Source organism: Impatiens glandulifera, chromosome 1 (genome assembly GCF_907164915.1).
Source record: "Impatiens glandulifera chromosome 1, dImpGla2.1, whole genome shotgun sequence".
In the NCBI taxonomy this organism is placed as follows: Eukaryota; Viridiplantae; Streptophyta; class Magnoliopsida; order Ericales; family Balsaminaceae; genus Impatiens; species Impatiens glandulifera.
The window spans coordinates 53418211-53490299 of NC_061862.1; the positions used below are offsets into that span (position 1 = coordinate 53418211).

Sequence of the window (72089 nt, forward strand, 5' to 3'; positions counted from 1 at the left end):
GGTGTGGAGGCTACGTCATTCAAGGCACGCTTGGTTTCAAAGGGCTATACTCAGAGCTGGTTGTTCATGCCTCTGTGGAGCTAATAAAGTGGGTTCATCTTCCTTTCCTTCTTGACATTTGAGAATAGAACAAGCGGCCCCTCACAATTCTTTCCCTCAGAGGCTTTCGGAGTTGGACTTAGTTCAGTTTAAAGAGCCAAAGAGCGATCTCACTGAATGATAGAGGGTCTCTAGTATCTGGGATGGATGTGAAGCGGGTCCCTCAATCGATGTTGCACATGAATCTTATTCGGATCTATACATTGAGCTCAATCTTTTGAATTAGCTGAACTTCCTTTTGGGTTTCCCGAAAAAAGGAATTCTTTTTTTGAACCAATTATTAAGGAATTCTGGGGTGATCATCACCACCTGCACCTCACATCTCGATACAGTAGAACGTGTAACCCGCCTGCTGTTTCATTCTACTACATTTGTTTCTGCAATCCATAGCCTAACAGAACGCAACAACGCAGGACAACTCGCCCATACAGCCAGCGGGGAGGATGGCAATCTTACGAGGGATAATAATTGGAGTAAGTTCGCGCAACGACTTTGAAGCCGTTGTTGATTGCTGGCGGAAAATTATAAGACTCTTATCGGCATTTTTTTGAGATCTCTAATAAAAAAGAGACTAAAGTGGTAGACTGTTTTCGTCCCACATCTAATTAAACTGTTTAGAGAATTCTTTTAAATAGACGTATTTCCATCGAAGAGGAGGGGAAACATGATCTCCTCATAGATTCTCTTACCAACGTTTTGATTGACCTAGAAACTGACGACAAGTTTTATCTGTCCAACTCTCCCGATTTTAAAATTAACTATATTTATCATGTGTCTCTCCAAAGAACTCCATCCCGATTTCCTTGAAAAAATGCGTGGAAATAAAAAATTCCATATAAAATCTCATTTTTGGTTGGAAAGTTATCAATGGAGAAGTCTTGACATCTAACAAATTGAAAAATAAAGGATTTCATCTCGTTAAAAGATGCAACATTTGTTTGAAGAGTGAAGAATCCATTGATCATATTCTTCTTTATTGTGACATTGCCAAGAGTATGTGGGCTTTTCTACAGAACCTCTTTCAATTTCAATAGGATACACCAACAAAAGTAGTCGACTTTTGGGTCAAATGGATTGAATGAAGTTCTAGCAACAAAATTGCGGACGACTGGAAACCAATTCCCCTCATCATATGGTGGACAAACTGGGAAAGAAAGAAATAGAAAATTTTCGAAGGAAAAAGTTATGGATACGAGCGTCTCAAAATATTTATGTTACACGCGTTCGCTTCAATTCGAAAAAGAGGGGCTTATACGAGATGATAATTTTTCGATCTTATTGGCATTTAAAATTCTTACGTTATTTTCTTATTTATTGTTTATTTTGTTTCCTTCACTTTTGTAATGTTTGAACGCATCTTGCGATCTTTTTAATAAAAGTTAATTTTTAAAAAAATATCTTAGCACTCTCTATAGAATTTAAATTAATTTTCAGCTAGAGATTTCATGTATCTCAGCCCAACAACATGCATCAAATATGGTCTAATTACAGTTAAATAGCTCAAACTTCTCACAATTTGTTTGAAGTTAGTCATATTGAACTATACTCTATTTTCATCTTTGGTAAGTTTTTGTTTTAGGCACAATATGACTTCTCGAGTTACAATTATTCATATCAAATTTCTCTAAAATTTCAAAGGCAATATTCTTTTGACACAAATAAATACCCTCGTGTGTTTGGTTTATCTCAACACCCAAAAATACTTCATTTTCCTCAAATTTGTCAATTCAAAATCATTCATCATTAAACTTTTGAACAAAGTAATTTATTTTTCATTGTTTTCTATCAATATCAAGTCATCTACATATAAACTAATTATTAAAACATCATTTTTTTAACATTTTTAATAAACATAGTTGGTTTCGAAGGACATTTTTAAATTCTCTATGATTGAAATATGTTTCTATACGACTATATCATACCATAGGATTTTGCTTCAAACCATAAAGAGCTTTTTCCAATTTATAGACTTTGTACTCTTCATTATTTTTTTCAAAATTTAATGGTTGCTCAATAAATATTTTTTCAGCTAATTCACCATGTAAAAATGTTTTTATATATCAAGTTGATACAAATTCCAGTTTTTGTGAGTAGTTATTGCAACCTACATTTGAGTAGTATTCCACCTAGCTATTGGTGCGAAACCTCTTTATAATCAACTCCATATTGGTGTTTTAACCTACTTAACATCAATCTTCTTTGCCCTTTTAGGCAATTCAACTAAATCCATATTTTATTTTTCTCAATAGCTTGAATTGCAGTTTATATTGTCTCCTTTCAATGAATACTCCAATAACTTTTTCAAAATAATATGGATCGAATGATACATGGAGAGTTAAGTTACTCTTGTCTTCCTCTGATGAAGTGACATCAACAATATAGTCTTACTGACGGTAAAAAGCTCTTCTTGTTTTTCTTGACAAAGGTGGCGGTGAAGTAATAGTTTTGGGTCTTCTAGCTATGAGATTAATGGTGAGTGAATAACTTCATTTACTTCTTCAGTTATTGGTTTTAAACTTTCACCATCTTCACTATAACTTTTAATTTCACATCCATCGTATTCTCATTCTAGTTTTTTTGAACTAGAGTTGTTCTGCCAATCCCAACACATACCTTCTCAAAGATAACATCTCTACTCAGTATAATCTTTTTCATAATATGATTATAAAGTTTATAACATTTATATTTCTAACTTATAACAAAGAAAACATAAGTAGAGCTCTTACTATCCAATTTCAACTTTTTTGTGTGAAAGTACATATTGTTGTTTCTGATTATTGGATATTTTAAGAACAATTATTAAGAAAGAAAACGTTGGAAAAACTGGGAAGGACAATAAAATTTGTTGAAAAAGAAAAAATTTAAGAGTCTTAAGTGTTGTATATCAACATTTACAAACAACCTTATAAATGAGTAAATTAGCCTAGAAACCCTAAATTACTTATATATACATACTCAATACCATTAATAATTAAATAAGCACTAATTATATAAAAGATAATAAAGACCAACAACTTTCAATTTGCTGACAATCAATGCTTAAACTCTCAATCTCTCCCGTAAGCTTGATTTGATTCGAGATTCTTCACGTTGAGCAACTTTTGCATCTCTGTGAATTTAACTATTACTAGTGCCTTGGTGAGAATGTCTACACACTGCTCTCTGGTGCTTACAAACTCTACAACGATCTGTCGGTTCTCGATGCATTCACGGATGAAGTGAAACCAAGTGTCGATGTGTTTGTTACTTCCATGAAACACTGTGTTCTTCATTAATGCTATTGTGGACTTGTTATCGACATAAAGGGTTACCGGCCTCAGCTCGCATTCGAGTACCTCGCTCAACAAGTTTCTCAGCCAAAGTCCTTGGCACGACGCTATAGTAGTTATCATAAATTCCGCCTCACATGAAGATAAATCTATAGTTCTCTACTTATGAGATTTCTAGGTGATCAGATTCCCGTTGAGATAAAACACAATTCCTCTAGTACTTTTTTTGTCGTCTGTGTCACCGACTAGGTTGTTGTTAGTAAAACCAACGAGTTTTTCAACTTCTCCTCATTTTCTTAACTAAATCACATAGCTCTACATTCCCTGAATGTAACGAAGAATGTGTTTTACTATCTGTTGGTGTAGAGTGGTAGACTGCTCCATGTATCGACTCATTATGCCAACTATTAAAGAGATATCGGGTTGAGTGTGCGTCAAGTACCTGAGACACCCGATGATACGCCTATACTCCTCCAGATTCACTAAACTTCCTTCCACATCCTTTCCGAGCTACAACTTTATTTCCATCGGATACTTGCTCGAGTTGCAATCCTCCATTGCAAACTATTTCAACACCTTCTTCGCATAAACTACCTACTTCACCTCAATGTTATCTTTCTTTTGGTTCACCTCGATACTAAGATAGTACAAAAGTAGTCATAGATCACTCATATCTAACTCTTTCATCATCTGTTTTTTGAACTCCTCAACACCCTTGACGCTTGATCCTGTCACGATCAAGTCATCGACGTATATGCCAACAATGAGTACTTCCTTCTCCATGGTTTCCCGTGTACACAGTCTGCTCTTGAGAACATTTCACAAAGCTGAAACTCATCATTCTCTTGTTGAGACAAGTGTTCTATGCCATTGATGTTTGACGTAGTCCGTAGAGAGCCTTGTATAACTTGTACACCTTGTGCTCTTTATTCTTAATGATGAAGCCTTCAGGTTGAGCGACATAAATTTCTTCTTCGATGTTACCATTGAAAAATACTGATTTGACATCCAAGTGGTGAATCTTCCATCCATGGTGAGCTGTGTTGGCAAGAATTAGCCTAACTGTGTCAAGTTTCACCACTAGTGCAAAAGTCTCCTCAAAATCAATGCATTTCTTATACACATAGACTTTCGCTACCAATCTCATTTTGTACTTGAGGATGTTTCCTTCACTATCTCTTTTCAACTTTAAACCCCACTTTAACCCAATGGTCTTGTGACCTGGTGGTAAGTCGGTGAGCTCTCATGTCTTGTTCTTCCTAATAGACTCGAGTTCTTTGTTCATGACCTCATTCCACGGCTCTTCGATTGCCGCCTCGTGATATGTTGTTGGCTCGTCGGTGGTGAGCAATAACAATTAAACAAGATCCATCTGGACTAGTGGCGCCTCTACATAGACATCTCGTAGGATTCCGAACTTCACGATATTTTGTACAAGCTCATTGTTATTACTGCACCACTCACACTTCTTCTCCTCCTCGAATACGACATCTCTACTCACACATATTTTCTTGCAAGCTGAATTAGGATACTTGTGCTCCTTGCTTCCGTCTTCAAACTTCACATTTCTAGTGATTTTCTCGTCGATCTCATTGAGCTTCTCTCGATAGCCCGTCATATGGTTGCTTGCTCTATTGTCAAGGCATCACATGTCGGTGTGATTATACTCATCGCCACTTACGAGGAGTTTCTCCATGACTTTCTCTTCATTGAGCAACACCACATCTAGTTCCTCATTGGACGGTTCTTGCATGAACTCTTTAAGGTTTATCTCCTCTTCTTCGGGTAAATCATTTGTCACTCCCTTAGTAAAAATTAATGTTGGCTCCTCGTCATAGAAACTAGTGAGGTTTTTCTCATCGTCGTGCCTTTTGTTGGGGCACTTAGACGCATAATGCCCATAATTTTGATAAGCGTAACACTTCATTGTGCTCTTGTCTTTGCGGAGCTTAGTGTTTTCTTGTCGATGTGAGCTTACTACACAACCTCGCCTTTGACCTTTCCCTTTTCCACGACCTTGGTTATCTCCACCATTGCCGCTACGACTCGGCGATCCAGAATAAAACTTGGCTTCTCCATTTTTCTTAATTCGTGACATCCATTCATCATGCGTGAGCAATAGGTGCTCCTCCTCTTGGTCTCCGCAAAATTCTCCTCGTGGACTTTGGGACGATCGACGACCTCCTTGACGGTCATATTCTTGAGGTCACCAAATTGCTCGATCGTAGTAACGATCTGCATGTATGTTTGTGGTACGACTCTAAGGAATTTCTTGACGATGAATATCTCCTCCACCTTCTCTCCCAATGAGCGGATACTAGTCAAAATGGATGTCAATTTCATGGCGAAATCATCCACCAACTCCTCATTTTTATGCGAATTGCTTCGAAGTGTGTCTTCAAGGTTTGCATTTTTCCTCCTTAACTATCTCCACTCCAACATGTATCGTCTTTAACGTCTCCCACACTAGCTTGGAAAATCTTTCTCGGCCACCATGAGAAGGACGTCCTTGGGGAGTGCTTGATAGATGGTGGTGAGAGTCATTCTATCCTTTCGTTCTTCGACCTCGTCGAGCATCACGACTTCCCACACTCCTTGTACTTGTAAGTTTACCCGCATATTTAACGCCCACACTGAGTAGTTACTCTTTGTGAGTAACGAATATGAGAGTACCACGTTTCATTCACTTCTGATCTTCATTGCCGCCGCATCTTTGGTTGATCTTGTCGACGACATGTTCTTTAGATAGTCTCTAATACTAAATGTTGGTTCTAATTATTAGATCTTCTAAGAACAGTCATGAAGAAAGAAATGGAAAAACTCAAAAGGACAATAAGATTTGTTGAAGAGAAATTTTTTTAAGAGTCTTAAGTGTTGTATATCAAACTTTACAAACAACCCTTATAAATGAGTAAATTATACTAGCAACCCTAAATTACTTATATATACAGGCTCAAGTTCATTAATAATTAAATAAGCCATAATTTCATAATAGACGATAAATGTTAACAACTTTAAATTTGCTGACAATCAATGTTTAAACTCACACATATAAATGTGCAATGCAACCAAATACTCTTAAATGACTTACATATGTATTTATATAGCTCCAAGTTTCTTCAAGAGTTTTTTCTTTGACCGCACCAATGAAATTTTTGTTCATAATTTATGCACACCATTGCACAACTTAATGCCAAAAATCATTAAGAGCTTGCTTATTAACCAATATTTCTCACAACATTCATGATTATTCTATTCATTCTTTCAGCTACATCATTTTGTTGGGGAGTATATCTTACAATTAATTGTCTTTTTATTTTATCACTTCACAATAATTATTAACTTTAATGGAAATAAATTCTCCTATTCTATCTGTTCTCAAACATGTTAGAGATTGTCCACACTCTTTCTTCACTATGAGTTTGAAGTTCTCAAATAAATCAAATGCCTTTTTTTGTTTATAAAAAATAAACTCATAATTTTCTGTTGAAATCATTTATAAATTTGAGAATGTACATTTTTTACTACTCGAAATTGAGCTTATGGGACCGTATATGTATGAGGGTATGAGTTGCAGCTTTCTAGTTGCTCTCCACTTGTTTTTTTTGGAATAGTATGTCTTTGTTTTTTTTCGGACATACAATGAATGCATTTCTTCTTTGGTGTTCCAAAAATATTACTCACTTTCATTCCCTTTTTCCAAAGGTTTTACGGAAGATGTGAAATTGGGCCTAGGGTTTTAAGGCCCAATTTAGTGTACCTCAATGTTAGGTACAAAATAATAAATAATATATATTATATTATATGGAGAGAGAATGATATATTCTAAAAGGTAAAGAATATATATATATATATAATATAATATATAAAGAGAATGATTTTTTCCTAATTTGAATTCTAAAATCCTATATATACATTTACATTGTAAACGAGTTGTACAGTGTGGTGAAACTAAAACCTAGAACATACAGAGAGTTAGAATTTGTAATTATAACTCTATTGAATCGATTCTCCAAAAGCAGGATGTATGACATTGTTGGTCTGAACCTAGGTAAAACTCTTGTATCGTTATTCTGTTTATTCTTTGCTTTTACGTTATTGTTCTACATCTATTACAATTGTTATATATTTTTTTCATTCTTCGGGTGATAGTTTTCACAACAAACTGGTATTAAAGCGAAGTTGGTCTAAGGCGGTCGTAGTTTTGATTTCTTTAACTTGAGATGGGGTTGACTTTTAGGGTGGATATCGAGAAGTTTGATGGGACAAAGGATTTTGGGTTATGGAAGATGAAGATGAGGGCACACCTAGGCAACATGGAGTCGCTAAAGCACTCGAGGGAGAATCGAAATTATCAGTCTCGATGGACGCGGAGAAAAAGATGGAGGTGTTGGAAAGAGCCTATAATACATTGATTCTTAGTCTCAGTAAGGTACTATGAGAGGTTTCTAATGCCACGATGACAATATAGGCGTGGCTTCAGTTGGAATCTTTATATATGATTAAGACATTATCGTCTCGAATCTATATCAAGTGAAGATTCTTTAAGTTTATAATGATTGAGGGGAAGGATTGGTATACGCATCTCGACGATTATGTCAAGATTCTCCTTGATTTAGAAAACATTGGGGAGAAGTACAATGATGAGGATAAAGCGTTGATGCTTTTGAATTCTTTACCGAAGTCGTATGAGACGTTCGTAGACATACTCGAACATGTGAGGGAGGATATTACCCTCGATGATGCAATGAGTGCATTGAGATCAAAGAACCAAAAGAAGAAGAATGAAGAGAGAAATGTGAATGGAGATGGACTCTTGGTTCGAGGGAGAATTGAGAAAAGAGACAATAAAAGCAAGAAGAAGAGGCGTCGAAGTCTCTCAGAAATAAATCTACTAAGTACTACAATTGTGACAAGGAGGGACACTTTAAGCGAGATTGTCCAGATTTTAGTAACGACGGAAAAAAGAACGGAGAAGTGGCGGTTGTTCAAGAGGTCGAGAATGGGTACGGAAGTGCGGATGTTCTTGTTGTCTCCACTAATTAGTCCGATAAGCGTTGGATTATGGATTCCAGGTGTTCGTTCCATATGACACCTAACGAGAGTTGGTTCGAGACCTATGAGAAGATTTCGGTGGTCGAAGTTTTGTTAGGTAACAACAAATCTTATAGGGTGATGAGGATCGGAATAGTGCGTTTCAAGACGCATGATGAAATCGAGAGGGTATTGACAGAAGTACAACACATCCTAGATCTTCGGAGGAATTTAATCTTTCTTGGCTCACTAGACTAACTTGGTTTTGCATGGAAGGACGAGAAAAACGTATTGAGGGTCACAAAGGGATCGTTAGTGGTAATGAAGGGTGTGCGAGAGAAGACTCTTTACGTCCTTCAAGGCAACATCTTGGTTGGTGATATGGCGGCAGTGGTAGAACCTCGAGATGTATCGTTCACAAGTCTATGGCATAAAAGATTGGGGCATGTGAGTGAGATGGGTTTGAAGGAGTTGAGTAAAAGAGGTTATTTTAGCAAGGAGAAATTTGATAATTTGGAGTTTTGAAAGAACTGCATATACGGTAAAGCTACGCGGGTGAAGTTTGGGCGATCAATTGAGGTGACTCAGAAGATGCTCAATTATGTTCACTCAGACTTGTGGGGGACAATAAGGACTACAACTGCAGGTGGAGGTCGGTATTTTATCATCTTCATTAATGATTGTTCGCGCAAGGTTTGTGTATACATCTTAAAGCACAAGGATGATGCATTTTCTAAATTCAATGAGTGGAAGAAGATGGTAAAGACCCAAACCGGGAAGAAGGTTAAAAATATCTGAACATATAATGGGTTAGAGTACTTAGGCAAGGAGTTCAATCAGTTCATCAAAGAAGAAGGTATGGTTCGTCACAAAACCGTCCGACAGACACCGTAACCGAATGGCTTGGAGGAGCGAATGAACAGAACACTACTTGAGCATGTTGTTTAAGGTTGGCCTACCGAAGCGGTTTTAGGGTGAGGCGGTTAAAACTGTGGCTTATCTTATCAATCATTGTCCATCGACGGTATTAGAATGCAAGACACCAGAAGAAGTTTGGAATGATGCTCCTCCAAAACTCGACAACCTGAAGATATTTGGGTGTGTGGCTTACATGCACCAATGGGATGGAAATCTTGATCCGAGAGCGAAGAAGTGTATGTTCGTTGGATATCTTGTGGGAGTAAAGAGTTGGAAACTCTTTTACAAGGACGGAGAAACATACAAGTGTATCATTAGCCGTGATGTGGTCTTTAAGGAAACCGAGTTCTATTATGGATCAACACAGTCAATCGAAGTTGGCAAAGTCGCTAGAGAGATGACTGAATTTAAGGTGGAGTTCCTAGAAGGGATTACTAAAGAATCGATAGACACGGAGGAGGCTAGTGAAGAGGATGAAACAGACGGTCAGGTAGAGGAGGAAGGTACAAATCCAAAAGAAAACCTTAGCTCATACCAATTAGCACGAGATAGAGACCGTAGGATAATCCGAGCTCCAGAGAGATTTGGCTACTCCGATTTGGTAGCCTTTGCATCACTTGTGGCAGATGAGGTACAAGATTTAGAGCCGAAATTGTTTAGAGAAGCGATGAAGAGCAATGAGAGAACTGAATGGAAGCGTGATATGGCAGAGGAGATGACATCGCTTGACAAAAACGAGACATGATAAAAAGTGAACAAACTCAAGAATCAGAGGGTGGTTGGTTCAAAATGGGTGTTCAAGTGCAAAGAAGGTGTAGAGGGTAGTAACAAGCCAAGGTTTAAGGCAAGATTGATATCTAAAGGCTTCACACAACGCGAAGGGGTCAAATTTAACAAGATCTACTCCCCGGTAGTGAAGCACAAGTCCATTCGTGTATTGCTCGCTCTAGTGAATCAGTTTGACTTGGAGCTCGAGCAAATGGACGTGAAAAATGAATTTCTTCATGGGAACTTGGAGGAGAAGATATTCATGACGCAACCCGAGGGGTTCATTAAACCCGGTGGTGAAGGCAAGGTATGTCTCCTTAAACGCTTGCTTTATGGTTTGAAACAATCCCCAAGACAATGATATTTGCTCTTTGATGAGTTCATGGTTCGTAACTATTTCATGAGGAGCAATTTTGATAGTTGTGTTTATGTCAAGTGGGTTGATGGTTACGGGGTCTTCATATTGTTATATGCGGAAGATATGTTGTTCGCATCAAGAAACAAGGAAGAGGTTCGCAAGGTCAAGAGTTTGTTAGGGAGTGAGTTAGAGTTGAAGGATATAGGGCCGATAAAGAAAATTTTGGGGATGGTGATTGAGCGGGATCGGGAGAAAGGCTCCCTATTCTTGTCTCAAAGCGACTACCTCCAAAAAGTGGTTGTCAAGTTCGGGATGTCTAACTCAAAGGAAGTTCAAACAACGTTAGCTAGTCATTTCAAGATCTCCTCAAAGATATCACCGAGTACCGAGGAGGAAAAGGTGAGAATGGCAAACACCCCATATGTGAGTTCCGTCGGGAGCCTAATGTATGTCATGGTATGTACGCGACTCAATCTTGCTTACGCGGTTAGTCTTGTTAGTCTCTTTATGGCAAACCTAGGAAAAGAATATTGGGAGGCGATGAAGTGGGTTCTCCGTTACGTTAAGGGATCCTTAGATGTCGGTCTTTGTTTTAAATAGGCGGGTGTAGGTGATGATAAGTTGAGAGGATATGTTGATGCTGATTTTGCAGGTGACTTGGACAAGAGAAGGTCTCTAACGGGATATGTGTTTATCCTATTTGGATGCTCAGTAAGTTGGAAGGCACACAATTACAATCTGTAGTTTCTCTTTCAACAACGCAAGCCAAGTATATCGCTGTGACGGAGGGAGTTAAGGAGGCACTTTGGCTGAAGGGTCTTGTGGGTGAATTTAGGGTGAAGCATGATAAGGTGGAGCTGTTTTGCGATAACCAAAGCACCATACACTTGTCCAAGAACTCGATATTTCACGAGCGCACAAAACACATCGACATTCGACTTCACTACATTCAAGATGTCATAGCGAGTAGAGCGGTAGTTGTGGAGAAGATTCACGTAGATAAAAATGTCGCATATATGGCCACGAAGGTGGTGACGGGAATCAAGTTTCGAAAATATTGCGACTTGATTTACGTCACAAAGTTTGGAACATAATCGAAGAAGTAGGAGGATCGATTCTAAGATGTTCTTAGTGATGAGGCTCATTCGTTTGACAATGGACATAGAGGCAAGGTGGAGATTTGTGGAATTGGGCCTAGGATTTTGAGGCCCAATTTAGTGTGCCTCAATGTTAGGTACAAAAGAAGAAAATAATCCATATATATTATAAGGAGAGAGAATGATATATTTTAAAAGGGAAAGAATATATATATATATTGTATCATATAATATAATATATAGAGAGAATGATTATTTCCTAATTATGAATTCTAAAAGTTTTTATATATATATTTACATTGTAAACGAGTTGTAGAGTTTGGTAAGACTAAACCTAGAACATACAGAGAGTTATAATTTGTAATTATAACTCTATTGAATCGATTCTCTGAAAGCAGGACGTAGGACATTGTAGGTCCGAACCTAGGTAAAACTCTTGTGTCGTTATTCTGTTTATTCCTTATTTTTACGTTATTGTTCTACATCCATTACGATTGCTATATTTCCGATTTTAATTCTTTGGGTGATAGTTTTCACAACAGAAGACATTAACAACATTTCTTCCACATCAACTCCAAAATATTACGCATTACCTTTCTAGTTTGAACATTCTTTTTTATAATATCTCATCTTATGACATCCATAACACTTTATTGTAGATTTTGTCAAAATATATTCTTCTATCTCTTTCTTTATATTCACCTCTTCCTTTTTCTCCTCTTCCTTCACTTGTTACTCTAAGAATTTGATCATTTTTTTTAGAGTATTTGATTTTTTGTTCATTATAGCTAAAATATTTTGAAGTTTATCAACTGTTATTTGACGAGTGTCCTTAACTTCTTCACTATGAACCATCACATACATGAACCTTTTCAGGATATTTTTTACTAAAGTAGAGTATTTCATCATTTTACCATTACTTCTCATCTTGTTGGCTATTGATACAACTCTAGCAAAATAGTCATTTATCGTCTCGTTCTTTTAATCCCAAATATTTCGAATTATCTACATAGAGAATTCAAAAGTGATATTTTTGCCTTCTCATTACCTCCATATATGCTCTTCAAAGAGTTCCATATGATTTTGGAAGTACTTATGTCCAATATTTGCTCGAGCGTCGCTCGATTCAACGTTTAATATAAATAGTTCTTCACCTACCAGTCTTTCACTAACTAAAGAAGCCATTCCATTTAGGGAAAGAAAAAATTTCTTCATCTCGTTAGATTTAATTTTGGCTTCATTAGTTGTTGGATCACCGAGTGACTCGAATCATATTTCTACTAAATCCCACAAACCTAAGTTTTCCATTAACTCGCTCTAGTGAATGTAGTAGAGACCGTCAAAGCTAGAGATTTTAATTGTAGTGCCCTCAACTCTTTTGTCCGTCATTTTTCTCTTATCTTTTTTATCTCAAAAATCCGATCGATGAAAAAAAAAGGTTTTTAAGATTTCTTTTATTGAGTGGTCTCTAAATCTCTTTCTTGATCTCTGAACGCCTTCTGTTTTCATCTTTTTTTTATCTTTTTGGTAGTTATAGTCACAAGTTGGATTATACGATGCATGAAACTTTTTTTTATTAGGATAGCAATTCCGCCCATTTCATGGGTTCATTTTTTTTAATCTCAGCCCTAAAAAACCCAACGAGACTGAACTAGCCTTTGGGATTAAAAAAGCGGCCTCCTTCTCCACCATTCCGGCCTATTATTGATAGGGATTTAATCGATGCTGAAAGTAACTTGAAGGTTTCATCTCTTTAAGTTGTTGAAGGAATTCAATCATCACATAACATTTTATCCAACTTGCTTGCTTGTGGAAAGGCGTTTTCTCTGTTATTTAAATTTTATTTTACCCGAATCGGGAAATTTTTTGATTCAAAAAACCCAAAGCCTAATAATCTAGAGAGGTTGAAGAATGGGAAAAACACCAAAATTATTTGATTCTAAATTTAGAGCAATGCCTATAGTACCCTACTCACAACTTAATTAATTTTTTTTGGAGTCTTTGAACTCGGTGTTCAACCGGCCGGTTAACCGGTTAAACGGTTCCAGTTAAGATCAGTTTTGCCTTTTATTTTACAAACCGGTTAACCAGCCGTTAATGTTATCGGTTTTACCGGTTCTGGTTCTACCGGTTTTGGTCAGTTCCGGTCAGTTAATCGGATTTAACCAAGAAACGATAATTTAATTTTTTTTAATTAAGTAATAAATTTATGAAATAATTTTATTTTTTAAATTATTGTTTGTATTTTCCTATTATACTATTCTCCATCCATTTGTCTCTATTATAATATATTATATTATTATAATATATTTTATTGATATATTTAGGAATATGTTATAATATATAATATAATATATTTTATACTTATTTTTTTTGTTATCTTTTTTATATATATCTTGAAAAAATCAAATTCATTATATCGATTAGTCTTTGACCAACCAAGTATACGCGAATATGATTAATCTTCTTTTCAACCGATAAAACGGGTAGTTGAATCGGTAAGTTGTAATAAAATAATGTTTATCGGAATAAATTATTTCAATTTGTTTATAATTTATTTTTGTAAAATTTTATATAAATTATAATATTTTTTTAAATAATTCTATAAAATTATAATTCAAAATTTAAAAATAATTTTTTTTATAGATTATTAAATATTATTTATAAAATAACTAATACAAATTATAAAATATAAAATATATAATTAAATTATTATCGGTTTACCAATTAAACGGTTAGAAAAATAGGTAAACCGAAAATCGAACCGTTTAACCGATTGACCAGAACCGCTAGAACCGATTAACCAATAAACCGTTAAAATGAAACCGGTTAACTATCGGTACGGTTGGATTACCGGTTTTCCGGTTATTTTGCACGGCCCTAAATACCACTTGTTGGAATAAAATAAATGCAAAACTAGCCAATTTTATTACTAACCAAAAAAACTTTATAAATAGCCTAAACAAAATACATTAAATTAAGGGATTTTAAATCCCTTATTTAAAAATCAAAGTAACAACTAATTATTAATTATAAATAGGGCTGTGCAAAAAAAAACAGAAAATCGGTAACCCAATCGAACTAATAGTTAACCGGTTCCATTTTAACGGTTTATTGGTTAACCGGTTTTAGCGGTTCTGGTCAACCGGTTTTTTACCGGTTAAACGGTTTAGTTTTCGGTTTACATATTTTTCTAACGGTTTAATCGGTAAACCAGTAATAATTTAATTATATATTTTATATTTTATAATTTGTATTAGTTATTTTATAAATAATATTTAATAATCTATAAAAAAAAAATAGTTTTAAATTATAATTTTATAGAATTATTTTTAAAAAAACATTATAATTTATATAAAATTTTACACAAATAATTTATAAACAAACTGAAATAATTTATTCATATAACCATTATTTTATTATAACTTACTTATGCAACTATCCGTTTTATCGGTTAAGAAGAAGATTCAATCATGTTCACCTATACTTTGTTGGTGTCAAAGACTAATCGACATAATAAATTTGAATTTTTTCAAGAAATATATAAAAAGTTAACAAAAATAGGTATAAAATATATTATATTATATATTATAACATATTCTTAAATATATCAATAAAATATATTTTATTAATATATCATATTATATTATAATAGAGACCGGAAAGGATGGAGAATAGTATAATAGGAAAGTGCAAACAATAATTTGGAAAATAAAATTATTTCATAAATTTATTACTTAATTTTAAAAATTAAATTATCGATTCTTAGTTGAACCTGGTTAACTGACCGAAACCGACCAAAACCGGTAAAACCAGAACCGGTAAAACCGATAACATTAACGGCCGATTAACCAGTTTGTAAAATAAAAGATAAAACCGGTCTTAATCGGAACGGTTTAACCTGAATACCCCTAATTATAAATTACGTCAACTTTGATTTTACAACAAATCATAACAAAAGATTTAATATATTTATTATTTATTAAATCAACATATGACATAAATATTCTCTAATAATTTTCAACTTATCAAGTGTTTGAATTGTCTAGTCACAAATCTATGCCTTTTTAAGTGGTTAGCAAGATTTGCCGAACATTTGATAGTGAATTCTGCATTTCACTTTGGTAAAGTGACTGAGTGTAATTTTTGGTTAAGATAAAAAAAATTACTTATTATTGATTCAAATTTTGGAATTTGTTTTGAAGTACATCCTTCTTCAACAATACTAACAAATTCTTAATTTTCATACTAATTATTGCCAAAATGTTATTTTGTACCATTAATTCATTCATATTTATTGATCTTTGTCTCACAAATTGTTCTACGACCGAAATTTAAATGATAAGTCAAAAATGGCTTGATATGCTAATGTCTTTAAGTTATTAGAATTTTATATGACAAGTTCTAATTCTACTACATTAATGTCGTAACTTTTTCACTGCCTAAATTCCAACCTATATAATATTTGTATACATTTGGATCATAATTCACCATTTAATTCACATAAATTTATAGTGAATTTGATTTATTCAAATTCTCATTTTCATTCATTAAAATTTATCAAATTAATTTAAATACCAACAACATTAAGATCCAAACTAATATTTATGCAAAAAAAAAAAAAAATATTATGTATACCTGCTCTGGAGCTGGGTTTGGACGATTTTATTTTTAGTTTACTTAAAATCATGATTTTTTTACGATGCCTTATTGTAGTGTTGTTGAAATAATATTTTAGAATATGTTTTAATTATGTATATATTAACAAATTTAATAACATTTTAAAGTGTTTTCAAATTAAGTTGATATTATGAATATTTTTCTTTTTATATATAAAATGGGCGAGTTTTTCAGCAGTCATTTCTGTAACATTACCTATTCAAAGGTAAGTCCAATTGTGTTTGTTTATTTCAGATGATTGTTGGCTTAATCTCTATATTAGGTGGGAGAAATTGAATTTATTTTCATATATATATATATATATATATATATATATATATATATATATATATATATATATATATATATATTTTATTCTAATTGCAATGATTTTGATTAAAGTCAAGAAACTATGAGAAAAATATCCATACTGAATAGTAGTAAATAAGTAATACTTGAGATTGTTTTGATAAAAAAAAAAACAAAAACAAAAACAAAATCAAAACTTAGGACTGTCACTTTATTTTCATTTGGTACCACAATTTCGGAAAACCCAAAATCTCATGTATGTAGCAATCTAGGATAGAACACATAGAAATTCACAAAATGCAAAGAATGAAAGAAGAACAGTAGTTACAAAACCTTATGAGCTTCAACAGGTACAATTGCAGCACAAAAGAAAACATTACAAAAATATTACAATAAGTTGTACCCAATAAAAGGCATTTTAAAGTGATATTTAGATATATTAAAATAAATTAGTAGAAATATTTTAAGGATACTAAAAATGTTGAAAAAAACAAGTCTAAATTTGTATAAATAGTTCCATCATATTGTTAATATATCAAAAGTACCTTAAAAAAACCCAAAAAAAAAAAGAAAAAGAAAACAATATCTCCAAAATATTCAGCAAATGTAAAATCTAATACCCCCAGCGGGAATGAGAGGGTCTTGTTTGTTTGTCTTTCTATCTATCTATCTATGGTATTCAGTTTGCATCTACAAGACAACATTAATGCCCCTTATTGGAGAAGTTCACCAGCTTCAACTTCAATCCTCCTTTGTTAACATCAACATTGTCCATTGTATAGAACACACCAACCTGGTTACATGTCAAACAATCGAAATGAAACAATCGAAATGAAACATCAAAAGAAGAATCAGGGGAGATGCAGAAATACTGACCTCTTCGGTTTATCATCCGTTGTTGTTGTTGTTGTTTGTAGAGTTGCTCCTGTTAGTAGCAGCACCTTGTAATTCAACTGATGAATTATTATTATTATTACTATTACTATTCAATGGAGGGCTTTCGACATTTCCTGTGCTTAATGTGTGCATAATAGCTCCTCCAGAGCTAATCTGTGGACTCATTGGAATTCTCTGGTTCATCTGCTGGGTCACTTGGTTCATCTGTTGCATACTACTCATTATTGTTGAAGGAGAACCACCCACCTGCTGTGTGGAGGAAGCGGTTACAATAGCTTGTAGAGGAGAAGAAGTGGTCAATGATTCTTGTTGTTGTTGCTTCTGCTGGAATTGTTGTTGTTGCAACTGTTGTTGGTGCAGTTGCTGGAATTGCAACTGTTGCTGTTGGTGTAACTGCTGCTGTTGCGGAGTCATATACATGTTCATGCCAGGCATCATCTTCGGTGGACCCATGGGTCCTACCATAGGCGAAGATCGGTTTTGAGTAGTAGGGTTCATCAAATTTCCTCGATTGGGAGTCGTTTGACCTAGCATTTGAAGAGCAGTTGTAGTCCCAGGATGATGATGATGCATCTGTCTAGCACCAACAGACGACATCCCACCACCTATGGCTGCTGCTGCTGCCGCTGCCGCCTGAGGGCCTCCGGCACCTAACATGCTAGCTCGGTTTTGAGCCATCCTTAGCTTGGCCATTATTTGCGCCTGTGTTGGTGTAATCTGCCCTGATCTAAGCGCATTGTTAAGATTGGTGGTCGTCTGTCCAATACCACTCATTGAATTCTGCTGACCCATACCCGAAATCTGTTGTCCCATTTGAGACGACATGGCAGTAGTAGGTCCCACCATCCTTTGCCCCATGATATTTCCCATGTTCACAGCCGCGGGTCCCAACCCCATTATCAAGTTCCTTTGTGTTTGTTGCTGTTGTTGCATAATCTGAAGTTGGATAGATGAAGGTTTATAAGACATATTATGATTATTACCCAACTGTGAATTTGGGTTCATTTGAGACAGTGATGATCTCTGTGGAATCGAAGGATGCTGAGTCATTGACGGTTGTTGTTGTGGAAGGGACGGTTGAGGAGTATTGTCTGATTGTTGCTGTTGTTGCTGCTGCTGAGGCCTTAATGGCGGCAGTTGACCACTTTGAAGGAGCCCTTGAGACATCTGCTGCAAGGAGGCAACATTACCGGGAGGAGGCAACATTCTTGTTGTTGTAGTAGTATTGGGTAGAAGAAGAGAGGAATGTCCACTGTTAGATGGCTTTGGAGGAGCTTCACTCGTGAGTTGTTGACTCGAAACAGAATCAGGATGATGATGGTGATGATGTGGCTGAATCTCAACAAACCCACTAGGAGTCCCCAGGGTGGTGTTAACTTGATTGATGTTCGATGCAGGATGGTTAGTCCGGTTTAGTGGTTTTACTTGCAAGTGATCTTCCACATGATACCCATCTTGTATCATCTTTAATATGTGCACAAACAGTTATTGAGTGAGATATCATATGGAAGTGTCAATAAGAATTTAAAAATAAATAAAACGATATGTTAAATCACATACCAGTTTGCATAATTGTGTTGCAAGCAAGTCCGCAAAATGCTGTCAAGTACCAAAAGAAGATAGAAAATTAGAAACAAAGCTCATGGGATCGAAAACGATAAAAAAATGATAATGTATGACTAAGTTCTATAAGATTGGTTTTCATTAGCAGCACCATTAATGCACACAGAAAAGAGACATAATAAAACTAGTTACAACTACTCACAGCATTTGGCAATGTAGGAAGATATTCTTCTGCGGCTAAATATTCACTATCATCTATATCACCAAAATGCATAGCTATCATGCCATCATTTGATTTCTCCGACATTATCATTCTAATCCGTGGTCTTGGGACACCAGAAGAAAACCCATCTCCTGATATTAGAAAAATAAATAAAAATTTAATGTCAGTAAGAAAATTATGTTAAAGAATTATTTTGAGTATACAGTAGTTTTTGAAATCCAATAATACCTTGAAGTGTACTATGATCTGTCTGTACAAAATTCAGGACCCTTATCTTGTTGACATTCATGTTACCTCCAATAAGAGACTTTGATAGAGGCATTGGGCACGTTAAATCTCTAGTAATCTCGCAATTCACATCATTAGAGAGAAAAGCTGACACAGTCTCTGAAGGAAATTTGCCAGGATTCCTCACATGGTAGTTTTCCACCACTTTGTTGTTGGGTTTACGAATTAACTTATACCTAAAAAGACATATAAGAGAACATTAGACGCAATACTTCGAGGACACTCAATGTACACTTATCATGAAGAAAGGATTGCCATTTTCTTCAATAAGAAAATCCAGTTATTCCATGGAGGAACCAAGTAAAAAGACAAGTATATCTATGTATGCAATAAGTGCTGCTAATGTGCTGTTTTTGTTATAAATAAAAATAATGCTTATGTATGAAAGTGCAGCTAATGTGCTGTTTCTACCATAAATAAAAATAATCATGCTGATAATGATGTGAAAAAAATCTATATTTGTAATGTTAGCCAAAATTTACAATTCATCTAGAAAATAATTTGATCACAATCGAGGAATAAACCTCTATATCAAATAAAGCAAAAAACAAATACACTATAATTCATCTCAAAACTAAATGAAGCAACATAAATCACACTGATCATGATTTAAAAAATCAGAGATCATGATTTAAAAAATCAGAGATCATGATTGTGACAAAATACTAGTTTTCAAAAGGCTTATATGTACACAAATGCACAAGTTTCTTATCGGGATGGAAAAATTACCTTGCAGACAACATCTCAATCTTTGAGAGCCTATTCATCAGTTGTGGATCAATCAATTGAGGTGTTCCGACTGGAGGACTGCTAGCACTGAGGGGAACAATACTCATATTACCCACACTTGCTGGAGATCCAACTCCACTAATTGCGGAGTTCTTATGTTGGGAGTTTGGTCTTCGTTTGGCAACAATATGTGGATGCCTCTGCAACGAATCACTAGATGTGGCAGGTTTCGAATTGACTGCAGATTTATTATCCTTCTGGGATACACCAAGAGAAGAGGTTACAGCTGGTCCAAATTGGTGTCCCATAGAACCACCACTTGAGAATTCTCCAGATTTAGACGACAATGGAGATTGCGGAAAACCACCAACTCTTGGACTTTGAGCTGGTTTTCTTTTCTGAGACTGCTCATCTTTCCTAGTGCTCATCTCGTGAGTCTGTCCAAGATTATTATTCCACGCAGTTTGTGGGAAATTAGATCTCATATACGCTTGCTGGGGCGGTAACCTCTGCTGCATTATTTCATTTCTACTCTGGGTTGCTTCTTGTAATCTCTCCATTTCAACCGGTTCTTCCTTAGCAACCAACCTCATTCCCCCCGGCTGTTGATCTGCATATATCTGTTGGGGATATTTTTGCATCCCTCTTGTTGCATTCTTCCAATTAATATCTGAACCTTGGAAGTTGTCCATGTGTTGTCCAATTTGATTCTCAGCATTTGCAACTGTAACCCTCATCCGCTTAGGTAAGTTGTTTAAAGAAGCGTTTGACGCATCCTGATATTCTCTTTTTCCATTAGCATTAGCAATATTACTAGCGTATGAGTACATCGCTTCCTGACTCACATTATTTTCCTGCATCATCAGCCTTTGGTTTGCCATGCTCATATGATGTGGCTGTGATTGTTGAATTGTTAAAGGTATAAACGGGGTAGAAGGATCGGTTGCACCATTCTTGATTCCCGATGTCATCATATTGGTAGTTGGATTAACATTCTGAGTTGAAATATTTGCATGTGCATGTTGTGGGATCATACTTGTGAGTCCAGATTCTCCCAACCTGGAGATTGAGGTTGAACTTTCCGGCACTCTATCTATATAGCCTTTTTTCGCATTAATGGCATCTTGAATCATCTTCAGTCTCTTCCTACGAAGGCTGCCTACGTCCAGATCAAGCTGAAAAATCCAATTTAAGCACAGATTATAATAATGGCGGTGAGATGATGTGCTAGTCTAAAAAAAGAAAAAAAAATCAGATTCATTACCTTGGTAGTGACTGGGTTAGAACAAAGCCGGCCTAACTGAGGTGTTGGATCGAGACAAAGTTTTGGTTGCAAAGCTTTCATAATTCTGGACTCCGCTTCCTATCATCAAGAATTAGTGCACATTTAATATTTTTAGTAAAATAAATCTAGGAAGTGAAGGAGATTACGAGAGGTTGTATCTGAATTACCATCATATCACCATAAGTCCAATTATCGTCGGATATCATAGGCATATCCTTCACAACATTTGCTAAAGACATCCTAAGACACACTTTGTGAATAATAGGATGATTAGAAGGAGGCATTGTAGTCCCAACTTCAGGAGTGCACTTTCTGTAATCTCGCACCTGCAATTGCAAACCTATTTGTCAATCTTCCATCATTAATTGAACATTGGTTCAAACTACTCGACAAAGATGCCAAACAGTTCATATAAGAGAATCTGATGTGCATTAGAAACAGAATATAAGAGAACGCGAGGATATTTTGGTCATTTAACTCAAATAAACCACTTTATACCTCAAACAAGCATTTCAAAAGTAATTTTTAAGCATGAGCAATCTAGAAGTTTACTTTTAATGGCTTTCTCGAGAAGGAAAAAATTTGACCAATTAAGTTAAATTCAAAATTTTCAATATTTTTTTTCTTTCTTTTCCATTAATTCCTTTTTTTCATTTCCTTTTGATCATTGTTTTTATATTTGTCACATTTTATCTACATGCATCAATTGTTTCTTCTCAATAAGAAGCATATAGATGTACTTGTATCAAGTGAAGAAAATCACAACAAGTATTTTCATCCTTGAGATCCCTTACCTCACAAACAATTGCCCCGTTTACATACTTCAAAGGAAAATCACCAAGAATATCTGGAGGAAGTTGGCCACGTTCAATCGCCTTCACAAAAATGAATGTGATGAGTTCAATGATTAATACAACAGAGCCAATTGCAAAGACATTAAAGAGAAGATGTCAAGCCACAATATGAATAGAAGATTTTATGAAAAAACAAAACATGACCCTACCATAGTGAGAATTTCAACTGTCTTGTCATATGGACGTAACAACTTTTGGCTGTCTTGATTTCCTGACTCATTCTGAAGTGTTTTGTGGCAGAAGAAAATTGGCAAAATAATTAATATCATGTAATTGCCAAAAGGCAAGAAATAAATAAACTAAAAACTAGTTAGAACTGACCACTGAAGGTTTTGTAACAGAATAGCTATCTGGAAACAGGTTCAGCACAAAGGAAACTTCGCCTTCTACAATTGGAAAAACAACAATCAAGCTCAACCATTTAACAAAGTTGGAAGACTAAAAAACAAAATTAAGTACCAGGCATTTCAGTAACATTCCCAGTTTTGCAAATGGCATTAACCTACATAAGATGTCAAACGAAGTAAATTAAAATAATAAATAAATAAATTGACTAGCGCAGAACCGGCATTAACTGCAATAAGTAAATGAAAAAGAAATAAACAGAGGTTTCATGTTTTAAAAAAAGGTTTAAGCAAGTTTCTCTGCTTTTGCCCCATATGCATTTAGTTCGCTTCTGTCCAATTCTCAATAATCAGGACATATTTTGTGTTGTTCACAGCTTAAAGTTTCTCAAATTTATCCTAAAACAAAAACAGTATGGCATCAGTGTTTGCTTAAGATAGGTACATTGTTATAATGGGATGGATGGTTGAAGAAGTTCATTTTGAGCAAAATCAGTAAGAACAAAATAATACAAATAATAATCTATTACGAAACCAAGATTATTACGGTTCGAAGAGAGCAAACAAATGACGACATGCAGCCTGACAAATTAAGTATTAGAAACTAGCAAACAAATGAGGACACGTGCCCCGACAAATTAATAGTAATACAAACCAATAATAGGGTTCGAAGGGGCCAAAACAAATGAGGACACGTGCCCCGACAAATTAATAGTAATACAAACCAATAATAGGGTTCGAAGGGGCCAAAACAAATGAGGACACGTGCCCCGACAAATTAATAGTAATACAAACCAATAATAGAGTTCGAAGGGGTCAAAACAAATGAGGACACGTGCCACGACAAGATTATTAGTATTAGAAACCAAGATCAGAGCTCGATGGGGCCAAACAAATGAAGACACGTGCCCCGACAAAATTAATAGTATTAAATATTAGGTCAGTATAGTTATCGGATAATTATTGGTCACTAGATTTGTTTTTATTATTTCGATTCTATCAATTTTGGTGTTACTTTTCATATGATATGATTGATAATTTTAGTTAGATTCTTAATTTCTAAGATACAGTTATCTAATATCATTAATTTGTCGCCTGCCCCATAGTTCTCTCATCTGTTTGGCCAAAAACCCTAATCTTGGTTTCTTAACAAATTCTTATTTGTTCTTTTTCTATTACTGATTTACCCAAACTGAAGTTCTTCAACCTCCATTAGTAATATGGTAATATTTAGGTTCTGTTACCATGTCTGTATCATTATTAGGTCAGAAAATTATTAGTAATTTATTTTTTTGCCTTACAATTCATATGACATTGATCATTTTAATTAGATTCATAGCTTCTAACCTTGATTTTTCTAATTTCTTCAAAACTCTATGGACCATTGGATCTTTATATATAAACCCTAAAAAGTTATATCTATCAGAAACTATCGCTCTTTGTCGAATCAAAATCCGATATAACTACTAATAGCTTCAGACTATAAGAAAAATCAAGAAAACAATGAGCATACCTCAGGTTTCCCTGCAGATGTAGAAGTAGAATCATTGTTACCAACAACCCGACTACTGTCCTTTTCACTTCCAGCGACGTTTTCTTCATCGGCGTTCTCTATCTGCGCTGAGTGACGAAATATAGAGCCTATCCTCGAGATCTTGAACGTGATCCCCATTGAGCCTAGTCCAAAAAACTAGGTTTTGTCTAAAACCACAGAATCTGCCAATAACTGTTGCGACACAAGCGAGAGGAGTCCCGATACGATAACAATTGAAGCTAAATTGCCGAAATTGAACTCCTGTTATGAATTTAGGAGACAGAAGTCGGCAATGATAAGTTCAATCTGGTTGAGATCTTCTAGAAGTTTACGAAGCTCTTCGATATGAGTTTGTAAAAATGGAGGAATTGAGAGAGAGAGAGAGAGAGAGAGAGAGAGAGAGAGAGAAAGAGACCTGATCCCGCCGGAGATATATATATCGGAGAACGGTATCAGTTCTAATGTGGTTTCTGCCTGAATGAGATTGATACATCAGTCATATCTTACGAGTTACGTGGTATTTATAGAGTGATTAAACCCTATTTTTTATTATTATTTTTCTTTTCTACAACAAAATAATAATAATTTATTTTACATGTGGCAATGAATTATTTATTAAAAATATTTTGATACGAAAGTTTTTTTAGGCCTTTTTCGGTTAGGATTTTTTTTAAATTAATAGAGAAAAATTAATTGATGAGTGATGATTTTAAGAGGTAATGATTATTTTTTTTTGTAAAAAGACTTAAAGGTATTGATATATATCAATAAAATATAAAATAATAATTTAAATTAGAGGGTATTTTAGTATTTTAATTAATAAAATGAGTGATGTGATTGTTAATAAGTGATTGATTGGAAAAATGATTTGGTTTGGATTTTTTAAATAATCCAAGGAGAACAATGCCTTATAGATAATTAATTTTTGTTTAGAAAAAAATATTTATTGAAATAAATGATTAAACATTTATTTTTTATATTTAAACTTTTTAAAAATATATTAAAATTTTAATTTCACCTCGTAACTTTAACATTCGAAAAAGTGGGAGTAATGATTTGAGGCTTTTCGAGATTGTTAGATTATTTTGTAGGTTCTTAGGTCTCGGAAAGTTATAGTTAAAATATGGTTTTTAAATATGTTAATCTTTCTAATATACTTTTTGGATGATTTTATTAATAAATATTTATTATTTAATGATTTTACTCTAATTTAAAATGTATTTAGTAAGAAAAATCTACTTTGATTTAAAATATAGTTAGTAAGAAAAATTAAGTGATAATAATTAATTTTTGCATTGAATAAACATATTGGGTTGAAGTTGGTGTCAATTGAGTGTGATACATGTTTAATGGGATTTTTTAAATAAATTTTTTAGGAGATCTTATTTTAATTTAAAACGTTTTAAAACAAACTTACTTGACAAGTAATGAAAAATATAGACTTATTTTATATCTTACTCAGGTTAAACTTAGATTATCGACTTAATTTAAAATATTGACTTAGTTTAATCCTACTCAAGTTTGATCCTCTTAGTGAGTTAAACTTATTGACCTCAAGTTGACTAAGTATAGAGTTAATTAAACCAAATGAATAGTCTGCCAATCTGAATCGGAGTTAAATCGTCAAGTTCAGATTCGGGCACTAATAATTCGTGATTGAGAGTATGTTCGCAAATTTTGTTTGACAACAATCCAGTGAAATATATTGGAAACATGCATAAACTAACATGCTAGATGACTAAGTTTATATCAGGACGAGTGCGTGTCAAATATTGAAGGGTGTCAATAATACTTTGTAAATTATAGGATAAAAAATCGCATATAAAGAACGAGTGAAACAATAAGTGTGTGTAGTGTTTGACGTGATACATATCAGTATAGGTAAGAATGTCTTAAATGTATTTTGTCTGATATACGAATAATCATGATGAAATATACAATGTTTCCATCCCAGGAAAATATTTTATTTGACTAAGTTCTATAATTGAAAATGTTTCACCTAAACATTTGATTGTTGTAAAGATATGAGCAGTAAAATTCTCGTAAAGATAATATTATTGACACAAATAATGATATATTAAGTAATTTTATCTTAGTGAAATATGAATAGAGATGTGTCTAACTTGGCTTCAGTGGATTTTCGAGAAAATAATATAGCACGGAATGTAGTATACCGAACTCGTGAGGCTTATTTGAGGCCATAAATTGTTTGTAAATACGACAAAATGATTAGAAAATTCATGATGAATAAAACCTAAAGGATGTGACATGTAGACTTCTTCCTCAAGTGTATTATATAAGAATGCATTACTCATAAGTCAGATCTAGATGATGAATAGATCGCCATGAGTGATTACAAGAGTTCAAATGGCGTGAATTGTCGTTGTTTGACGATAGAAGGAGAATAAGATAGGAAAATTCGAGTACTTCGGACAGACAATGGTGGAGAATTTTACTCAAAAGAGTTTGAATTGTTATGTAAAAAAAGTGGCATAAAAAGAGAACCCTCATATTCAGAGACCCCACAACAGAATGAGATTGCCAAAAGGAAGATTCGACACCTTATAGAGACTTGTAAGTCGTGGTTGCATATGAAGAATATACCAAAGTAGTTATGGGAGGAAGGCATAAGTTGTGTTTCCCATGTCATTAATCGAGTTCTTCTTAGCCCAAATAAGTTCAAATCTTCATTCCAGATGTTTTATGATTTTAAGTCAAGTGTCAAGTATTTTTGAGTTTTTGGATCTACTTATTATGTTCATATTCTAGACTCGAGAATGAGCAAATTGGATGTAAATACAAACAAGTGCGTGTTTGTCGGCTATGACAAGAGAAGGAAAGGGTGTTGGTGCATGAATTCATCAACCCACAAATGCATTGTGTCGAGAGATGTGGTTTTGACAAAATCTCTTTGTACTACATCAAGGATATTAAGGAAAATGTCCAGACTAATCTTCCTATATCCATGACTATGGGAAACTCTTCTAGTAGAGATTATGGTGACAGTGAGAGCCTTGACTTATCTCGAGATACTTTAGTTGATGAAAGAGCAAATAGTCAAAGTTTGTAAGGAAGTCCAGATCAGGAAGAATTGAGTGTACAACAGAATGAGGAATCTCGACCAAAAATGAACATTGTAAGGTCTTGTCGATTGAAGAATGATAACTTTGTGACAACCTTCTCTTGTTTCTTGGAAAACGCAGTAGACAATGAGAAACTTTCTTTTTATAATGAAGCAAAGTGTGTCAATGAATGAGTGGAAAAAATAGAGCAGAAAATGCATGCTCTCGAGAAGAATGAGACATGGGACGTCATTTTCAAGCCTCTTGGTACTCAAGTAGACACATGTAAGTGGGTGTATCGAATCAAGAGAAATGTTGATGGAAGTATAGATCGATACAAGGCTAGATTGGTTGCTCGAGAATTCTAAAAGAAATATGGAGAAAAATACAAGGAGACGTTTAGTCTAGTGATGACGTCAATTCGCACTATGTTAGCCTTAGCAACAAGTTCTCGATGGAAGTTGTAGCAACTGGACGTCAATAATGCATTTCTCTACGGAGAACTCGATCGCCCGATTTATATGGAACAACCACCTAGATTCGAGAAGATGATGGTCACCAACGGGTTTGTAGACTTAAGAAGGCACTATATGGATTAAATCAAACCCCGCATTCTTGGTATGGGAAGATTGTGGAATATCTTCAGTTTTGTGGGTACACAGCTTCATAATCCGACTCAAGTCTATTTATAAAGAAGCATCAATGATAGATGGTGGTGATGCTTCTATATATGGATGACATAATCTTGACGGACAATAATTATGGTGAGGTTGCTCAGCTACAAGATTAGTTCTCGTTTCATTTTGATATGAAGAAGCTTGGGGAACTTGAAACTTTCCTTGGTCTACAAATCAAAAATTTCAAGAAAGGTTTGTTTTTATCGCAAATTAACTACGCAAAAAAGTTGGTAGATAAATTTGGTATGACAAATGGGAAAAATAGTTATACTCCTCTCGACATAAATCGCAGACTCAATCGAGACGAAGGAACATGTCTACCAGATCCTCGTCTGTATCGTGCTCTTGTAGGAAGTCTGATTTATCTAACTTTAACAAGGCCTGCCATTACTTATGTAGTTGAAGTGTTGAGTTGATATATGCAGGAGCCAAGAAAATCACATCTCAAGGAAACGAAGAAAATTCTAAAGTATATTAACACATCATTAGATGTAGGTCTATTTTACGTGAAATGTGCAAAAATTGTCCTACAAGGATTTGCGGATGCTGACTTCGATGGAGATCGAGATTGTCGAAGGTTCACATCTGGGTTTGTTTTTCTTTGTGGAAACACTAGCATATCTTGGAGTAGCAGGAATCAAGACTCAATGTCATTGTCTATGACAAAAGCAAAATACAAAGCATCAGCTCACGCAACACAAGAGTGCATATGGCTTCGTAGACTCTTGGAGGATCTTCATGTCAAGTTTGATCAGTCGGTTCCTATCAATGGAGATAATTTGAGTGTTATTAAATTGACTTCAAATCCTGTGTTTCATGCGAGGACAAAACACATTGAGTTGGTGCATCACTTTATTTGCGAGAAAGTACTGAAGGGGATCATTGAGATGGTTGTAGTAAGAGTGAATGCGTTGTTGATATCTTCACAAAAGCACTTCTTAAAGGATGTCCTTTCAAAGATCTACAATCTAAGTTGGGACTAGTTCATTGAACATCATTTTAAGGGGGAGTGTTGGAAGTTAAAGTGATTAACTTGGACATTAAATCGTCTTTATTATCCACTTTCGTTTGTTCAATTTTTTAAGCACCTTAATTGTTTTGTTAGTGGTCTTAGAAATTGTTTTGTTTTAATGTGGGAAGAGACATTAGGGAGACCGTTTTATTAAAGGTGACCTTTCGGGATATGAATATTCGACATATTGTAATAAGTAGATCTTGTAAGAAGAACTATAACCAATAAACAAACACTTAATAGATTTGCAATTTAGTATGCGTTTATTGCATGGTTCGTATAAGAGGATAAAATATACACCCAAAAAATATGAACAGTAACTTTAAATGATCAAGTAATGTTAGACTATTTAGCATGACAAAATTTTCCTTCACCAAGTTATTTTGTTCACTAATACATGAGCAAGACTCAAGGGTGAGTGTTGTGTAGAAGCTATTATCCAAACATTCTTAGTTAACTACAAAATTATATTAGTTAATTTAAATAAAAAATAAATAAATAAAGTATTAGTTAACTATAATTATAAATTTACATTATTATATAATAAGATTAAAAAAGTCAATATTTCCTAATTTGTAAGATTTTTTAAACTTTAATTTTAATTTTTTAATTCTCATAATAACTTCTAAACATTCTAAATTTTTTAAAGTTATATATATATATTTATTTTTAAAAAATTGTATTTTAAATTATTTATTTTATAAATTTAAAAATATTAAATAGTTATTTGAAAAACTAAAATGTAAAAAAAAAAAGAATACCGTTTTTATAAAGATTATATTTTAAATAATTATTAATTTAATTATTATAATAATTGTCCAAATGTTTGAAGGTCTAACTGATTTTTAATAAAAAGAGCTAGAGTTATAAAAGAAAATTACTTATTATTTGTGTAGAGATGGGATAGCAAAAACTTATCTCAAATCATATTTTTAGATATTCATGATTTGTCGAACTCACAATTTTGCAAAATAAAAATTATATGTAACTTTTGTTTTTGAACCTTGCTATTTTACAAAATTTATGTAAAAGTTGAATATTTTAATACTACATTTAATTGTTAAGGGGACTCAACACAAAGTTTATTTCATTATTTATGCTTATCATATTATTTTCTTTTAATTTTTTTGTTGTTGAAAAAAACATATATTTTACGACAAGGAAATTTTGTATTAAATCTATTGTAATGTAGAATTTATCCCAGTCCTTTGATTTCAAATTTAAATTAGTAAATGTATTTTTGTAAATATATTATTTTTTGTTTATTACTTTTTGTTTGATAAAAAAGGTGTGATTGTGACAAATCACATTTTATTTTATAAATAAGATTTCCACAATTTTAAAAAAGTTGTTGAATTGTAATCTATTTTAATAGATTACCCAAATAAAAAATTTCTAAGTTTATTCTATTATTATTATTATTAAATGATATATTTTTATTAATTATGGAAAACTATCCTGAAATCCAACATTTTAATATCTTAGGTTGACTATTTCTACCTAACTACCCGGATAAGATTTATATAAAAAAATAATGAATAAGATTACAACATATTTAATAATTTAATAATATTTGTGTAAGTACAAATTAAAATATAGATAAACAAAAAATAAGTTCTATTAAATTATTTTTTTTAAATTGGTACCACAACAAATGTCTAAATTTTGACAAAAATTAGACAAACAAAAGTGAAAAAACAAACTATACTATAAGGTAATTCTATTTTTTTTTCTTTCTATTTTATCTAGAGACAACTCAATTGTTTAGACAAACCGTTTCTTATTGACAGTTTAAATATGATAAACATATTATTGAAAGTCATTGGTTGGAATTTAACACTTCAATTGTGATCTCATATATTCATATGAATCATTTGAGCATATTCATTTCATCTATCAATTCAAACCATGCTCATCTTCATCAAGTTAAGCATTAAACACTTTACATTCTCGTCATTCAAATAATTCACCGATTTAATTAAGAATAGTCAAGTCATAAAACATTAAGTAATTCTTGCCAATTCAAGTTGGACAAATCAATTATGCAAATTATCTTGCATTCATTTCATTCAACTCAATTTGTCATTAAGAAATCATCTTAAAGCTCAAATCAAATCAATTTCAAAACAAAAATATTAAGAAAATCAAATGTGGTCAAGTGAACTTGTTCCCTATTGGAATTTTAATTATTAACACAATGCACAATTTAATAATCAAATCCCCAACATACATCAATAATCATATTCACTCTTTTTAGCCTTAGGAAATCACCTTGTTAAGAAAATAAAGCATCTAATAACCTCATTTGAAAGAAATCCTGAAATTCCAAAATTGTCCTATTTTCATCTTTTATCATTATGGAGTTTAATTTGACTAGATTTTATGCAATTGAATTCACATCATTATTTTCAACGCATTGAACTACAACTTGATGAAGAAACGTCTCATCTAATAAAGGAAAATCATATTTCAACTATTTAACATAGAGCGGACAAATAAATTTATCTCTAATCAAATCAATTTCAAAACAAAAATATTAAGGAAATCAAATGTGGTCAAGTGAACTTGTTCCCTATTGGAATTTTAATTATTAACACAATGCACAATTTAATAATCAAATCCCCAACATACATCAATAATCATATTCACTCTTTTTAGCCTTAGGAAATCACCTTGTTAAGAAAAAAAAAGCATCTAATAACCTCATTTGAAAGAAATCCTGAAATTCCAAAATTGTCCTATTTTCATCTTTTATCATTATGGAGTTTAATTTGACTAGATTTTATGCAATTGAATTCACATCATCATTTTCAACTCATTGAACTACAATTTGATGAAGAAACGTCTCATCTAATAAAGGAAAATCATATTTCAACTATTTAACATAGAGCGGATAAATAAATCTATCACAAATTGGCTCACGAATATTTCAAAACTAGGTGCAATTAAATTTAGACCATGATAACATATAGAATTATTATTTGGTAAGTTTTGAAAACATTAGAATCATTGGATCATGATCAAATCACAACAAGGAAGCTTTAGAAATTCAGTTTTTATACATGTTATTAATTTTAACTAAATAAATAGCAAGTCATCAAAAACAATTTGAATTAACACCTTGGAAACTTTCTCAAGACATGGATCTAGATATTCATTGAAATTTAGAATATGACTTCAACTTATTAACCATTAAACCATGAACACAAACAGTTAGTCACTATTTGTTGAAATTCATCCACAAGATGAAACAAAAATTCTAAAATCAGTTTATATTTACTAGTATCCCATAAGAAAATTATTAAAATTAAGGTAAAACATCAAACTACAAAAATCTGTAAATAAATTAAGTTAGTTCCAAATATTCAACTAAAACCAAATGGTCATGAGTCGTCCAACCTATTTTATTCTTTTTGATTTTTTTTCATTGTAGTATTCACTTTCAGTCATTTTTTTATATAATCAAATTCAAGCTTTATTAAAATGATAATGATGATATTTATATTTTTAGTGTGGGTGGAATTGAATTTTAATTCTATAAGAATTGACATTTCAGTTATATAATTGTATTCAATTTCAAATTTTATATTAAGAAAATATATATATATTTTTAATATATATTATCTATATTGTTAACATATTTGTTTGATACAATCTATTATGATAGTTCAATTGTTAAAAGTTTTATCTAAAATTTTATTTTTATTAAGAAAAAAAAATATTGGTTCAAAATGTTAACTTCCTAAATTAAAAAAAAATATTAATTGTTATTTTAACTTTATAAATTAAAAAAACAAAAAATCGGATCGAAATATTTATTTCTTAAATTAATATATTAAATTAATATATATATTTAAGTTCAAAATGTTAACTTACTGAATTAAAAATATATATATCGGTTCAACATTTTAACCTGCTAAATTTAAAAAATAAATATCGATTAACACATTAATTGTGTTGTAAATGATAAAATAATAAAATAATAAAATATTTTGTTTAAAAGAAATGAAAAAAGATATTAAAATTATAATTTCAAGTTAAGAATAAAATAATTAAAAATTATAAAATTATATGGGAAGAATGTCACTTTTGTTTAGAAAGTTGGAACGATGTGTTGTAAAATTTTATTTTTTATATGAAGTTGTCAAACAAAATGTCAAAAATATTTAAGATAACGGAAAAAATTTAACTAGGTTAATATTTATCCACGTGGCATCCACCTACCTATTTTATATATATATTTTTAAATTATTTTTCTTTTTCATTTGAACCAAACCTTTTTTTTAACCTAACCCCATCCTACTTCACTCTTCACCAGCAACCGTGGTCGCCTCCCTAACCAGCAGTCGTCGTCGCCGCCCTCTTCACTAGCCGTCGCCATCGTAGTAGAACAGAGTACATGAATATGGTACTTACAGGTATTTAACGGCCCCAATCTTCCAATCGACATGACTGTCAAGCTTAATTGTAAGATACCCGAATTCTCGTTTGGGTTTTTGGAGGCGTTGGTGATTTGTAGAGTGGAGGAGAGAAGATTCAACGGTGGCGGAGGCGACGACGAGAGGTTGAAGTTGAAGGTGAAGACAGTGGCATCTTGAATGAATGTGTAATTCGCAGTATTCGACGATGATGGCGGTTGCTGGTTGCTGGTGAAGAGGTCCGCTGCAATTTGCAGTATTCGGCGGTGATGGTGGTTGTTGTCGGCTGCTAGAGGATTGAGGTTAGGTACGTAAAAAAACATAAAATTTGTTTGAAATGAAAAGGAAAAATAGATTAAAAAAATATATAAGATACGTGGATGCCACGTGGAAACAAATTTAACACCGTAACTTCCGTTATCTTAAATATTTTTGACAACTTTATATAAAAAAAAATAGAATTTTACAACTTTATAAATATATTTAGTACTTCGCTCCAACTTTATAAATAAATTTATAAAGTTACATTCTTCCCAAAATTATATTGATTTGAATTGCATTGGAATTTTAAATCAGTTAGAATTTTAATTTTTAAATTAAAAAAAAATTAATATTAAATTTGTTTTCTTGTATGTTATAATATTTATATAATAAACGTAATCTATTTATTTATAAATATTATTTGTTTAATAAAAAGTAATTATATATATATTATTAAATTTAATATTCAATAAATAAACTAAATTACAAATAAATTAAAAAAATTATAGTAAAATAAAATCTTGTTTAGTCTATATACTATTTGTTTAATAAAAAGTAATTATATATATATATATATTATTAAATTTAATATTCAATAAACAAACTAAAATACAAACAAATTAAAAAAATTATAGTAAAATAAAATCTCGTTTAGCCTATATACTTTGATAGTGTATTACACATAATAGTTCATTTAAAGATGCACATTATAAAAATATGCTGACTCAATCTCTATTAGACACAAAGATATTTTTTAAATTTATATATTTATTAATTAAATATTAATATATTTTTCACGCTCATTCTTTTTCACTAAATCCCTTTATTTCTTATTTCTTTTATATGATTATTCAAGATGGTTTATTTTAATTAATCTCTTTCATTTTTTTTCCTCCTTCGTTAATATTGACCATTAATTATTTTTAATTATTTGATCACGATGCTGAGATATCACACTAACTCATTCCTTCCATAAAAAAAACTAATAATAAAAAATTGAATAATAATAGTTAATTATCCATCAAACGTTCAAAAAATAATAATCAAAATTAGATAAGAACAATATTGAGGTGAATATTTCTTTATAGGTCATAATTAAAGATTAAATAAAAAGATTATTAATTTTATTTTTATTCATATTAAATTAAATAAAAATAAATCTTTAAAAAATATATTAAAATAGAACAAATAAACGATTAGAAAAAAAAATTGATAGAGGAAGATGAAATAAAAAAAGAAGAGAAATTGATATAAAAAGAATAAGAAATAAAAAAAAAAGATAATATTAAAGAATTGATTAATTGATGAAAATAATAATAAACAAAGTAAAGAGATAAAATGAAAGAGTTAAGGAGAGGAGAAAATATTTATATTTAACTAAAAATATATATAAATTAAAAAAAATAACTCTATTTATTAAAGAAAAAGACTAAATGAACCTATTTATTTATTTATTTATTTTTTAATGAACTTTTATTTGGTCATACATTCTAACTTTAAAACTGAGTTATATGAATTTTTTTTTCTTTAGTTAATTTTAAATATCAATTTCAGAATTAATGCATAATTCAGTGCAAAAAAAAATATCAATTATCTCTATAATTTATCCATTCATCTCTTCTAAGTTTTAAAAGAATTAATGATTATTTGCAAGTCTTTTTAGATTGTAAAAATTTACATATTGTTTAGAAACCTTTTTAGATTTTAAAAGTCTACATTTTAGATTATAAAAATCTACATTTTAGATTATACAAATCTTCATATTATTTAGAATTATTTTTAAATTGTAAAAGTCTACAGAAAATAATTATTTATAAAAAAAAATTGATATAATATATTATTTTATTCCCTTTCAATTTACTTTAAATAAACCTATACTTTTTAATCAACTAACTCTAAGTCATTATTATTAGACAAGAAAGATGAACAAATTGCTCTTCATATTGATCTTAACTCTACTTATTTTTTTTTTTATAAATTTAATAATTTTATCTTTAACTAAATTAAATTAAATTAAATTATCACTATATATTAATAATGAAAACATACCTGACTATTTGTATTTGGTTTTATAGAGAATAATAAAATATAGTCAAAATTATGTTATAAGAAAGGAAATTTGAAAGATAGCTTTATTTGAGTTTTTGACTAGCGCATAAAATTAAATGGTATCATCAGCGCGTTTAATTTTATGCGCCGATAAAAAAACTCAAATAAGGGCCATTTGGTCAAATTTCCCATAAGAAGAGCACTCCTTTCAATCAAAAGTGCATGTTTATGGGACAACAAATGCATAGATCTTTGTCATAGGCCTCACAACTGCTATGGATTTTGTAATGGTATTGCACTTATGTGCATATGTGAGAATTACTACGAGATATAGTAAATTCATGTTGTAAACATAAAAATTTGACTTATCTTATTTGAAAAATAATATTATTATATTTAATAATATTAAAATAGTATTTTGGATTTTTATATTCAAAATAACTTTAAAAAAATTAAAATATAATTAAGGATTAATTATTGTGATAATTAAACCTTAATTAAGGAAACTTTTCAAAATTTCAAAAATAATTTGAGAATAAAATATTTGTATATATTTTATCCAAATTAGACCAAGGAAGGGATTAAAAATATTTAATTGTGATTTAATCATATATTATGTTTAATTTATGACTTAAACCAATTCAATAAAATACTCTCAAATTCCCAAAAATTTCTAAAAAAATAAAATATTATCATAATTGTTATTATGATTCTAGAAATATTTTTTTGTAAATTTTTTGGTGAAAAAATGGATTTAAAAGGGATTAAAAACTGATTTTTAATAACCTTTTAAATAAAAATATAATTGCATAATCTTGTGTAGCTGAAATTATGTTTAATCTCTGCAGAAGGATTCTGGATCATCAGATGAGCGCCCAGATCTCATCCAACAGCCTAGACGCTCTCACGTAGTCGAATGTAACGGAGCCACGCCCGCGCGCCCGAATTGAATCAACTAACGGGACAGACTAACCCCGTTAGTCAACTAGGCTGACCGCTGACGGAACCAGATGGAACTCGGTGTCCCGTTACATAAAACAACGCCTTTTTGTTCATCTTCTTCGTTGGGATGCAGGGGTCGCCGGATTCGCGATCATCATCGGCGTCCAATCTTCTAGAAGCTCTAGCTTTGGCCATAGGTGATCAAATCCGTTGATTTCTCCGCCTACATGTTCCTCTCGTCAGTGCCTACGATAACCCTCTATCTAGAAGCCTTATCTCGCTGTATATAAGACTGCCAACTATCGGATAGAATTTTAGGGATAAACTCATTGGAGGTTAATTTCTTCTCAAATTAACCATACTCAGCCGACCTTCCCCTACTATAAATACCCCATACCCTCCCACTACCAAATCATTAAACAATTTCCAAAAATTACACATCAAATCAACCCGATTGAAGATCTACAAATTCCGGCGAATAACAGTTTTTTTCAAAACTTTCTCTAGTGATCCAAGCTTCGATCTAGGCTTCTGGATCGCTTCCAACACTGCCCAAGAATGTTTCCAGTTATTCGTATGATTCCAGAAGCCTTGAATTTTGATTTGTAATTGAAATTTTGAATTTCTTCAAATTTTATTGTTTGATCAGTTTGATCGTGTTCTTGTGCTTGATTGTATGATTTCTTTGTTAAGAATCATTATGTACATCATGTGTGAGCTTTTTGTTTAAAGAAAACCGATCAAATCATCTTGAATCAAGATTTTGCAAAAATTAGTCTGAAAACTGATTTTTTTAAGATGTTGTGTTCTTGATTTAAAACTAGATTTGTTGATTCAGATAGTTGTTATACATGTTTCTATACATGTTTGAATAATTTTCAAACAACTATAATCAAGTTTTGATCATGTTTGATCAAACTGAAATTTGAGAAAAAAAACTTGAAAATTTGGATTTTAAAATTATGTGTTCTTGATTTTAATTTGATTTTGTTGATTCAGTTAGTTGTAATATATGATTATAAACATGTTTGGATGATTTCTAAATAATTGTAATCATATTTTGATCATGTTTGATCAAACTGAAATTTTGAAAAAATAGTTTAAAAAATTGGATTTTTGAAATTTCGTGTTCTTGCTTCTAAGTTAGATTTGTTGATTAAATTAGTAGATATACATGTTTGTTAACATGTAGGAATGAATCACAAGTGACCGTTTCACCCTTTAGATTAAAAGTTGTAATCAAGTTTTGATCAAACTGAAATTTGAGAAAAAAAGCTTGAAAATTTGGATTTTAAAATTATGTGTTCTTGATTTTAATTTGATTTTGTTGATTCAGTTAGTTGTAATACATGATTATAAACATGTTTGGATGATTTCTAAATAATTGTAATCATATTTTGATCATGTTTGATCAAACTGAAATTTTGAAAAAATAGTTTAAAAAATTGAATTTTTAAAATTTCGTGTTCTTGCTTCTAAGTTAGATTTGTTGATTAAATTAGTAGATATACATGTTTGTTAACATGTAGGGATGAATCACAAGTGACTATTTCAACCTTTTGATTAAGTTGTAATCAAGTTTTGATCAAACTGAAATTTGAGAAAAAAAGCTTGAAAATTTAATTTTAAAATTTTGTGTTCTTGCTTTTAATTTAATTTTGTTGATTCAGTTAGTTGTAATACATGATTATAAACATGTTTGGATGATTTCTAAGTAAATATAATCATGTTTTGATCATGTTTGATCAAACTGAAATTTTGAAAAAATAGTTTAAAAAACTGGATTTTTGAAATTTCGTGTTCTTGTTTCTAAGTTAGATTTATTGATTCAATTAGTAGCTATACATGTTTGTTAACATGTAGGGATGAATCAAAAGTGATTGTTTCACCTTTTTGATCATGTTTGATCAAATTTGGTTTAAAAAAAAAAATAGATTTTGATTCAATCTTCAAAAACTATTTTAATGATGTAATGATGTTCTTGTTTTGGTTTAGATCAACTATATTCATCATTTTAAAGCCAATGGAACAAAAATCAGGCCTTGAAATGGCCTAATTTAAAAAGATCCCAAAATTTGACCTAGAATTGGCTATTTGAAATTGATCCTCTTTAAATCTTCAAAATCGTGATTTATGTTAGGAATTTTATTTTTCATGATCATATGAACCTACTGTAGCTTACGGATTGTGATTTCGACATTCCAATCAAAAGTTATAGACTTCTGAAGTTTCAGACAAAAATAAGAACACTTAGTCCTAAGATTTTACCTTAGGACCGAGGAAATTGACCTAGGACCGTGCCGCCCGACCGAGGAAACTTGCCCGGGACCGCAGAGCTCGACCGAGGAAATCTACTTAGAACCGAGGACCGACAAAATTCACTTAGGACCAACCGAATTCTTCTAGGACCGGTGGAATTTTCCCAAGACCGTGAGACTAGGACCAATGCTTCCAATCCTATGACCTAGCCTCATCTTAGCCTAGGATCGATAAAACTGAACCCTATCCCAAGCCTAGGACCGACGATTAAGCCTAGCATCATCTTAGCCTATGACCTCCAAAACCAAATCCTAGCCCTAGCCTAGGACCGACGATTAAGCTTAGCCTCATCTTAGCCAATGATCAACAAAACCAAGCCCTAGCCCTAGCCTAGGATCAAACCACTCCGGTCTTAACCTAGCCTACATCGGCCAAAACGAACCCAGACCCTAGAACTCCGGTCTTAAGGCCTGTTTGGTTCCACTTTCCAAAACTCAAAGTTATTTTCGTAATTTTGGGACCCCATAACCCATTTTCAAATAATCCCGAAAAGGTTAGAAAACGACATTTTTCACATTTTCGGGATATCGCCTAATCTAATGTTTTGGATAAGGGCTCGTTTGGAATTTATTCTAACATTCTCCTCTAATATTTTCAGGTTTGTTAAATCTGAACATCAACGCAATAAGTACACACTTTCTTTAAATGATTTTGTACAATTATTTAAAGCTTATCCTCATTTAGGGCCCATGGACTACTAATTAAAGATAAGGAATATTATAAATACGTTTGTACACGTATCATTTTATTGATTTTCATAAAATCTCTTGTCGAATCTGATTTTCAAATAAATAATTTTTAAATTGATTATGTTTAATTAATTTAAATCGGATTTTGGTTAAATTATTATTTAACCTCCTAAATTATTAATGTTTGAACGAAGGATTAATTATTTTTACATAATTAATTTCTTACTACTCTAGGTATTTTCAAAATCTTTTAAAAACTAAATGTTTCATTTTAAAAAATGTCTAACACACAAACCAATGTTGAAATGCATCGAACTTCGAGTTGCCTCGCGGTAGTCCTTCCATATTGACACGTGTCTCAGAAACACGTACTAAGCTATGAAACGGGACATAAACCGGGAGGAGAATTATTAAAACTTCGATTACACATGTTTGTTGTTTAACTTCACAATTTCACCAACTATAATGTAAAAGAAATAAGATAAACTATGAACAAAAGAAATATTTTATGTTTATTTGATTGTAAAAATTTTATAGTTATTTTACTTTTTCTTATAATTTAGTTTAATATAAAAGACTAAATATTTATTCTCCCAATAAGTTACTTATTATCATTTTGCGAAAAGATACTTATAAGAATAAATATTTTTTCTAACTTTAAATGATTTTAGTATGAAAATATTGATTTTTTCAATACTTTCAATTGTATGATGTCTTTCATTGACTATATTAAATTTTTTTGGGACATTTTTCTTTCATTCTATTTCATATCTCTTTGATATTGTAAAACTTAAAATATCTCAACATATATTTGAAAAGAGCAAGATACAAATATTATGAACTCCAATAAAAAAGATGAAATTATATGTTTTAGATTAGATTCTAATTAAAAACGACTTAAATTGAAGTGAAGGATCTAGGAGAGTTCAAGACTATTTAAAAATCTAACTTAGACTTAAATTGAAGTGAAGGATCTAGGAGAGTTCAAGACTATTTACAAATCTAACTTAGTTTCTATCATTGGTTGCCTGAGCAGATACCCCAACCCAAGCAAGAACAAACATTTATGATTTTGCAAAGCTAGTTGATGAAAATTGTAATGGTTGAAACTTGAAAATATGGGGAATTCTAAATTGTTACCCATTTTATAAAATCTCACATTCCTTGTTTGGATTGAATTATTTAAATAATCTATTTTTTTTCACTTATTGTCCCATTAATTATATAATTCCAATTATTAAATAAAATACAAAATAATTAGCTCCAAATAATTAATATTTTATAACTTCAAATATATATATATAATGATGCTTAATTTTAAAAGTGTCTGGATTGTCAAGTTGAGAGCTGTGGTTAATTTGGATATACATGAGAGTAAATGGATATTTGTGTCGGATTGTGAGTTTCCGCCCATAAACTTAAAACTGTTAAAAATAAAATTAAAAATGGTATATATATGTTTTAAACTTGTAACCTAATAAAAACAAGTACAACTTTGTAACCAACTTGCCTATAAGACTTTATATTTTAAATTTAACACCAAATTTGATGAATGCAGGACATTTTAATAGTATAAGTTCAACTTTTTAACTAACTAATATTTATATATATAGATGCTTAATTTTAAAAGTTTCTAGATTGTCGGTTCGAGAATTGTGGTTAATTTGGATATATATTGAGAGTAAATGGTTATTTGAGTCGGATTATGGATTGACCCGCCCATAAACTTAAAACAGTTAAAAATAAAATAAAAAATATTATATGTATGTTTCGAACTTGCAACCTAACAAAAATAAGTACAACTTTGTAACCAATTAGGCTAATAAGACTTTATATTTTAAATTTAACACCAAATTTGATAAACGCGGAACATTTTAACAATAAAATTCAACTTTTTAACTAATTAATTTATATATATATAATGATACTTAATTTTAAAATTTCTGGATTATCGGGTCGAGAATTGTGGTTAATTTGTGTTAGAAAATAATTGTTAGAACTTATGAAAGGTTTAATGAATAGATAAATTAAGTTCAAATAAATATGTTAAACCGCTAAGTCATATCAAGTATATTAATTGGTTTAAATATAAGAAGAAGTTGTTGTAGCGTAGTGGTAAACACCTCTGTCTGTCACACAGGTGACCAGGGATCAAATATATATATCGTTCGGTTTGAAGTAAAAGGCTCTGGTCAAACCGGTTCGGTCAACCGGTTCGGTCAGTAAAGTTCAGTCAACTGGCTCGGAGTTCGGTCAACCGGATCGGTCAACCGGCACTTAATGTAGCATGGCCGGTCATAAATGAGTTCCGGTTTATTAAATGCTCCGGTTGATTAAATGCAGCCGCTCCGGTAATAAATGCTCCGGTTATTAAATAAACTACAGGCAACAGGTAGCTGTCAGGCATGCTTGTCTAAATCCAGAAGCAACCTCCAAGTAGCTATCAGGCAGACTTATCTAAGATCTCTAGCAAATCTCTGAAACAGGCGGCCGGCTAAGTGCATGTCTGCCATATGTCCAAAATGCAAACCGGCTAAGTGCATGTTTGCCATGTGTCCAAACTGATCTGTCCAAGAGGGAAGGCGTGCAAGCCTCTTGATCATTACCGGTTTCCAGCGGCCAATCTCCTGGAGAGAGAAAATATGACCGTTGTCATATTTTTCATATAAATAGAAGCCAAGGAAGAAATTTTGCCAAGCATAAAATTGACATTCAACAGTTCTGAAACAAGCAAGAGAGAGAAAGAAATCTAAATAGTTGTTTCATTTATTAAAAACATTGCTGTTATATTGAGTTATTGTATTACATCATAGTGAGTGGTGTAACCGACGAGTAGTGATTAAGGCTCGTTCGGCATTGTGTGAGTGTTGTAACATTCAAGTTAGTGGAGATCCTTCTCATAATCTGAGAAGAAGGGGTGACGTAGGAGGGTTTGCTCCGAACATCCATAAAAAATCTTGTCTCGTGTCATTTCTTTTATTTCTGGCTTACTCACTCTAAAAACCGAATTATTACCAACCTAAACATAATCCTTAACCAAACCGGTCCATATATATTCCATCTAACCGATTCCTTGTTAATCTCATCAAAACTAAGTCGTGTGCGTTGCTTCAAGCTGAAATAGACATTTCTGCCCTTGAACCCGGTTCAAGAGTCTGTAACAGCTTGCGTAGTGTTAAGAACGGTTTTAGTCTTTAACCGGACTATCACCAAAGTGTGTTGTGTTGTTGTAAGCGGTCTCCCTTCCTAAAACCGGAAACACCCCGGTCCTCCAAGGGCGTCTCCGATCCTAACAATTTGGATATATATGTGAGAGTAATTAGATACTCGGGGTCGGATCGTGGGTTGACCCGTCCATAAATTTAAAACGGTTAAAAATAAAATTAAAAATGTTATATGTATATTTCGAACTTGCAACATAACAAAACAATTACAAATATGAATCAAATATTTGATTGACCAAAATGTGATGTCACAATATTAAATGTTAAAAATATGAATCAAATATTTGATTGATTAAAGTGAAAGTTAAGGTCACGAAATGAGAGATTTATTCAGAAAAAATATGTGATAAGATATGTGAGAAGTTAAATTATTTTACCGAAATGAATAAAATGTGGAATGAAAGTGTTTTATTTTTTATTTTAATATAATATTCGTGATTTATTAATAACTTTAAACATTAAATACACATTATTATTTTTTATTTATATTTTTATCCGTTTGTATCGCATAAGAATTTTTTTAATAATAAATAATGCACAGACTATTTCAATAACCATATTAAGTCCTCAATATAGAGATATTGATTCAATAAAAAAATGTGTCACGAATAACCTAACAAAAATTAATACACTTAAAATAAAATAATATAAAGCTTATTTTTTTAATATAAAATTAATATATATTTTTTATTAAAAGATTAAATTAATTATCATTAATTTAAATAAATAATTATATAATATAAAATAATATATATAAAATAACATGAGAAATTTATAAAATTATTCAACCAACAAGCCCAAAACTAAAGTTAGGATATTATTTTTTGTTAAATTTTAAATTATATTGAAAATATATAATATTTTTGTATTATATTTAATAAAAATAATATAATACAATTAATTAAATTCCATACTCACTTCTTATAATTAAAAAATAAAGTGAGAATATTTGAGAAAAATTACATGTCATACCGAACATGAATTTCCCAATTGCAAAACAATTATTGGAAAATTTTGAGAAAATTGCAATCCAATTATTGGATTGACATCCTCTCCTATATCTAAAAAAATAAGAATGTAATTACCAAAACAAGGTGTTCAAGAGATTCCATTTCTCCGGTGCAAATGGGATCATCCACTCTACAATGTTAAAAAACTTGAAGATTTGTTTGATTTCAGTTTTTTTAAAATAATATGGGTTATTTAAAATGTAATGATCCGTAATTATTCCAAGAAAATGTAAATATTTTTGATAAAAATACTTAAAGAGTATTAATATATAATGATAAAATAATTCTCTCTTCAAGCTTAGCGGCAAGTGAATATTCTCAGCCTCCCTGAGGTCTTGGATTTGAATCCGTTAGGCGACAAGTTAAATGGTTAAGTGTGTTTGCGGACTATATAATTAACCCGTGGTCTCATTTCATCCCCTTTTCTAGCTTAGCGGAACTAATAGTTGAATATTTTCAGCCTCCTTGAGGTCCTGAGTTAGAGCCTGTTAGGCGACAAATTTTACCCATAATTAAATGGTTAAGTCTATGTGCTTAACTTGCGGTCTCATTTCATTCCCTTTTCTAGCTTAGCGGGTTATATACATTCTCACATCTTTTATTTTATAACGATGAAAAAAAAAAAGAGCTATAAGATAAAAGAAACTAACAAAATAATTAATGAAAAACAGACCATATTTATAATGATAAAAATAGCCTCATATAGCTAAATAGTAAATTCAGACTTAGAAAATTGTTTATATTTGTATTTTTTTTGTTCTAAGAGGGCCCATTGTTTGTCTATAACAAGTATAAAGTCCAAAACAATTTTTAGATCTTGTTTGATAGTTAATTATTTAAATAATTTTAAGATCGATGGTAATTTTGAAGAAATTATTATTTTTTAAATAAAAGATTTAAAAAATATTAATATATATAAATAACAATTTAAAATATATAATATTTTAAATTAATAAATTTAGTGATACAATAAATAGAAAATAAATAAATAGTGCAATCAAACATGGTCTTAGTCAGCTATTGCAGTACAGAAAGAACTCTCAACGCGGACCGGTTTAGATCCCCGAACCGGAAATCTCGACAAGATGAGTATTAGTATTTTACTACATTCCAGACGAGAGAGATAGAGAGAGAGAGAACGGTGGCGTAATCAATAAACGAAGAAGGAAGAAAGGAAAAAAAAGATCAAAAACCCTAAATTACGATCTGATACATATAAAGTTTTCTTCACTTGGATTGGATTGTATCAGTTAAATTGTTCACCAAAAAACTCCAAGTAATTATCGGCTGTTCGCGAAAATCGGGCGCTTCAGGTTTGGCATATTCCCTTTTGGAGTTTTCACTACGTATTCTCTCATCAGATACTCTATTTGTATTCATTCGTGCTGAATGTTTCGCCAATTCGACGTTTCCTCTTTTGTATCTTAGGGTTTTTGGCTTCATTCCAATTCATCATGTTAAGGTTCTCCTTTACATTTTCATTTTTCATCTATCAATGTCGCTAAATTCCCGCCACTTTATTCCAATTTCATTCATGCGCGATCTTATGAAAATTGGGTTCGACCATTTTCTCGACAAACGATGATGATGATGATGATGATGATGATGATGATTTGTGTTTTTTCTTTTTCTTTTTTCTCGTGATGATTATTTGGATATCCGGAATTTGAACTAAGCATAGGTTCGATTTTTAGGTTTCTCCCCATTTCAGTTTGTCTACGGCAATCAAAGCTGGATGATTGATGTTGCGTGTTACTTTTGTTTCTTAAAAGAATTGATCTATACAATTGTATGCTTTTGAAGAACAAATTGGATTCTTTAGGTTGGTTTGAAATTCTATTCTATTCTATTTTATTATAATAGTTTCTTGTTAATTTACAGGTTTTGGGATAATAAACTCATGGCAACTGCAACAATGGCCACTGCAGCTGGTGCAGCTGCTCTTTTGTATTATACTTTAAACAGAAAATTGCTAACGAATACAGATTCTGAAGATAAAGATGAAAGAGGCAGTGAATTGAATAATGCTCATCTAGGATTTGATCGAATTTCAAATAGACTTATTCAAGCACCCGCCACATGGATGGAGACTATCTCAACTTTGTCAGAGACTCTTAGATTTACTTACTCTGAAACATTAGGGAAGTGGCCCATTGGAGATTTGGCATTTGGGATTAATTTCCTTCTCAAGAGGCAGGTAAGTGGCTTTGAATATATTCCAGGAAGTTTACATTCTTCCTAATTTACTTATCGCTCTCCAATTTTACTCATAATTTAGGTTGAAGTTTTTGTCTAAGAAAGTTTCTATTGAAGTGAGTACATAAGATGTTTTGGCTTTACTCATCAAATAAGTTAGTGAAATCAAGCTCATTCTTGTAATACAAACTTTAACATTTTTTTAAAAATGACTCCTTTTCATTGATACATGAAAGATCACACTGATACCGTGGGCAAAATCCAGAACCAAAACAATCCAAGCTGTGACCAAATTAGTCACAAGTTATGACAAGACGAATATACAAAGAAAAAACAACAACAGTAAAGAGGTCAAGACAAGTTGTAAGAGCTGAGTCTGATGTTAATCTTAACCCTCTTGCTGCTAAGATCCGTCTTTGACACTTTTGTCGAGTTTTTGAGTTTCTCTCTACTGTTTCGATTTAATGTGAGAGCTTTCTCGATTCAATTAAGCGCTACATCGTCATTATCTGTGTAGTTAAGGATCTCCTTAAAAATCTCTCTCCTGGGCAGGATCTTACATTCCTTAAGCATTCAGCCTATCCAGTCTTTCTTTTCACTCTCTGAAGCAACTGAATTTTCGTCAAACTTTAGCATTAAAAAAAATGAATTGTTGTTGTTATGTGATCCAAACAATAAATTATATGTTGTTCTGTTTGTATTATCCATTTTTGTATTTGTCATTGCCCTAAATGAGGTTGCTGATGATGGGTTGACTCATGCATGAGAAATGTCAGTATTATTATGCTTTGACAATACCTTTTCAATTGTTTGCAGGGTCACTTGCATGTTGCAAGTGTATTTGGTGGGGAAGATAGTGTACAGCTCAAAGGAAATGAAATAATATCAGAGCTTAAATGTTTCTTGAATTTTTTGACGCTTTGCTGGCATTTCTCAAAGAAGCCGTTCCCTGTATTTTTGGAGATGACTGGCTATTCTAGAGAAAATGTTGTTCTTGAGGAACCAAAAGCTGGTGTAAGTAGTTTTTGTCAGTTTTAAATGTTTTTTTATCCTTTCCGTATTTAAATATTTTTTTATGAATTTGGACTTACTTCCAAATCTATGTTCTTTTAGACTTATTACATATGTTCAATATGTTGCAGATTCTGAAACCTGCTTTTACAATACTTGTGGACCATAAAACAAAATCAATCCTTTTGCTTATCCGTGGAACTCATAGTATCAAGGACACTTTAACTGCTGCAACTGGGGCAGTTGTGCCATTCCATCACAGTGTTGTACATGAAGGAGGAGTCAGCTCCGTTGTGTTAGGTTATGCACATTGTGGAATGGTTGCAGCGGCACGGTGGATTGCAAAGCTTGCAACTCCTCTTCTTATCAAAGCGCTTGACCAATATCCCAACTATAAGTTTAAGGTAGTAAATTAGTATTTTTTTTTTTTGCCCCTTACCCATCAAAGAATAATGATCTTTTTGTTCCTTTGCCTCCATTTGGGAACACTTTTGAATCTGACACGGAAACAAAAATAAATTATGTTTCCAAACATTTCTGTATCTGGATCCAAATACAGAACATATTACATAAAGTGTTTCCATATGGGGCCTAATGTCGATGCAGAATCAGGCCATGACTTTCTTTTAGTCATATCTTTAAAAATTTGTTATACTAAAGTATTAGGCTAGTTTTTTATGGATATTAAAGCTTCTTTTTCTTCTCATGGTTTCCCACAGATTGTAGGACATTCTCTTGGTGGAGGTACAGCTGCTCTTTTAACATATATTCTACGTGAGCAGAATGAACTGTCAATGGCTACATGTTTAACATTTGCTCCAGGTTAGCATTGATTTAATATCTTGGATTCAGTTGCTTCTGTCACTTATCTAGCGAAAAATTGCTACAGCTGCTTGTATGACCTGGGAGTTGGCAGAATCTGGGAAAGAGTTTATCACTTCAGTCATAAACGGAGCTGATTTGGTTCCCACTTTTTCTGTTGCTTCAGTAGATGACTTGCGTGCTGAGGTTTAGTCTTTTATCTTGCTTTCTTTGTAGACATTTCATAAAAAATGGAAAGAAGTATGATTTACCCAAAAAAAGTATTTGTTGTATCTCGATCCAGTTTAGATTTAGCCAATTTATTTTTGTAAACAAATTATTTTCGTTTGCTGAAAGAAGTGTAGCTTGAATTCATTTGGCTGCACCACAAAATTGTATTACAAATTTCCCCAAAAGACAAAATGGGTATTAACCCAGAGTAGCTTAAGTGGCTAGAGGATTGAACATAAAAGAGATTGAGGTCTCAAGTTAGATTCTCACTAAAAGTACCTTATTGAAGTTGGAGTCATGGCAGTCCCTCCTTCAAAGGAAAAAAACTAGTTTTTTAGTTGGATCACGAACTTTAGTTGGGTATAAAAGAAGTTATTGTCTTTATAGGTGACTGCTTCAGCTTGGATTAATGATCTGAGGAGTCAGATTGAGCATACAAGAATTCTTAGTACAGTTTATCGATCTGCATCAGCATTGGGATCCCGTCTTCCATCTATGGCCAATGCAAGAGCCAAAGTTGCGGGGGCTGGTGCGATTCTTCGTCCAGTCTCCAACCGGACACAGGTGCGGTTCTCAGATTGTTCTCCTTGCATCATTTATTGTCCCTCATTTGATCTTGGGTTATTTGGATAACCAGTCGGTTATTTCAAAATTGTATTGAAAATTGAGTTATTTGGGTAAAAGAAGATTTTTGTTATTCCAATTGATGATATTTTGTCTGAAGACGAAAAATTGAGTTTTATTTGAGATTAAATTCGAATAAACCAGATTGAACAAGTTTACTGATTTCGAACTTCTTGGATTAGGTTGTGATGAGGAGAGCTCAGACCATGGCACAAGCAGCTTTATTATCACGGCCATCTTTAAATATATCATCATGGTCCTGCATGGGTCCTCGACGTCGAGCAGCAGCTGTAACTCGTTCGAATTCCGAAAGAATGGATATTTCCTCCGAACCAGAAACCGCCGCTGAACCCGATTCTTCTTCTCCTTTCATCGTCCATTCCCACAATACAGGTACAATAGTCGAATCTCTAGACGTTCCAGTCTCTTCTACCAGAGAAGAAGCGATATGGCAATCGGGGATAGAATATTCCGTTGTCGAAGAAGAAGAAACAGTTTCGCAAACAGTATCAGACTCAATTGGCAGCAATCGGGATGAAGAAAGGATGACTGAAGTTGAGTTATGGCAGCAACTTGAGCAAGAACTTTACAAGCATGGAGAAGAAGAGGATGATGAAGAAGAAGAGGATCATGAAGTTACTCATGTAAAGGAGATAAGGGAAGAAGAAGAAGCTGCCATTGCAGAAGTAGCGGAGGAGGTGGGTCAGGCAGCGATTATTTCTGTGCCGGAAACTAAGGAAGTACATAGATTTTTTCCACCGGGGAGGATCATGCATATCGTTACAATCTGTTTGGGGTCGGATTTGGAAAGTGGAAACAAAGAAGGGGATGACGATGACGAGGATGATGAAGATGAAGAACCGAGGGAGAGTAAGGTTGGTATATTTCTAACTGAGAGGGAATTGTATAGCAAATTGAGACTTTCGAAGACGATGATTGCAGATCATTTCATGCCTGTTTATAGAAGACAGATTGAAAAGCTGATTGATGATCTTGAGAAAGATTTAAAATTGGTAACTGTGGATAGTAATAATAATATTAGGAAGGAAGAAGGAGAAGAGCATTTGGAGGAAGAAAACAAAAAAGTATAGTATTTAGAGAGACTTCTTTGTTATCTTGTACATTGATAAATAAATTAGGTTTATTTAGGATACTATGACAGAAAATAGAACCCTTGCTCTCATTTTTTTTGGTAGGGTATGACTTGTTTTCTTTTCATGTACATGAATTCTTCTTTTTTTGCTTGTCCAAATATGTAACTTTCTTTGGTGAGATTCAAAACCCAATTTACAAGCAAGTTGTGTTTATGCTTTTTTTTTTTTTCTTTTTTTTTTAGCTAGTTTTACTATGATTTAGGTATAATTTGATTTGATTTAATTGAGTTATTTTACTAAGAATAATTGTCAAATTGTCAAAAATAGGGTCAATTTCATAATTTGGGAAGGTTTTGTATTTAATAGTTACAAAATTCTATTAACATATTTTCTTAAATCATAAGCAATTGAGTTCATTATTTTATTTAGTAGAATATAAAAGTTATTTACATTGTTTTCCTAAATAATAAGCAATTAGGCTTTGATTTATTTATTGTTAGATAGGAACGACAATTTGGACTTATCGAAGCAGTCCAATTTTGAAAACAAAAGAATGAATAAAATTATATAAACGATTTTTTTGAAAATTATAATATATTATTATAAATAAATAATTTTTTTTATAAAATTGAAAGATTAAATATATTTGTGATATTATATATTTAATTTTGTTTATTAATGATCGTTACAAAATTAGAATCAGATCGGAATGGAGACACAAATGTCATCACTCATAATCACTCTATCTCCGGTTAAACCAGAAAAAATATTTCTTAATTGGACAATTCAAATGGATTATAATTTTGTGTATTATCAATATTGATTAGTTATATTTTAATTGTTATAAATTAAATTATACTAATAAAAAAAATTATGAAAAATATATTTAATAAAAAAAATCCTATAATTTAATAAAAAAGAATTTAAATTAAAAAATCCTTCATCAATGACACAAATAAACAATAACTAAATTTACCTTTAATAAAAGAAATAATATAAATAAAAAAAATATAAATTATTAAAACATAGTTTCTTGGGAAAATTGATGGTTTTTACAGTGAAGATTCAACCAAGGTGGGGGGAGAAGGCGATGACCCGGGAAACTTCGCGGAAGCCAAACGCTACCCGCCGATTGCTCTGGCAAACGAAACCCAATTGCATGCTATTCACTTCTTTGGCTAGCTCTTCGTCGGATACATAATTCTCACTAGGTCTCGAATGCGTTTGATCTCAACAAATTTGATCTTTTGATCTGAATCTCATCTTCTCCTGGCAAATCAAACCCCACCCCCCACGGTAGAATCTATCTGGGTTAAGAAGGAAAAGCGAAATGGCGGAGTTCATCCGGGATCATAGGAGAAAACTCCGTCAATATCGTTTCTTTTTCAATGGATTATCTTCCCTACTACTTCTCTTATTCTTTTATAACAGGGTAGACATCTTGCGGAATCCACTCCTCACTGGGTCGCCTTCTTCTTCTATTACTCGATTGAGCTGGAGAAGTGATGTAAATCCCACTTCAAATCGCCGGCAATTGGTTGAGGTTAGAGTCAATTCGTCTGTAATTAATAATAGCATTAGTGCGACCGTAAAAGAATCGGAGGTTTGTTCTGGATTATTGAATCACTTAGGCTTTTCAAGCCGTTGTGAATTCTTGAAAGCTTATCCTCACTGTTCTTCAGACGGATTCTTTGACTATATTAAATTTTACTACTGTGATTGTCAAGAGAGTGCAATCAGTTTCGTTGTTCTAGCTGTTTGGCTAGCTGTTCTATTTTATCTATTGGGTAATACAGCAGCAGATTATTTCTGTTGTTCCTTAGAAAAGCTCTCAACTTTATTAGCTCTATCTCCAACAGTTGCTGGTGTAACCCTTCTCCCACTTGGAAATGGTGCTCCGGATGTATTCGCGAGTATTGCAGCTTTTGCTGGAAAAGACAATGGAGAAGTCGGTCTCAATAGTGTACTAGGTGGGGCAGTTTTCGTAACATGCATTGTTGTTGGTATTGTTTCTCTATGTGTTGCAGATCAGGAAGTTCGTATTGACAGAAAATGCTTCATTAGAGATGTTAGTTTCTTCATTCTAACTCTGCTGTCTCTTTCGTTAATTCTCCTCGTTGGAAGAGTTAGTGTTTTCGCATCCATTGCTTTCGTTTCCATTTATGCTGTTTATGCTTTTGTTGTGGCTGCAAACGAATTGTGGAGAAACCATGGGAAAAGATTGACTATGGATGCTATCAATCCGTTACTTCCAGTTGGAGGGAGTTTAGGGAATGATTTGTTTGATGTGGAAAATGACAGAGATGCACCTCAGATCAACAATTCGTTGCCCCAGTGGATGTGGGCGTCGAATGTAGCGATATACTCGAACCAGTTTCTGAAAGGGGACGGCGATAAGCTTATATGGGGTTGGAACGACGAGAGCATGGGAACTAACCAAGATCGTTCTTTAACTTTGTCTAGGTTTTGCTCTCTAGTGGAGTTTCCGTTAACAATTCCAAGACGACTTACAATTCCATTAGTCGATGAGGAGAATTGGTCAAAGCCCTATGCTGTCTCTAGCGCATTACTGTCCCCTGTTCTTCTTTCCTTTCTATGGAATTCTCAAGATGGAACCAATTCATCTGTTGTTTACTTGCTTGGTGTTTTATCCGGTTGCTTGCTTGGTTTTCTTGCGAATCGAAACACGAGAGCAGACCACCCGCCTCAAACATTTATGCTCGGTTGGGTTTTGGGCGGTTTCTTCATGAGTATAATCTGGTTCTACATGATTGCGAATGAGCTAGTTTCGTTATTGGTTGGAATGGGTGTGATTCTTGGTGTGAATCCTTCTATTCTAGGATTGACTGTTTTGGCATGGGGAAATTCAATGGGGGATTTGGTATCGAATACTGCATTAGCATTGAACGGTGGGGATGGAGTGCAGATCGCATTTTCTGGTTGCTACGCTGGACCCATGTTCAACACGCTTGTTGGTTTGGGTGTCTCGATGATGTTAAGGGCTTGGTCTGAGAAACCGAGTTCTTATGTTGTACCGAAAGATGGGAGTTTGTTATACACGATGGGATTTCTGTTGTGTGGACTTGTTTGGGCGGTTGTGGTTCTTCCTAGAAATGAGATGCGGCCTACTAGGATGTTTGGAATTGGACTTATTGTACTCTATTTGATGTTTCTATTGGTTAGAATCAGCAGTAGCGCGGTCGGGCTAGTATAATTGTTTTTTGGAACATGCTCACACTTGTAAAAAAAAGTTTCAGTTTTGGTTCTCTTCTGTAATGAAAATTGTTGGATCTGCGTACTTTTCATATTCTGCGATTGTAGGTATTTGAGAAGAGGATGTGATTTATTGAATCGAAATTGAAGTCGAGATTTTTGCATTGAAATCGAGGTCCAGATCTTGCAGCTTCCTGGAAATGTTCATAATTGAAGCTTGAATTTGATACATGTACATTGAAGGCAAAATTGGCTATATAGACACAAATTTACAACCATTACCATTTTATGTGATACTTAAGTTTTTGGATGAGTTTTAAGGAAGATGATGCAAAAATATTTTTTACTAAAAGAAAACAATGTAATGACTATGAATTATGTTAATTTATTAAACATACTTTGAAAGTCATATAATGTATGTTTTTAGTTTTCTACAAAACTAAGGATGTGACTAAATTTTGGTGGGGTTCTATTTCATTAAAGAGGAAAAGTAATATTGTGTGATTTGGATAAAGTTACTAAAGGAGGTTTGGGTTTGAAACTTTTAAAAGGAACTAGTTTATTTATTAAAAACATTGTGCTCTATTTGCTATATAAGTTTGGAGAATGTTGAAAGAAATGGTATTTATATATTTTAGTTCTAAAAGGAATATAATGAACCCATTTAATAACATTTTTTTTTTCTATAATTAGATTTAGAATGAATTTGAAAAAATATTATTAATAAATTTATGAATATATGTTTAATTAACCTATATTTCATATTATTATTTCAATCTAATTAGACATTTGGATGATATTTAAAAAATATATATTTCCTATTAAAGGTAAGTTTGATTAAGTTTATATTCAGCCTATTCCCTCCATTTTATTCTAAGTATGTTTCTTAAAATTCAGCTCATACTTAGTTTATTTTTTTCAACTTATTAGATAGAATAGGGTAGAGAAAAAATTGTATTTAAACGCAAAATATATTAATTATAATTTTTACGTTAACTTATTACACAAAATTACTGTAACAGATTATTACACAAATGTTGAATCAAACGCACCATAAATTTATTGATATTTCCCTGTGAAGAAGTAAAAAATGTTTCAAAATAATCTAATTTTTAAGTTATAAAAGTCTATCATCTTATAAATATAATTATATCAAAATAATGGATACAAATCAAAAATACATTTTATATCACAAAAACATCAAAAAGTTCAATTACACTTCCAATGCTACTCAAATTTATTTGTTCAATCATACTCTACATGGGATGATTATCATCCAACATTAAGGTCTTACCTTTAAAACAAATAATCTGAAAAAAAAAAACTTATAATAAATTAAGCTTATCAAATATATTCAGCCTTAACTTTTCGAATAGGTTAAATGTTATAAAAAATATATACTAGTGTTAAATGAATAATTTGGGTCATATGTAATCAAGCGCCAACTATGTCTGACATGTATGGACCCTTGAGATTAAAAACAAATTTATTATGGGTTAAATGGGTTAATACGAGATTATTGAAAGGAGAAATCAATATATGAACATGACAAATCAAAAATGAAATGACATGGTCTTTGAAGAAAACCTAAAAATCAGTGAAGAAGCATATCAGATGATGAAGTTCAGAATTAGTAATGGAAAGGAAATATTATTTTGGTACGATCCATGGCTAGAGAATAATCCTATAATTCTTTGGGAGGAATTCCAATCTATTAGAATCAGAATCAAAAGAAATCGTCTCATGTACTAAGTCTACAACTTTATTCTTAGGAGTATTTCAAAAAGGGTCAAAATTCTGAATCTGACCAATAATATGTAGTTCAATTGAAACACTAATACAAAGTAACAAAGAGCTTGAATATTGTTATGAATGGAAAGTTCTTGGCAGAAAAGACATGGGAGATCATTAGAATAAATGAGGTGGTGATCGATTGACATAAAGTAGTCTGGCCTTCAAAGGTTATACTTCGACACTAATTCATCATTTGACTGACATTCAGGAAAAGATTGGCGACAAGAGACAAAATTAAGAAGTATATAAATATTCTAGACATCAATTGCCCAACTTGCGCAGTAAAAGAGAAAAATATTGACCACCTGTTTGGGGACTAAGCATTTGTATCCAAGTTGTGGATTAATTTTGCTCAGAACATGAATATCATTAACTTTTTAGGTACATTGAACGAAATCATAGAGCTTGTAAGGGTGATAGCTTATACGCGAATATTTTCAAATGCTTTTTTGGAGATCTGATCTACAATACCAAGAGAGAAAGAAATACAAGAATTCATAGCACGAATAAGAGAACCGAAGGAAAAAGGTTTGAGATAATATTATTTCTGATGACAACGCTCTCATACATATATGGATGGGAATTCTAATTAATGAAGACAGTTAGAAACTCAGTCAAAGGTGGAATATCCACTATAAAATCATAAAAGGAAGAAATGTTAAAATAGTTCTTGTTTGATGGCTTGTTTGTAATTCAATTGTTTGTTATTCTGTTTGTTTTGTAATTCAGTTGTTTGAACATCATGTTATCATGTTGTATTTTCAACAAAATTAGGGTCTATCCAACTTTATTTTTGAAACTCATTTTCCATATTTTGAGATTTTTTAAGAAAATAACACTAAGCTATTTTCCAAAAAAAAATATTCTACAACTTTGTTTTAAAAAAAAAATACTCTACAACTTTTTAAGCAAATAATTCAATTTTTCAAAAACATTTTAGAGTTAGAATTTTATCTATTTTTTTTATAAAAAAATTCAATCTTTCACACGTTAATATCATTTTACCATTAAATTCCTAATTTAAACAACTAAAATATTTTAGTTTGGGTTGGATTGTTTTTTTTTTTAAATCTAACTATAATCAAACAACACTTTGTTCACACTCTAATAATTATATCACTCAATACATTAATAAAAATAATAAAATATCTTATATATTTCTTTTAAAAAAATATTTATTATTATACATTAATATCCTCGTTTGAAGTAAGTTTTTTTATACTTTTCTGCGGTTTTACTGATTTGTTTTGTAAATTCACTCTCTATCACATTTATATAATTCTAATAGTAAAAAATCATTAATTTCATCCACTAAAATACTTTTATTTTATTTTTATAAAATTTAAATTTTAAATATAAAAAAATATTATAATAATTTAATCAATTAAAAACCCAAATAATTTACTTTTCATCAAACCATCTCATTTGAACAAATTCTAAAAAAATCCTATAAATAACCAAAATATTGAAACAATCCTTAGAGTATTTTGTTATCAAAATAAAATACTCACCTCCTAAAAAATTACCATCATTAACATTTTTTAAATAATTTTTTACCAAGCTCGCATTTTAATTTTTATTAAATTTAAATTTTAAATAATAAATAATTTTAATAATTAAACCAACTAAAATCTCAAATAACCTAATTTTTTTCTTTTTTATGAAACAGAGTATTTTAGACAAAATTAAAAAAAAAAATCAAAACAATCTCTTAGGCTCGTTTGATGTGTGACATTTTTGATTTTTTTTTTTAATTTTATCTCAAAATCAACCTCATTTCATCCATCATTTAACCATATAATCACTCATTTTATTTAAATACCAAAATTATAATTTATAACTCTAAAAAAGAAGAGAGATAAAATTAAAGATATTTTCATTGTTCTAAAAACCGTTCTGGTCATAACCCGACTTTTTTGAGCGAACTTCGGTTCGATCGGTCCAATTAGTTAAACCACTGATTTACCGGATTTTAATTATTTAAAAAAAAAAAAAAATTTAAATATATTAGTATGTAAAGAGAAATGATAAATCCAATTAAATGTTAGCGAAAGCAAGGCCACGAATCCTACGTGGCCTTGCCACGTGGCCAGGAGAGAGAGAAAAAATTTGAAAAAAAAACAAAAAAAAAACGTTTCACTTTCCCCCTCTTTCTTCTTTTCATTTCACATTTTCGGCGATCGTTCTCTTTTTTCTTTGGCGATTTGGCTCTCCGTTCCGGCATCCCGATTTCTTCTATTTTCTTCATCTTCTTTCGATAAAAAATGGTATGTTTTGAAGCTCTCCTTCATGTATCTCCACTTCCTTCATTTAGGTTTAGGGTAGGTCCAGGTTCATACTACTTTTCTTTTCAGGCTGATGTTGGTCTAGGTACATCACCCGACAAGACTCCAAGATCTCCAAGGACTCCAAGATAAATAAGAATTCTTATCTTTTAGAAACATAGATCATTTTGATGATTTTGATATCTGTTAGGATTTAGCGATTAGGGTTTCACGATAGAAAAGTATATAGCGTAGAAACGATTTTGATATATTATGTCCCGAAAGGTTTATTAACTGCATATTGTGTCCCGAAAGTGAGGTTTTGGGACCTGAAAGTATGGTTTAGGGTCCCGAAATGGTGGCTCTCCCGAAATGGTAGTTTCTTGTCCTGAAAGTGTAGTTTTGGAACCCGAAAGAGTGGTTTCGAGACCTGAATGTATGGTTTAGGGTTATATTATTTTTGATATCCATAAAGTATCCCTGAAATTGACTGTATATTGTGTCCCGAAAGGGTGGTTTCGGGACATGAAAGTGTGGTTTCAGGACCCGAAAGTATGGTTTATGGTTATATTGTTTTTGATATCCATAAAGTGTCCCTGAAATTGGTTGTATATTGTGTCCCGAAAGAGTGCTTTCGGGACCCGAAAGTGTGATTTTGGGACCCGAAAGTGTGGTTTTGGGACCCAAAAGTGTGGTTTCTTGTCCCGAAACCACACTTTCGGATAGGGTTATAAATGAATCAAATATTTTTTATTCGATTCGGTATTCGTATTCGAATTTTGATATTCGTATTCATAATTTTGTGATTCGAATTCGAATAAAAACATTCGATTCGACTAATAAACGAATACGAATACAAAATCAAGATATTCGATTCAGTATTCGCTAATATTCGATTAAATATTCGATTATATATATATATACCGTTTTATTAATTTTAGTTTTATAAATATTAGGAGCAAGAACAACCGATCGATGTCATGTTGCAAACCACTTGATTTGCAAGCCATGAAGGATTCGAATATTGATTTACAAACCACTTTAATGAAATGTTCTTTTGATAACTATTGTTTATGTTATGTTACGCGGAAGTTTAATTAACGTCTTGCATTGCATTGCATTGGGAGTTGAATATTGAAATCGTAATTTGAACATTATTATTTAATTTTTATTAGGTAATTTTATTGAATATTGTTATATATTATGTAAAAATATTAATTTTCAAATTTTTGAATAAATTGTATAAAATATGTTTTAAAAAAAATCGAATCGAATACTCGAATCGGATCGAATAATACGAATATCAATTTCAAATCGAATACGAATCACATTAATTATTCAAAGAAATTTCGAATATAAATACGAATATTCGAATACTTTCACGAATACGAATCGAATACAATAATATTCGCTTCGATTCGATTCGTTTACAACCCTACTTTTGGGTCCTAAAACCACCATTTCAGGACACAATATGTTGGTTTCTTTTCTCGAAACCGTAGTTTCAGGACCCGAATTGGTTAATTTATTTGATTATCTATCTGCTTTATGGTTTCTAAATGCTTATCTTTTGTTTTTGTAGAGCAAATAAACGTAAAAGGAATGCCCAAGAAACCAAAGCAGCCCCCAAAGGCGCCCCACACAACTTGTTTTTAACTAGGACCTCGTCTTTTGGCCTTTTCAATCTTCTTCAACTGTTGTCTAATGAATAAAAACAGGATGTGAAGTCAATAGGCTTTGGCTCTCTCCTATCATTATTGTTTTCAAAATACCCCGGGGAGATCTCTCGTTATCTAGTCAAACAGTTTGACTATACTAAATGTGCATTCACCCTAGAGAGTGGCGAAGAAGTAGAGATCGAAGAAGAGGATGTTCAAATCATATTGGGTCTCCCTAGAGGGGAGCTGGACATTGAAGAATATGTTAATAACGAGACCGATGACAAGTTAAAGGCATTTAGGACTCGATGGGGTAACCCTGTTAATGGCGCCCCTATAGTGACTGATATGCCAATGAAAATCATGTAGAACAAAGCAGCTGACAACAATTTCAAGATAGACTTCGTATTATTTGATCTCAGCTGCTTTCTCTGGTGTGATCACATGGGTCAACTAACCAGGTATATCTCATTTCTGTTTTTTTCACTTGCAGCTGACAACATATATGTATGGTATATGCATTTTTAAATAATCCTCAAATCTGTTTTATTCACTTGCAGGTTTAGAATTTTGAAATCTATTTTAGATGTTTATAATATCAAAAAGTTCAATTGGTGAAAATTTGTACTTGAAGGATTAGTTAAATCATGTAAAAAATTGAAGGCGAATGAAAAACGACATTTCCAAGGACCATAGACGTTCCTTATTGTAAGTTATCACTAATTTATTTCTTTGGTTGCAAAAATAAACGGTTTTAACATATGTATGTTTTCAGTTGTGCTACGTGTATAAGGTGAACAACCCTGAAATGAGAGGAGTTGATGAGTGTCGATTTCCTATACTGTCATGTTGGAATGACACGAAGTTGAAGTTTAGGCTGGATACAGAGTGGACAAATGGAGGATTCAGACGTGGAAGTGATGTTGGACGCATTCCATTACCACCTCTTCAGAACGAGGAGACAGATGGGGATGAGGGGGAGTACAAAGAGACATATCAAGATAGGGGAGCGAACGATGATGCATATGAGGGGGTTCCCGAGCCTCAAAAGGCAACACCTAAGGAGGCATCACCTAAGAAGGCAGCACCTATGAATTCACCGCATATGAATTATCCACATATGAATTCACCACCTCTGAAGATAACACCTCTGAACACAGTAGCACCTCGATGTGCTACTTTTACAGAGAGTTTGATTTTCATTTCTAAAGCCACCCTGATGATTGAAAAAGCCACCAGAAATTTGTCAAATTTAAGTTTCGGCTGGGATACAACGCCATTGTATGACAACGCCATGCACATATTACACAAAGCCATGAACAATAATAAACGTTTTAGGGATACCATGCACAAATACTTCAAAGATCGAACACCCACTGCAGAAAATGAAGAGGGTTTACACGAAGAAGGGGTACTCGAACATGGGGTACACGAAGAGGATGTACACAAAAAGGGGGTACCAAAAGAGGGAGTACCAAAAGAGATAGTACCCGAAGTGGGGGTACCAAAAGAGGTAGTACCTGAAGTACGGGTACCAAAAGAGGGAGTACCCGAATTGGGGTACCAAAAGAGGGAGTACTCAAAGTGGTGGTTATTCAGAAAAGAACATAAATGGTGGCTAAAAAAAGTCAGAAAAATTCCCCTACGGAATGCGAAAATTCTGGCACGCCTTTAATCTCCATATATGATGAAGAATAGGGAAAGAAATCAATCTTACTTTAAGTCTGCCCAAATAGATTACCGAGATGAAATAATTATGGGGTTCATTTTTGCAAATGAAGATGATATTAATGCGAGGTAATTAACAATGTTTATATTTATTAGTTTAATGGTGTTTTCGGGTCCTAAAACCATGATTTCGGGTCCCGAAACCATGATTTCAGATCCCGAAACTAGCCTTTCAGGTCCCAAAACTACCATTTCGGGTCCCAAAACCACCCTTTTGGGTCCCGCAAAAGTGAGGTTTCGGGACCCGAAAGACTGGTTTCAGGACCCGAAATGGGTGTTCATCGTCCCTAAATGGTGGTTCTAATTTAGTTTTCTTCATTATGTGGTTTCAGGAAAGAATTATTGTATGTAACCAAGCATACCAAGATCAACATAGGGAAATTTCAATCAATAAAAAATGAATGTCATGTTAAAAGTGGTATTATTGATGCGTCGGCACACATTACATGTAATAATAGTAAAAAATGTTCCGAGGAGAAAATTGTTTTTTCGACAATCGTTTCTGTAAGGCACTATATCTTTCATTGTTGTTTAATCTAATGGTCTTATTGTGATGTTGATTTCATTTGCAGGACTTTTGGAGAGATTTAAAATCTTGTTCTTTGCAAATAATTGAAGAAATGAGACAATTCCTAATAACACCCGAAGACATGAAAAATGCCAATCTTGTAAGTCCAATATTTTTATATCATCTGATTCTTGCTCATATATATCATCTGAATCTTGGTCATATTTTTGCAGATATTTTTCCCAAATTTATACGAAAGTCACTATTATGTTGTTTGCATCAATATGCAAAAGAGAGTGATCGAAATCATCGACAACCTCCCACTACCCCCAAAAATGCCATGGGAAGATAAATATGTCACAACTTAGACACTGGTAATGTTGAAGTTTTTTTATGACGTGTTTGTATGTTTATTAACTTCTTTGGTAAAACAGGTAGAAAACTTTGCGGAGTTCTTCAAAAATATCGACCTGAACATCGCAACCAAAATTGCTAAATTCCCATTCAATGTTTTAAAATTAGCTTGGCAAGACAATTCAAATACAACAGATTGCGCAATATACTGTATGAGACATATTCAAACTTATTTTGGCGATGCAAAGTGGGATTGTGGTATAACCAAGACAAATGTAAGCTACATATTTCGCATTTTAATTGTTTTACAAATCTTTAATAACTGTTGAATTATCATTTTTTGTAGGCAAAGGGAATGCTTGAAGCTTTACGAGTCAAATTCTGTGCATTCATCGTTCGTTCAAATTTAAACACAAATGTGAACAATATCTTTCAGAAATTTTTAGACATTTTAAGAGTAGATTCTCCTAAAACGTATAAGTTGTATTTAAAGAAGTAGTACATTGTAGTATTTTCTAGTCTTCAATTATATTCAATTATATCTGATTATATTCAATTATATTCAATAATATTCAATTATAATTATATTCAATTATATTCAATTACAAATCAACATTTCTTGTCCCAAAACCACCATTTTGGGACAAGAAACCAACCTTTCTTGTCCCGAAACTACTCTTTCGGGTCCCAAAACCATGATTTGGGGACAAAAAACCAATATTTCTTGTCCCAAAACTACCCTTTGTTGGTTTCTTGTCCCGAAACCACCATTTCAGGACAAGAAACTAACATTTTTTGTCCCGAAACCACTCTTTCAGGACAAGAAACCATGATTTCGGGACAAGAAACCAAGATTTTGGGACAAGAAACCAACATTTCGAGACAAGAAACCAACAATTCTTGTCCCAAAACCTTGATTTCGGGTCCTGAAACCACTCTTTTGGGTCCCAAAACCACCAACATAAATATGAAAAAAATGTAAAAATATTTCAAAGTGACAACATGATCATATAAGTACTATCTTCGTTAAAAATGCGACAAAACGTAAAAATATTTCAAGTGACAACATGATCATATAGGTACTATCTTCGTTAAAAATATGACAAAACGTAATAATATTCCAAGTTACTATCTTCGTTGAATGTTATCCTCACACGCATTATCTTCGACATATATTTGAGAGGACAAAAGTGATGTGAGGGAAAATTGAGTCGAAAGCGGATCATTCCATTGTTGTTGTTGTTGTTGTTGTTGTGTTGAATACAAAACTATAGATGTTGTTGCCCTATTTTCCTTCTTTTTTGATCTCGACGTCTTGAGATTTTTCTCAATTAAAGATTGTTTCCTCTTTATTGGTGGTCGTCCTCGACTAGTAACTTTGTTAGGAGAGTGTATCAAAATGGATGTAGCGGGAGATGAATGAAGATGGATATGGAGATGCTTTTGAGCTTTTGTCTTTAGATGCTTATGTGCTTTCATGATTAAATGACATAAACTGTTCCATCAAGCCTTTTATTCCGTTCATCCAAAAAGAACAATTGACTTCATATTTTACTCCAACTTGTTGAACCTCTTGCATCAATCGAGTTAGACTATTGTGACGTTTTTTTTCTTCCACAGACATATCTGAATCATAAATGTTGGTGATATTTTGATACCCACGCTTAATATCTTTACGCCATCAGTCCATTATATAATACATTGGTACCTCATCCACCCTCATTTTTTTTAACACAGCCATGATATGCCTACACAAAATACATCTGAACTCAAACAATTGACATTGACATTTCACATTGCAATCCATTTTGGTATAATGCACTTTGTAAGAAACATCTCTTACATGTTCTCCATTAACCTTCAAAATTATTTCCTCAACTCTAAATATACAAGTTGTCCATTCCTCTTCAATGACTGAGATGTCACACAACATCAACCCTTTAACTTCTTCTTGAACCAATCTAAATATATCTGAAGTGTAGAAGGTTTGGTATTGCCTTTCAAAGGCAAATTCACTGATAGTTGGTATCAAAGAATTAAACGATTGAAAATTTAATTTCTTTTCTCTTTCAATATTTCTTAACAGAGCCCTATCATATTGCTCGACGAATTGTTTGAGGGATGGTTTGGACTACACGTAGTAATCAAAGAAGGCGTTCATACTTTCACTCTGTTGAGATATTGACATCCCGACCTAAAATTGTCCTTTCACATAAACATGTATTCATTTAGATCTTTCCAAAAATAAAGATTTCAACCAAACATTATCTTCCAGCTGATAATTTTCTATTAGTCTATTTTCAATCCTCTTCGCATTGTTGAATATTAATGGAGTTGTATACTATGTTTTTTAGCCTCTTCTTTATTAGATGGTATTCAGTATGACTTCCAAGTTTTATAGAAAGTTTCTTCATTATATGCCACAAACAAAATCGATGTTGAGTTTTAGGAAATACCTTCTCAATTGCAATCGCCATGGATCGACATTGGTCTCACTACAACAAAACATACTTTCAGCGACCCTTATATGCCAACCCATATTAAGCGTGGGTAAAATTAAAAGAAAAAAACTTTTGCCAACCTTTATATATCTATACCACCACCTTTATTGTTTTTATATACCAACTTTGTAACTTTGTTAAAACCTTTATAATTTAAATATTCTAAATTTTAATAATTTTTATGTTTTATTTTTAAACTTTGTAAAATATTTTTTTTTTAATTTTTTAATTTTTTTAAAATTAAATTTGACTAAAAATTTTGTTAATATTAAAATTTAATTAATATTTTTTATATAACATAATTTTTAAAGATAGTATTATTAATATATGTCTTTTATTTAATTATTATTTAAATTTAATTAAATGAAAAGTAAAATATGAGAGAGTTTATTAGTATCTGAAGTGTTAATATGACATTTATCCCACATTGGAGAAAAAGAAGAAGTTTTTGGTATATAAAATAGGAGAGAGTTCATTAGTTTCTGAAGTGTTTTTAAGGTTATAATGTGTTGGAATATGGGTTTAAGGGTTATGTTCATCAGGTACTTGAGAGATGAAGGGCAAATGTGATAATAGTAGAAATAAAAAATTAACAACTAAAATGAAAATAGAAAAAAACAAAATTTAAAAAAATAGTTTAAAAATGAAATAGACTTTTAGACTTTTAGCGACGTTTTTTAATTTTGCCAACGCTTAAATAAGCGTCGTTAAAACTTTCGGCAACGCTTCTACCGACGCTTAAATAAGCGTGGTAAAAACTTGCGCCCACCCTGCTTCTGGCGACGCAAGAATAAGTGTGGGTAATGTTTTTGGCGACGCTTTTAAAGGTTGGCAGAAGTCTTTTTAAGCGTCGCCGAAAGTCATTTTTGTTGTAGTGTCTGTGATTATGGCATTTGGAGGTCGATCATCCATACATTCCAATCAAGTTCTAAACAACCAAGTGAAAGAATTTGAATCTTCATTTGACAATAAGCCACATCCAAGTAAAATAGATTGACCATGATGATTAACCCCAACAAACGGAGCGAACGATATGTCATAGCGATTTGTCAAATAGGTTGTATCGAAAGAGATAACATCGTGAAAATCTTCAAAGGCAGTCTTGCACCTACCATCTGTCTAAAACACGTTTTTAATTCGGGATTCCTCATCCAAATCAATAAGGTAGAAGAAGTTTGAGTTTCTGGTTTGCATTCTTAAGAAATAATTAGTAAGTGCTTCAGCATCCCCACTCCTTAACCTCATTCTTAAAAAGTAAAAACTTCATTTGCTTTCATGTTTCTTCCGTCCGAACGATTTTCTTTCTCTATCTACGAGATCTGGTTTTCTTTCTATAATGGATTCATTTTCAGTTAAGGAATGTCAAAACCTTCGCTCGCGGTCAAGACGAATTGGAACAGATCGAAAAACAAGAGGAAAAAAATAAGAATACTATAAAATCACCATAGACTTTTCGAATCGAAAATTTTCGTTTCGGTTTTCCGGTAGAACCGTCCAGTTGGACCGGATTTTGACCGGTTCGTAAGATTAACGTATTGAAGTTAAAAACCGAACCGTCCATTAAACCGTTTCGCAGTCGGATCGTTCAGATCGCCGATCCGACCGTGTATTTTAAAACAATGGATATTTTTGATAATTTAACTTAAAAAAAACTAATTTATTAAAAATATTTATGAATATAACTTAAAAAAAAATGAAAAAAACTATTTCCTCAAATAAGTCATTAAAGATTATTTGAATATTATAATACTTAATAAATTAAAAATTCATATTTTATAAAACATTATTTTACTCTCTCATTCGTCACATAATATCACATCACTTAATTTATTAACTAAAATACTAAAATAATTTTTATTTTAAATTATTAATTTTTATTTTATTTATATATATCAATACATTTTAAATATTTTTATCAAAAATAATTATCATATTCTAAAAAATTATGTGTAATAATTTTTTATTTTTTTTTATAGATAATATCAATCCAAATACAGACACAAAATTCAAAAACGTTAAATTGTTGGTGGATGTTAAAAAAAGAAAAGAAAAGAAAAGGAAAGGAAAGAGAGAATCTTTTGTTCGGGCGTATGTGTAGTCACTATCAATGGGGGAGGCCCCAGGTTTCTCTGTATGGAAAGTGATTCAGTCAAGAATCCATTTCCATGTTCTTCAACAACAAGATCAAGATGAAGATGAAGAAAATGAAGATGATGATGACGATGATGTACTTTTTCTTCTGCAAACTATTTATTAATGCTTCCAATTCATTAACATTCACGTGCGCCTTGCAGGTTGCAGCAGCAGCTCTGCGTCGTCAGTCCTCCTCCTCCTCCTCTATTTCTTTAAACCCCCCATTCCTTCACAATCCTTATCTTTCTTCTTCTTCTTCTTCTTCTGCTGCTGCTCGTTAGGTACGCCTTCTCTCTCCCTTCCTTCCTTCCTTCCTTCAATTGATCATACATCTTCAGACTCCTCCACGCACCATTGTTGTACTGCTTCATTCATCATCTATTTTTGTTGTTTCTCTTCCTCAACTTATTATTAACCTATCTATAGCTGAACCAAGCAACCGCGTCTTGATTCGTCCACCGACTTCTCATTTACATGGCCTCCGTTCCCAATAATAATAATAATAATCCATCCGAGTCTTCTTCCTCGTCGTCTGCTCCTCCGAGTCCTAAATCGCCGCCTCCGTATCCTGATTTGTATGGAAAGCGTCGACAACTGGCTAAAGTTCAGTTCCTCGAGAGAGAGATTTGTATCCTCGAGGTACCTATCTATGCCTTGAATCACTGCATTTATGAATTGGGTTTTTATAGATCAGCTTGTTTTCTATTTGATTTAGTACTAGCATAATAAAGATTGGGAACTAGGTTCAATCATTTTACTGCAACATAAACAGAATAGGTATTTCAATTGAGATCTCGATTAACTCAACATTATGCATGGTAGATTAGTGCCCTGCTCTATCTATTAGAACATGCCATTGGCTGCAATATTTGGGAAGACATTTTGTCAGTATCCTCAAATTCTAGGTCACTTTTTTTTCTAAAACCAGCCTAGGGTTTCTCATCACAACAAAAGAAATACACAAACATGTTCTTCTGCTGGATTTCATTTTCTTGTTATAGCCTTTCCTTTTAGTTCTAAGTTCATCTATCAGAATGTTTCAAATATGGAATATTAAGATCTCAAATCTGTAAATCATGATGAGTTGCCATTGTAACCTAGAATCTATGCAGCCCCCATTTGGAAACCTTATTATTGTTAATTGATGATAATGCAGGAAGAGCTGAAAACACTTGAAAGTATGCAACTTGCCTCCAAATGCTGCAAGGAGTATGTAAAATTGTCTTACTTATAATAATAATAATAATAATAATACAGATGGAAATTGTCACTTACATTCTTCTGAAATTCAATTCAACTAATTGTGACAGGCTTAATGACTTCCTTGAAGGAAAGATGGATCCTCTTTTAGCAATGTAATTCAAATTATCAAATTCCATGAATAGTGTTGTTACTAACTAGAGAATATATTCAATAAACTTGACGTGTTTCTCTTTTTCTTTCGTGCAGCAATCACAAGGCTTCTGGATCATCGCACTTTTGGAAATGCTTACGGTATTATCATTATTCTCGATTCTGTTTGGACAAAAACCCTTTGCTTAAAAGTTGTTTCTCTACATATTTGATAAAAAAAAACAGGGTGAAGTTTGGATGCAAATGGATTTGCTGCTTTAGTGGAGGTTGTTGTTGTTATCCAAGAGTCCCATCATCCAAATGTTGTTCATCGAAGAAGGCTTGCAAGTGTCTGCCGAATTCTTGGTTATGCGGCGGCGGTGGTGGTTGTTGTTGCAGAGGAGGATTACAAATACGAGCGAAAATAAGTAAGTTGATTAAATGTTGTTGGTCCAAGAAAAGTAGAGGTTTATGTTGTTGTTGTTACAATTGTTCTTGTTGTTGTCTTTGTTAGTAACTAATAACACTACTTTGTGATGAAAACAATAATCTTGTGAACACATTATTATCAATCAAATTCATAATGTTTTTAGTTTTAGTCCATCAAGAAAATACAGGTAGAGAGATTCCTTTGAAGTTGACAATTATAATGATAACAATAATAATATTATGGAATGGTTCAATATATTATTTGTCAGCACTCAGCAGCTATTTGATTATTAAGAATTATATTTTCAGATCTATTTTGACTGTTTTTAGCTGACTTTTGACTTTAATCTCCTCATTGCTGGGATCCTATCCTAGCACATGGGTTCATATGAATGGGTGTGATATTGGTTATTTGGGTATTTTTACTTGATTTTTTTAAAAATATTTTGTTTAATAATAAAAGAAAAAGAAAAAGTAAGTTATGTAAATTTTTAATTGGTTCAGTTATTATAATATTATTTGAAGAAGCATAAAATATCTTCATTAGAGTTGATTTTGTGAAAGTTTTATTTATTTTTGGTAAGAAATAGAGTTTGTTCGTCCGAGTTTATAACTTTATTGTAATAAACCTGGACCTTGTTTGGATAAGAGTTTTAACTGGGTTATTTGAAAAATAATAATTGACGGTGATTTTGAGGAGGTGTGAATATTTTGGGTAAAAAGATTTAAAATGTATTAATATATAACGATAAAATAAAAATAATAATTTAAAATAGAGGGTATTTTAGTTAATGAATCGATTGATAAAGAGAAGATAATGAAATAATATTTTTAAAATTTTATTTATTTCAATAACCCAAACTGAACCAGAACCTGAAATAATGTGGTGTTGATTTCAAGAAAATTGTATTTTTTTTATAAAATTACTTAAATAGTATTAATATTTAATGATAACATATTTTTTTTATTAAGTATATAATACTTGATTAATTATTTGAATGATATGATTAATTATATAAAATTATAATTTAATTATGATTTCTTTTTAAATATTCAAACAACAAAATTTGAGTATTAATATATAATAATAAAATATATTAAAATTTTTTAATATATATTTTTTAAAATATAAAGTATTTTAATATTTTTTGTTATTGAATTAAATAATAAATTATATTGATGTAATTTAATTAATCAAAAAATATTAAATGACTATTTAATTGATTTGATGATTTGAAAAAAAAAGTATGCTAATAAAAATCCCCAGTTAATTTCGCATCAAACCAGTTTCAAATATATGGATTCTTTGAATAAAAAAAGCTAAAAATATTAATTTATAAAGAATAATTGAAAATTATATTTACTAATAAAATGATAATTTATTCCAATAATTTCAACTAAACTCAATATGAATGCAAATCAACCCTTTTTTGTAAATTGGGTCAACAAATTATTACATTTCTCAAACTCAATTCTTGGGATTACAAGAATATTATTAATGAAAACACATGGATATAAGTTTTGGGAGACAAATTGACTTAATTTGAAAAACCTCTTTTGATCAAATTTATGAACATCATATCAAATTTGAAAGTTGAACTTCAAAATTGACTGATATTTATATTCTAATACAAAAGTGTTTTCAAATCAATCCAACAATCCTCTTGCTTAACTAAACACAGATACAAGAAAGAGCAACCACTAAGATAATGTAAAGTTTTACAGAAAAAAGAAGTTGAAATTCAAACTGAATAACAAAATATGAAGCAATATAAGAACCAGTATGGAGCACAAGCATTTCGATAATTAACATGATACCCAAATGATCTTTAGAAATTTCCATTTATGTTTGTTTTACTTCTTAAACCAAACAGTGCATTCATTCCCATGCCAAGATAAACTGGAATTCTTTCCCATTCCAACCTTTAAATTAGTGACCATATTTCTGAAACTCCCACTCGCTGTTATCTGCATATTATCAGATCAAAAAACAAAACCCATTACTTAAGTAACCAAAATACAAATGTTGACGAAAAGAGGAGAGAATTAAAAGAACTGAAATGATATTTAATATACCAAGAGGGCAGACTTGACGGGTTTTGAGCCATCTGCTAATACAATGGAAGTGGAATGCATGATTGCACACACCTGCAAAGATATATAATGTAGATGTGTAAGGTCAGGTTAAGACTATTTTACCCTTATAACAAGGTAATTTGATTAATTTACAAAGGTTAAATTGTCTTTTGTATGCTCAAACTATATTATCGAGTCAAGTCAATCACAGAATTAAGTAATTTTAGACAACAATTATCGAATAAAGTTAAACTTAAGTATTTAGATTAAGTGATGATAAGTTGTGTTATTAAATACTGTCTAAATCTTTTCACATCCTCAGGCTTACTTAGGATTCACACAAGAAAGTATGATTTAATTATGTTAGGGTTATTATGCTTAGTAATTGTTATTTACTTTAATTAGTCAATAGGATATTGTATTTATCTTTCCAAATTAGTAGGATAATAGTTATCTTTCAATTAGAGTTACACTAGTATTAAAATATATCTATGTTATAACTTAATACTATGGAATGAAATTATGAAAGTGATCAACCGCTGCCTAAACATTCCACATCCTAAGGCTTAGGATAGACACAAGTATGATTCTGATACGGATGAAAGACTCTGACAACACATGTATTAGGGTTTAGGGTTTAATTAGTTATTCGGATAGGATTTATCTTTCCAAATTAGAGAATTAAACTATGAAGTTTCTATACTTCTCGTCTGAATTTCTCAAGGCTTTCTCACCCCCTTCTTTCTTGGAATGTTTAAACCCTATCAAAATCCTACTAAAAATACATTGAAAACTATCATTCATGTAATAAGATATTTGCTCAAAAGGATGTTATTCAATAGGATATACTATTAAATTATATACATCCATATCCTCAAGAGTCATATATGTCCAGATCCTCAAGTGTTGATGTTGGGATTATGAAATCAGGAAGACAAGAACACAACAATTTGCTATTATCATACATAAATTGGTCCGTCAGACAACATGGTCTTTAAATCATAATGGAACATCATAGGATTTCCAAAACAAAAGGAAAACAGAAGAGCCAACTATCATACACCATCACAATAGGTAGTTAAGAACACCTAAAAATTCAACAGTATCTCTATAACTACACTTCAATCTAATACAATGAAAGGTATAACCGAATTCAAGATGACACCATAATAATCTGAAGTAGAAGCAGAAATTCTGGTCAAATTCAACATCCATGGAAATGGAATTTAAGGTCCTTTAAATTGGAATCAGCCAAGAATAAAGTAGATAAACAGCTAGGTGAGATCAGGTTATGCATGTCTAAAACAATTTATAGCTTGATCTTCATGGAAACAATCTCCAAAATAACTGACCTAACATCAACTCTATCCAAAATCAGCATTCCTTTAACATTATGTTCCCACACATGCTATGAAAATTTAAACATATGGACGAAGAAGAATAGCAAAGGCCCCACTAGCAAGAATTCTAATTTGATATAATTGACATTAATCCTCCTCTAAATCCAATCGGGTACACAATCAAAAGAATAAGGATACTAGATGCATCCAACATAAATATGGAAAACAAATAGTTATTTCGTCAATCTGTCAAACACCTAGCTATACAAAATCATATGTACATAAGCACCTATGTTATTTGTGCTCACACTTTCTGAACTAAAAAGAGATCCTATAAATTTGTGAAAACATATTCAAGATAATCATGGATATTATCAATTTAGAGAAAGATTGAAATCAGAATCAGTACGTACCCCAAGCAACGGTGCATTCTTCACTGGTAGCGCTGGCTTGATTAGCTTGGCATTCGATGCCTATTATTCGGTAGATCAGAACGATGTAAAAGTAATGAGCATGCTACGTTATTTAATAACAACATAGTAAAGTTAAGAAACAAGACAATCACAATCACACTCACATAGATCCATGATGTGGTTTCTACAGATAGCACAGTTGTCCACTACGATGTCTGTTTATACAGGTCAAGAATCAAATCAAATCAAATCAAATCAAAGACAAAGAAGCAAAGATCGGAGTGACTATCATACAATAAGAAAAAGAAATAGAGAGAGATTAGGTTTTTATCTACCCCAGGCCCAAAGGGCGACTGCGTTCCACTTCTTAATTTCAAAGCGTTTAGGTTTCTTGGAAGAAGATGAAGCAGCAGCAGATGAAGATGAAGGCGCAGTGATAATCGATACATCCTCAGCCGGTACCATATTCACGTCGGTATCCATTGATGATCGAAAACA

The 72089-nt window shown here is 32.1% G+C and overlaps 5 protein-coding genes across 7 annotated transcripts in view; 3 read left to right on the forward strand and 2 right to left on the reverse strand.

Annotated features, from left to right (window-relative positions):
* Positions 1 to 16992: 16992 nt before the first annotated feature.
* Positions 16993 to 24713, reverse strand: LOC124936387 (protein PHYTOCHROME-DEPENDENT LATE-FLOWERING-like). 2 transcript variants are annotated; one of them, XM_047476895.1, is made up of 14 exons: positions 24644 to 24713; positions 24208 to 24489; positions 22810 to 22852; positions 22672 to 22736; positions 22500 to 22571; positions 22291 to 22371; positions 21664 to 21822; positions 21476 to 21574; positions 20212 to 21386; positions 19423 to 19658; positions 19174 to 19325; positions 18969 to 19007; positions 17388 to 18872; positions 16993 to 17304 (listed from the first exon to the last, which is right to left on the reverse strand). In XM_047476895.1, the coding sequence occupies exons 2-13, from the start codon at positions 24364 to 24366 to the stop codon at positions 17400 to 17402; spliced, it is 3753 nt and encodes a 1250-aa protein (XP_047332851.1). In that variant the 5' UTR covers positions 24367 to 24489; positions 24644 to 24713; the 3' UTR covers positions 16993 to 17304; positions 17388 to 17399. The 2 variants fall into 2 exon arrangements, with proteins under 2 accessions (XP_047332851.1, XP_047332842.1); XM_047476886.1 differs by having other exon boundaries at positions 24208 to 24705.
* A 20299-nt stretch (positions 24714 to 45012) lies between these two features.
* LOC124936451 lies at positions 45013 to 50026 on the forward strand. Its single transcript, XM_047476954.1, has 8 exons — positions 45013 to 45204; positions 45773 to 46088; positions 46904 to 47101; positions 47230 to 47502; positions 47818 to 47920; positions 47988 to 48106; positions 48518 to 48694; positions 48937 to 50026. Exons 2-8 carry the CDS (start codon positions 45792 to 45794, stop codon positions 49843 to 49845), a joined length of 2076 nt encoding a protein of 691 aa, XP_047332910.1. The 5' UTR covers positions 45013 to 45204; positions 45773 to 45791; the 3' UTR covers positions 49846 to 50026.
* An 891-nt stretch (positions 50027 to 50917) lies between these two features.
* LOC124936461 (cation/calcium exchanger 4-like) lies at positions 50918 to 53153 on the forward strand. The gene has a single exon (XM_047476965.1). The coding sequence runs from the start codon at positions 51179 to 51181 to the stop codon at positions 53060 to 53062; it is 1884 nt and encodes a 627-aa protein (XP_047332921.1). The 5' UTR covers positions 50918 to 51178; the 3' UTR covers positions 53063 to 53153.
* Positions 53154 to 65952: 12799 nt separating this feature from the next.
* LOC124922150 (guanine nucleotide-binding protein subunit gamma 3-like) lies at positions 65953 to 67931 on the forward strand. 2 transcript variants are annotated; one of them, XM_047462879.1, is made up of 7 exons: positions 65953 to 66095; positions 66163 to 66282; positions 66428 to 66640; positions 67158 to 67210; positions 67312 to 67356; positions 67451 to 67495; positions 67580 to 67931. In XM_047462879.1, the coding sequence occupies exons 3-7, from the start codon at positions 66476 to 66478 to the stop codon at positions 67845 to 67847; spliced, it is 576 nt and encodes a 191-aa protein (XP_047318835.1). In that variant the 5' UTR covers positions 65953 to 66095; positions 66163 to 66282; positions 66428 to 66475; the 3' UTR covers positions 67848 to 67931. The 2 variants fall into 2 exon arrangements, with proteins under 2 accessions (XP_047318835.1, XP_047318836.1); XM_047462880.1 differs by having other exon boundaries at positions 66163 to 66640.
* Positions 67932 to 69515: 1584 nt separating this feature from the next.
* Positions 69516 to 72089, reverse strand: part of LOC124920826 (RING-box protein 1a) — a 2672-nt gene continuing 98 nt past the window's right edge. Inside the window, exons 1-5 of the mRNA XM_047461389.1 lie at positions 71927 to 72089; positions 71756 to 71806; positions 71592 to 71651; positions 69839 to 69910; positions 69516 to 69730 (exon numbers count right to left, since the gene is read on the reverse strand). The exon at positions 71927 to 72089 is cut by the window's right edge and continues 98 nt beyond it. Of these exons, the coding sequence (XP_047317345.1) occupies positions 69693 to 69730; positions 69839 to 69910; positions 71592 to 71651; positions 71756 to 71806; positions 71927 to 72089 (384 nt within the window). The 3' untranslated portion in view covers positions 69516 to 69692. The remainder of the gene's footprint in view (positions 69731 to 69838; positions 69911 to 71591; positions 71652 to 71755; positions 71807 to 71926) is intronic.

What these genes read in the sequence shown, in the direction of transcription:
- LOC124936387 (XM_047476895.1), bottom strand. Translation starts at nt 24,366, where the DNA reads ATGGGGATCACGTTCAAGATCTCGAGGATAGGCTCTATATTTCGTCAC. An exon ending in CTAACCCAGTCACTACCAAG is followed by an intron (nt 21,387 to 21,475) that starts GTAATGAATCTG and finishes TGGATTTTTCAG; the next exon opens with CTTGATCTGGACGTAGGCAG. An exon ending in TTCCTACATTGCCAAATGCT is followed by an intron (nt 19,008 to 19,173) that starts GTGAGTAGTTGT and finishes GGTACTTGACAG; the next exon opens with CATTTTGCGGACTTGCTTGC.
- LOC124936451 (XM_047476954.1), top strand. Translation starts at nt 45,792, where the DNA reads ATGGCAACTGCAACAATGGCCACTGCAGCTGGTGCAGCTGCTCTTTTG. An exon ending in TTGAGGAACCAAAAGCTGGT is followed by an intron (nt 47,102 to 47,229) that starts GTAAGTAGTTTT and finishes AATATGTTGCAG; the next exon opens with ATTCTGAAACCTGCTTTTAC. An exon ending in ATGTTTAACATTTGCTCCAG is followed by an intron (nt 47,921 to 47,987) that starts GTTAGCATTGAT and finishes AAATTGCTACAG; the next exon opens with CTGCTTGTATGACCTGGGAG.
- LOC124936461 (XM_047476965.1), top strand. Translation starts at nt 51,179, where the DNA reads ATGGCGGAGTTCATCCGGGATCATAGGAGAAAACTCCGTCAATATCGT.
- LOC124922150 (XM_047462880.1), top strand. Translation starts at nt 66,476, where the DNA reads ATGGCCTCCGTTCCCAATAATAATAATAATAATCCATCCGAGTCTTCT. An exon ending in GAGAGATTTGTATCCTCGAG is followed by an intron (nt 66,641 to 67,157) that starts GTACCTATCTAT and finishes ATGATAATGCAG; the next exon opens with GAAGAGCTGAAAACACTTGA. An exon ending in ATGGATCCTCTTTTAGCAAT is followed by an intron (nt 67,357 to 67,450) that starts GTAATTCAAATT and finishes TCTTTCGTGCAG; the next exon opens with CAATCACAAGGCTTCTGGAT.